The sequence below is a fragment of the Schistocerca cancellata genome, chromosome 6, assembly GCF_023864275.1.
Source record: "Schistocerca cancellata isolate TAMUIC-IGC-003103 chromosome 6, iqSchCanc2.1, whole genome shotgun sequence".
Lineage (NCBI taxonomy): Eukaryota > Metazoa > Arthropoda > Insecta > Orthoptera > Acrididae > Schistocerca > Schistocerca cancellata.
In genome coordinates this window covers 314,017,509-314,089,597 of record NC_064631.1, presented here as the reverse complement: position 1 = coordinate 314,089,597, position 72,089 = coordinate 314,017,509, and positions in this window count along the sequence as shown.

The following is a 72,089-nucleotide window of genomic DNA, read 5'->3' as shown; positions in this document are numbered from 1 at the left end:
GGTACATTAAGGTACTCTGCTCTCTGTCTCTACTGAACAGTTGGCGAATAATTTTACTAATGCAATGAGCCAATCCCGCTTCCATGAACGCTCATACTAGATTTTTGTTCTGATATGTTTCCCTCTGATACGTTTAATCTAAATCTTCCATGTCTTGTGTCTCCCTTCTGTAAGCATTCGTTATTTGTTTCTGATTTTACACGAGTGCCAGATATAAGCTGTATGTAGCTCCCACAGAACTCGCCTACCAAATCGCTAAGCTTCATTTGCTCTTTCCGTGAAACTTGTCAGGAATCATACCATTTCCTATCTAATCAATTTTGTAATGTTCTCTTCTCTCAGCTACATTATGATTTTCCTCCAGATCAATACATTTTATTAACTCAGAGGTTGATCATACATTTTCTCTATTTTTGTCATTATTCCTCCCCATAACAGGGCAGGAAAAATCTATTTGATTTCTGGGAAAAAGGATGATTAGAGCTTAACGTCCCGTCGCCAACGAGTTCACTGAAGACGGATCACAAACTCGGTCTGTTGTTCCTTTTAAGTATGGGGAAGGAAATCGGCCTTGCCCTTTCTAAGGAAGTATTGCAGGATTTCCCTGGAGTAATTTAGAGAAATCATGGGCAACTTAAGTCTGAATGGTCTGATGCGGATTTGAACCGTCGTCCTCCAAGTAATATGTGAGAGCTTATCAGATAATCAGATCACTTATTCGTTGTTTGGACTGACGTGAGGGTGTCTGGAACTCGGTCGTCGAGAATGAGTGGACTCACGCCTTTTACTGATTCATACAAAGGTGTGCAACCTCTTCTGACCAGCCCAGGTGGAAGGCTATTTGACAATAACACCCGTTTCACACTTATTGTGTAACCTCCCAACCCCAACCCCCTTGAGAGCCAGTTGTGGAATTATTGGACAACTCAAAACGTATACGGATGCATTATGTTCAGTCAAACGTCGATTGTGTTGTATGACTACATTATTTACCGAATGGTTCGTGACACTCTGTTTTAATGCCATGCTAGTGCCCAAAAGTAGCAAATTCATGGCACAAAAACTTCGAAAAAAGAATAGAGCAATTAGCTCCTAGTTGATCCACTCACACATTCACTTTATGGTATACACGAAATCATCCATATGTCTGTCTGATGTCCCTTGTTACTAACAATACCCAAAAATGGAACCATTAATGACAATAAATACTTCTTAAACATGCTGCACAAATTCAATCTAACCTATATTTTAAAAAATTTGTGCTGTACCTCATCCGAAATTATTGTTGATACAGGTGGCAGATTGACTTGTACCTAGACAAGGTTAGGATGATGTGTCACAGTTTACATAATGCTCTTGGGGTACACGGGTTATTAATATTTAAAGAACGTCTCATCTGCAGAGATAAGCTGCTTGCAGAATACTTACTACTATTTCGATCGCCGAAAAAACGCGAGATATTGAGACGTCCGTTAAACACGCTGGGCAGAACAGGTGATTAGGATTGTGGAAAGGGCAAAATAAGGTTGGGGTCAGTTTCACCATAAAACTGTAATTTATTCTAATTTAATAACACATTTACAACCACAGCGGCCCATAGCCTAACCTTTACAACTACGAGTTCCAAAATGCAATTCTTTCACGGCTGAAAGCCTCCAAACAAGAAATCTTTATAATCAACAAGATAAAAATGCTATTACAATAGTCAATAAAATAATTAAAATATATTATTATCACAGCTAGGCTGAAAGCCTCAAGGCAAGGGTGGATAGACAAACATAAACAAGATGCAATATAAATGGCCGAAGGCCCACAATAAAATTTTCAAGATTTTAAAAATAATTTACCATAACCTTTCAAAGGCAGAAGGCCACAATGTTTAAGCTTGAAAGGTGATTTTGAGAATAAGATTCCAAGGTTGAAAGCCCACAATTAATTTTCCAAAATTTAAAAAAATAATAACCATAAGCGTTAAGTTTTAAGTCACTGAAACCGGACTAAAAGAAAAGACCAAACAACGGCAATAGCCTTCAGCAAATACCCACTTGCCGGAATTCAAGCTTCCTTACATAAAGCACAAACCAAGATTTTTTTAAATAATTGCCTATGATAGATTATAAACTGACAATTAAAGACCGGTGAGAAAGCCAGTAAAGACAACAGCACTCAGAAGCCTCCACGGGGTTGGTCTGCCATGGTTCACTTAGGTGAGACAGGTGGTGAGCCCAACTACACTTGATCCATTGGAACCCAACCAAGGGACAGCCATGGACCGACCAACAAACGACTTGCTTGCTACTAATCGGTACATGAGAATTCAAACACAAAATTTTATGGACGTGACCCTCCACAATCAAATATGTATATGTACTAAGCTGTCAAAATTACACACCGTGTTAGACAGCGACAACAGGTGAGGAACGGACACTGCTTGAAATTACGTTAGTGGCCAGGGGTGGTAGCCGGAACACCAAAGGCCACAAGGCCTTTTACATTAGTGGCCAGGGGTGGTAACCGGAACACCAAAGGCCACAATGCAGAACATTCCACTGGTGCACTTGAATTGTAGTCAACCAATATAGTTCATTCCACCACATGACCGAGCGAGGTGGCGCAGTAGTTAGCACACTGGACTCGCATTCGGGAGGACGACGGTTCAATCCCGTCTCCGGCCATCCTGATTTAGGTTTTCCGTGATTTCCCTAAATCGTTTCTGGCAAATGCCGGGATGGTTCCTTTGAAAGGGCACGGCCGATTTCCTTCCCAATCCTTCCCTAACCCGAGCTTGCGCTCCGTCTCTAATGACCTCGTTGTCGACGGGACGTTAAACACTAACCACCACCACCACCACCACATGACGGCTAAATTTCAGCAATACTAACACTCGGTGTTGCTCACAGGAATACCGCACACGCTCGGAGACTGCGCAGGGACCGCCAGCGGACCCAGCCAACTACCCCGCGCGGAGATAACTTCCCTGCTCCGCAGCAACCGACCGACTGCCTGCTGGTCCGTCCGCGACTGCTGCTCCGTCGCGACTACACTGTTGGTGCGTCTCCGACTCACTTCTAGACACACGATGGCGGAAATACTGGCTCTGACACAACCATGCAGAGGTACACAGCTCGTGTTGTCTGTAGTTCAACCATACCTAGACGGTCAATACCGAGGTTCGATCGCGTCCACATTGTTACTTTGTGTCGGAAAGGGCTCTCGACAAGGGAAGTGGCCATGCGTTTCGGAGTGAAACAAAGCGAATTTGTTCGTACATGGAGGAGATACGGAGACCAGAACTGTCGATGACATGCCTTGGTCAGGCCGCCCAACAGCTACTACTGCAGTGGATGACCGCTATCTTCAGTTTATGGCTCCGAGGAACCCTGACAGCAACGCCACCATGTTGCATAACGCTTTTCGTACAGCCACAGGACATCGTGTGACGACTCAAACTGTGCGCAGTAGGCTGCATGATGTGCAACTTCGCTACCGACGTCCATGGCGAGGTCCATCCTTGCGACCACGACACCATGCAGTGCGGTACAGATGGGCCAAGAACATGCCGGGTGGATTGCTCAGGATTTGCATCACGTTCTCTTTACCAATTAGTGCTGCATATGTCTTCAAAATAATGGTTCAAATGGCTCTGAGCACTATGGGACTCAATATCTGAGGTCATCAGTCCCCTAGACTTAGAATTACTTAAACCTAAGGACATCACACACATCCATGCCCGAGGCAGGATTCGAACCTGCGACCGTAGCAGCAGCGCGGCTCCAGACTGAAGCACCTAGAACCGCACGGCCACCGCGGCCGGCATATGTCTTCAACCAGACAATCGTCAGAGACGTATTTGGAGGCAACACGGTCAGGCTGAACGCCCTATACACACTGTCCAGCAAGTGCAGCAAGGTGAAGATTCCCTGCTGTTTTGGGGTGGCATTGTTTGGGGCCGCTCTACACTGCTGGTGGTCATGGAAAGCGCCGCAATGGCTGTACGATACCTCAATGCCATCCTCCGACCGATAGTGCACCCATGTCGGCAAAGTATGGCGAGGCATTCGTCTTCATGGACCACAATTCGCACACGCATCGTGCACATCTTGTGAATGACTTCCTTCAGGATAACGACATAGGTCGACTAGAGTGACCAGCATGTTCTCCAGACATGAACCATATCGAACATGCCTGGAATAGATTTAACAGGGTTGTTTATGGACGTCGTGACCCACCAATCACTATGAGGGATCTACGCCGAATCGCCATTGAGGAGTGGGACAGTATGGACCAACACTGCCTTGATGAACATGTGGATAGTATGCCACGACGAATACTGGCGTACATCAATGCAAGAGGACCTGATACTGGGTATTATAGGTACTGGTGTGTACAGAAATCTGGACCACCATCACTGAAGGTCTCTCTGTATGGTGGTACAACATGCAAAGTGTGTTTTCCATGAGCAATAAAAAGGACGGAAATGATATTTAAGTTGATCTCTATTCCAATAATCTGTACAGGTTCCGTAACTCTCGGAATCGAGGTGATGCAAAACCTTTTTTGATGTATGTATTATACAACCCTGAAATGGATTAGCCTAGTTATTCCTAGTGTAATATAATATGTAACACACATCAAAGATATTGCACTCAAAATCCCAGCCCTCTTACATATATGGTGCTTGCTGCTATGTGCCAAGAATATTACACTTGCTGCTAACACACCAATGTAAATGCATTTTCAATTACAATTCGCTATGTAGGGCAAAAATTATATGTCATTAGCAGCCAGAACAACTCACATGCAATAAATCATACCTTATCAAGACATACAAGAAAATATGCAATTAGATGGTGGTACATGCTCGTAAGGTCATGCTGACATTTAAAGTTCTAGCGAAGTGCCAAGGTATGGTTTATGTCTATAGACTAGCCATGAACCCATACCACATGACTGTGGCGCAGCACAAACCACCATACTGCATTTCTCTGTTGCACACATGTAAAACATCTGCAACTACTCATTATCTATCTACTACACATCTTTACTGTATTCCTTATCCACAGTCATGTGTGTGTGTGTGTACTGGGCACATACCCTGTACCACACCTTGGAACGTCACGCTCACAAAATACCAATGAGGAGTAGCTATCACATTTCACAAAGCAGTACATTCCATTACTGCATCATCTAAACCACACACTTCATACATTATAATACATTTTTCTGAAATATAAATAGTCTACTATACTTAAATTACTTCTGCACATTGAGCAGAGTGTCAGGCTCTTTGACCTTCACCCTATATGCTTACAAATTTTCAAGGATATCTAATTAGACTCCCTTTTTTGCCATGTGTAAAATTCTCATCGTTTTCTCTATGGTACCCGGAACATACCCCTCAGATTTCACTCGCTGTCTGTAACCCACTCTGTTCGATCGTCTGATATGCTCTTGATATCTTATCTCGAAACACCTGCCTGTCTGCACTATGTAGTACAAATCATAGGTACCACACTGTAATTTGTAGACACCTACATTTTGCAGTTTATTGTATTTTTTGCCACCGGCTGTTTTAGCCCATTCTTTCATAGACCCGATTTCCTGTACGCGATTTTGCATCTCTTTGGGAAAGCGGAACCCAATTTGTAGGTGACCTCCCTGCGATAGTGTACAGTAATATACTTAATCTCTTTGTTAATAATACTTTTTTATGATTACGGTACAAATGGTTCAAATGGCTCTGCGGATTATGGGGCTTAACAGCTGAGGTCATCAGTCCCCTAGAACTTAGAACTATTTCAACCTAACTAACCTAAAGACATCACACACATCCATGCCCGAGGCAGGATTCGAGCCTGCGACCGTAGCGGTCGCGCAGTTCCAGACTGAAGCGCCTAGAACCGTTCGGCCACATAGCTTACGGTACAAAGCCCTTAAACTTCAGCACTATATCAGTTGGCAAACACTATCTGCTCGAGTGTCCAGAGTTCAGTGCCTATACAGGGTGAGTCACCTAACGTTACCGCTGGATATATCTCGTAAACCACATCAAATACTGACGAACCGATTCCACAGACAGAACGTGAGGAGAGGTGCTAGTGTAATTGTTTAATACAAATCATACAAAAATGCACGGAAGTATGTTTTTTAACACAAACCTACGTTTTTTTAAATGGAACCACGTTAGTTTTGTTAGCACATCTGAACATATAAACAAATACGTAATCAGTGCCGTTTGTTGCATTGTAAAATGTTAATTACATCCGGAGGTATTGTAACCTAAAGTTGACGCTTGAAACATTGTCCTCACTTCATTGCAAGGGCCCAAACAGCTGCAACATACATCGCGTTTCTACAGAATGATCTGCCAACGTTGCTCGAAAATGTCCCACTGGAAACGCGTCGACGTATGTGGTATCAGCATGATGGTGCACCTGCACATTCCGCAATTAACACTAGGCTGACCCTTGACAGGATGTTCGACGGGCGTTTTATAGGACGTGGAGGACGCATAAATTGGCCAGCCCGTTCTACTGATCTTACCCCTCTGGACTTCTTTCTGTGGAGTACGTTAAAGGAGAATGTGTACCGTGATGTGCCTACAAACCTAGAGGATATGAAACAACGTATTGTGGCAGCCTGCGGCGACATTACACCAGATGTACTGCGGCGTGTACGACATTCATTACGCCAGAGATTGCAATTGTATGCAGCAAATGATGGCCACCACATTGAACATCTATTGGCCTGACATGTCGGGACACACGCTATTCCACTCCGTAATTGAAAACGGAAACCACGTGTGTACGTGTACCTCACCCCTCATGGTAATGTGCACGTGCGTCAGCGAAAAAGACCAATAAAAAGGTGTTAGCATGTGGACGTAATGTGCTGTTCCAGTCTCTTCTGTACCTAAGGTCCATCACCGTTCCCTTTGGATCCCTACGTAATTCGGTGCTCTCCGATACACACGATCGAACAGCGGAGGAGTGGTACTCAAGCGTCAACTTTAGGTTACAATATCTCCTGATGTAATTAACATTTTACAATGCAACAAACGGCACAGATTACGTATTTGTTTATATGTTAAGATGTGCTAACAAAACTAACGGGGTTCCATTTAAAAAAACGTAGGTTTGTGTTAAAAAACATACTTCCGTGCATTTTTGTATGGTTTGTATTAACCAATTACACTAGCCCCTCTCCTCACGTTCGGTCTGTGGAATCGATTCGTCAGTATTTGATGTGGTTTACTAAATATATCCAGCGGTAATGTTAGGTGACTCACCCTGTATACGTCTCATCAGATGGCAGTTTGCATAAGCGTGTCAACATCGCCGTTAAAGAATGGTATCTTAAGGCGTCTAGGACGGTTAGAGCTATCACAGCTAATCGTGTTAGTACGAGTCGGTTTCCTGTAAATTGCAAACCCTAAACAATCCTATTTTCTGGATACCATAAAGTCTAGGAAGTAAATTTCCCTTTTCTAGTTCTTGTTTCAGCGTGTATACGACGTTCCTACGAAGCGAATTAGATACCACCATCAACTTATACAGTGTTTCTAGTATGCCCTTTACGATAATGAATGTATCATCAACATACGGTCTATAAAAGGCGATCCTGTAACATAATTCTAGATTTTCTATTAAAACAATTGTTTCGAGTGTGGTTATGTAACGTCCGCAATGAGACTTGATAAATAGTTACCCAACGCTACGCCATTACGTTGCAGATACACGTTCCCATCAAACTAAAAAATTACAGTCAAAACGAAATTTTAGCAAATCATTAAACTCAGTTACTTCCCCATAGTCCTCCTTCCGTGGTGGACCAGATTATATAAACGCACTGGAACCGTAGGATTTCAGAGAGAATAAAGAATAGTGGAACAGAGTCGTCTTTTATGGACAGTATGTTGATGATACATTCATCATCATAAACGGCACAGTGGAAACACTTTATAATTCGAAAACGGTACTTAATTCGCATCATAGGAACGTATATACAGCCTGTGAAATTAAATAAAAAGAAAAATTTATTTCCTAGACCATATGCTGTCCAGTAAAGAGGAATTCTTAGGATTTGCAATTTACTGGAAACTCACTCAAACTGACATAATTATCCGTAATAGCACTATGCATCCTAGACGCCATAAGATGGCATTCCTATCGCAATATTGGCATGCGTATGGAAACTTCCATTTGTTGAGACGGAGTTAGGCGCCGAACTCAGGACAGCTGAGCAAATAGCTGTTGCAACGGCTACAGAGTTGAAACTGTAAACCATCTGTACCGTGATCATAGACAAAAGATGCGGGTTCTTAATAAAGGTATTAAGTATATTATTGTAAATTATCGCGTGGAGATCAACAACAAATTGGTGCTGCATTACCTAAGAAATGAAAAATCAGGTGCAGGACGCAGGGTCTATTAAGGAACAGACTAAGACAGTCGCTGGTAAACCAGCCGAGAGCAAAAAATACAATAAATTCGAAAATGCAACTGCCTACAAATTACAGTGTGGCACCTAAGATAAGAACTACATAGGGGAGACGGGTAGGAGTTTCGAGATACGAATCAAGAGCACATCAGTATGTCGAACAGAATGAGCTACAGACAGGATGTAAGAATTGAGGTATCATAGATAACATGATGAGCACTTTTCACAAGGCAAAAAAGCGGCCAAATTAGATATCCTTAAAGAGTTCGAAATATAGAGGACGAAGGCCAGGGAACCTGACAAACTGCTCATTGTATAGGCAGAATTTAAAAATAAGATTCTTTTTTTTTCAATTTCTTAAAAATGTATGAAATGTATGATTTACATACTATAGAAAGGGGGAGGTCCTATTTTGTAAAATGTGACAGCTGCTGATCACGGGTATGTTGTGTACTTGACGTTGCCAGTATTAGCACTGTTAGAAGTCGCACATGGTTTGCACCCAGTGTATACACGTGACTGTGGATATGGATTACAGTAAAGATGCGTGCTACCTAAATAACGGGCGGTTGTAGATGTTTTATATGTACGGAACGTTATTATTATACGCTAAGGAGTTGACGTCGGAATGCTGTATGGCACAGTAAAGAACACTGCCATTGTTGTTGTGGTCTTCAGTCATGAGACTGGTTTGATGCAGCTCTCCATGCTACTCTATCCTGTGCAAGCTTCTTCATCTCCCAGTACCTACTGCAGCCTACATCCTTCTGAATCTGCTTAGTGTATTCAACTCTTGGTCTCCCTCTACGATTTTTACCCTTCACGCTGCCCTCCAATACTAAATTGGTGATCCCTTGATGCCCCAGAACATGTCCTACCAACCGATCCCTTCTTCTAGTCAAGTTGTGCCACAAACTTCTGTTCTCGCGAATCCTATTCAACACCTACTCATTAGTTATGTGATCTACCCATCTAATCTTCATCATTCTTCTGTAGCACCACATTTCGAAAGCTTCTATTCTCTTCTTGTCCAAACCATTTATCTTCCATGTTTCACTTCCATACATGGCTACACTCCATACAAATACTTTCAGAAACGACATCCTGACACTTATTTCTATATTAGATGTTAACAAATTTCTCTTCTTCAGAAACGTTTTCCTCGCCATTGCCAGTCTACATTTTATATCCTCTCTACTTCGATAATCATCAGTTATTTTGCTCCCCAAATAGCAAAATCCTTTACTACTTTCAGTGTCACATTTCCTAATGTAATTCCCTCAGCATCACCCGACTTAATTCGACTACGTTCCATTATCCTCGTTTTGCTTTTTTTGATGTTCATCTTATATCCTCCTTCCAAGACACTGTCCATTCCGTTCAACTGCTCTTCCAAGTCCTTTGCTGTCTCTGACGGAATTACGATGTCATCGGTGAACCTTAAAGTTTTTATTTCCTCTCCATGGATTTTAATACCTACTCCGAATTTTTCTTTTGTTTCCTTTACTGCTTGCTCAACATACAGATTGAATGACATTGGGGAGAGGCTACAACCCTGTCTCACTCCCCAACCACTGCTTCCCTTTCATGCCCCTCGACTCTTATAACTGCCATCTCGTTTCTGTACAAATTGTAAATAGCCTTTCGCTCCCTGTATTTTACCCCTGCCACCTTGAGAATTTGAAAGAGTGTATTCCAGTCAACATTGCCAAAAGCTTTCTCTAAGTCTACAAATGCTAGAAACATAGGTTTGCCTTTTCTTAATCTAGCTTCTAAGATACGTAGTAGGGTCAGTATTGCCTCACGTGTTCCCATATTTCTACGGAATCCAAACTGATCTTCCCCGAGGTCAGCTTCTACCCGTTTCTCCACTCGTCTGTAGAGAATTCGCGTTAGTATTTTGCAGCTGTGACTTATTAAACTGATAGTTTGGTAATTTTCACATCTGTCAACACCTGCTTTCTTTGGAATTGGAATTATTATATTCTTCTTGAAGTCTGAGGGTACTTCACCTGTCTCATACATCTTCCTCACCAGATGGTAGAGTTTTGTCAGGACTGGCTCTCCCAAGGCTGTCAGTAGTTCTAATGGAATGTTGTCTACTCCCGGGGTCCTTGTTTCGACTCAGGTCTTTCAGTGCTCTGTCAAACTGTTCACACAGTATCATATCTCCCATTTCATCTTCATCTACATCCACTTCCATTTCCATAATATTACCCTCAAGTACATCACCCTTGTATAGACCCTCTATATACTCCTTCCACCTTTCTGCTTTCCCTTCTTTGCTTAGAACTGTGTTTCCATCTGATCTCTAGATATTCATACAAGTTGTTCTCTTTTCTCCAAAGGTCTCTTTAATTTTCCTGTAAGTAGTATCTATCTTACCCCTAGTGAGATTAGCCTCTACATCGTTACATTTGTCCTCTAGCCATGCCTGCTTAGCCATTTTGCGCTTTCTGTCGATCTCCTTTTTGAGACGTTTGTATTCCTTTTTGCCTGATTCATTTACTGCGATTTCGTATTTTCTCCTTTCATCAATTAAATTCAATATCTCCAACACTGCCATAGCAAACATGAAAGCTGTTAGTGCTATAGTGTGCGAATTTTTCCATTTGGTTGGGACAGATATATGCAGCTGATTTTTTGCGCAGACGCCGGAGTCGTCTATTACAGGATTCGTGACTGTGACCCATCTACAGATATTAGCCATGCCTTGGCACTTCAATAGAACTTAAACTGTCAGTATAATCTTATGTACATCCCAAAATGCCTACCCTGCACATATTATTTCATGTCTGGACCAGGTATAATTTGTTATGTAGTTTTAGTTGTTAATGGCATATAATATCGCCACAGTTTGTCACTGAAAATGCGTTCAAACTGACGTGTAAGCAGCAACTGATTTGTAATATACGTGGTACATAGTAGCTAGCTCCAGGTATATAAAGGGTTTGTGAGTTTGAGTTCACGGCACAGAATCGTCTTACAGTAGACTGTATTAGACCAGGAATAACTAGGCTAATGCATTTCAAAGTGATACAATATGTGGCACCATATCACAAGTACTCTCCATAGCAATTAATGTATGATAAAACCTGTTTATGTTTTAAAATTTAAGATAGTATCACAAGTGGTGACATTGTTGGCATAAATGAATATATACAAGCACTACATTTTTTATAATACATTCATATTTTAGTCATTAACCCTTGTAATAAACAATAAATTTTGTGCATATATGAAAGGTGGTAAGGGGTACTACTCGACAAAACAGGCATTGTATGGTAGATTATACATATGTCACACAAAAATGTGTAATGGTGTATGTGTCAGCGGTACTTATGGTTATTCCCTCTCAGAGCGAAAAGCATACGATGTTAAATTACTAGCAAACTTAGGGTGTGCACATACATAATCGTTTAATACACTTATTCAGACGTTTATGACCGAAATTTGTACACCTCATGATGGTACGTATAATTTATGAGATGGTCTTTTGTTACGTAGCCCTACGCCAGGGTGTATAACCAACGATTATTATGTATACATGATCAATGCACAATTAATGTTTGGTTTCGAATGCAGCCTTTAAGCTGTAAATGATGATTGCTTTGCATAAAGCTCCATATATTATTTAATGTGGTACTGTGGGTTTGGTACCAAAGGTTATACTAATAATGCAATTTCTACAGCTCTAAGTATTTTATGTGTATCACCTTATTTTATTTTTGGATGTATATGTCTAACGTACCATAATGAACAGCATATCTTGGGTATTAGCATTGGCTCCGTGTATGCTTTGTACTACACCCTCCGAGGCTAAATATCAAACCCTTCCGCAGTGTCTAATGGACTGAGAGTACGCGACACTGTTGATGGTGGCCCTTTCGTTGTATGGGGATTTAAGATCTGCTGTCCACTATATCGACATCTACATACATACTCCGCAAGCCATCGTACGGTGCGTGGTGGAGGGTATCCTGTACCACTACTAGTCTTACATCGAGATAAAAGCAACTGTCTATAAGCCTCCGTATGAGACCTAAATTCTCGTATTTTATTTTCGTGGTCCTGATGCGTTACGTATATTGGCGGCAGCAGAATCGTTCTGCAGTCAGCTTCAAATGGAGACTCTCTAAATTTTCGCAAGAATGTTCTCGAAATGAACGTCGCCTCCTGAGCAGGGATTTCCACTTGAGTTCCCAAACCATCTCCGTAACACTTTGTGCTGTTAGAGACGAATAGGCTTACGCCCTCCCTGGGTTTCACTCTCAGCCATCTCTTATTAGACGTCAACAAAAACTTGACGAGCATACACTGACGAGTCAAAACATTATGATCGCAGCACACTGTGAAAACGCTGCATTGTGGACTGAGGGCCTGTGACGCGGTAAGAGAAGTACATGAGCGGAAAAGAGACGAATAAGAAACAATTCTAGAAACTAAGACGCGCCAATGCGGAAATCCACCTACTTAAGTGATTTTGACAAAAGATAGACTGTTGTGGCCCACCACCTGGCAGCGAGCATTTCGGAAACGGCGAAGCAGGTCGTTTGTTCGCGTGCTACTGCCGTGTAAGCTGCTGAAACCGCGAGTAACGACAAGAAGTGGGACGTCCACACCTCATCACAGAACGTAGGGATCGGAGGCTTGCACGCTCTCTAAAGTAGGATAGGTGGTGATCTGTGGCAGATACGACGACAGAGAAAAGCGCTGGTGCAAGCAAAAGTGTTTGGATCACAACGTTCAGCTCACACTGTTGAACATTGTTTCCGCAACATAGAATTCCGATGTTGTAGACACAACAACATGGTCAAATATGATTACAGCGGGCCGGGGATCATCGAGAATGGATCACGGATCAAAGGAATCGTATCCCCTGGTAGGATGAATCCCATTTATTACTAAACCAGGTCGGTCATATCCAGATGCGTCGTCATCTAATCGAACGGCCGCTCGAAACATGCAGTTCCTCACCGATGCATGCGAATGGGTATAATGTTAAGGGCGACATGGTAGCAATCCAAGGCACGATGACAGCTGTGGATTAGGCGAACATTGTTGGGGACATGTCTTCCTCAATAGCGACGGCATCTTCCAGTAGGATAACTGCCCCTGTCACAAGGCCAGAATCGTGCTGCAGTGGTTTGAGGAACATGATAGTGAACTCACCTTGATGTCTTTGCCATCAAATTAGGCATATCTCAACGCGATGAAACCAAACTGGGACGCTATCGGTAGCCAGCTCCGCGCCCCCAAAACAACCACTTTACGGGAAGAGTGTGACCTGTGCGTATTCATCTCATGCCACAAAACTCTTGAAGCCTGTCAAGTACTTGTCGAATCCATTACACGCAGAAACACTGCCGACTTGCTTTCCACAAGCGGACCAAAAGGCTTTTAAGTAGGTGGTCATAATGTTTTGGCTCATCACTATATATCGTGGCCATCTACCGTGCACCGATGCACAATTTATCCTTCATCATAGGTTGCAGAAAAGCAACACCATGTCGACTGCGCCACGACCTAGCCCACGACACCAATGAGGGAGTCCAACATCTGCCCTCAATCTCACATACACTGTGTAAATCACAAAGTATAGTTTTCATGTATCTTGTGGCAGTCCGTACATGGAAGGTGGAATCTACTCTCTCCTTCTACCACAGTTCTCAGCTGACAACAGTACACGTGCGTGGTGGATGGTTATTCCTCAGCTACTACCACACGCCTATGAGACTACTAGGAATATTTAGTGGATAATACACTTATCTGCTCAATGGAAGATGCACTGTGGCAGCAATCGTGAAATGTCAAAGATTACAAAGTGAAATTAGAAATGTTAAGGATTTCGTGGCCATTTGTTGCCCGTAGGCTTCTGTCCGGGATTCTTCGTCCGACGTTTGTTTGATGATTTTTCTGGCGGTTTGCCAGAACTAGTGACTGACATTGTCAAAGGTTCAACCTCCATTTCTGGTGGTGGTCTGCAGTGCAGGTAGAATATATCTACCTGCCGTGCCAACCTCTTAGGGCTATTCTGTGGTCATTTCCGGTGTGTTTCTTCCCTTGATACCTACAACGGTCGTTGACTGCAGCACGGGAATCCATAATCCATTTACCTTCAACATCTTTCTTGTTGAAGCTGCTTCTCTGAGCAAGCGGGTATGATAGCTCTCCTCCAGAGCAAGAACATGTGTGCCGGCGAATTTCGCTATGTGGTCGCTCCCACAGAGTGCCTTCTCTGCCACGGCCGATTTCTTCATTCGCCTCAAAGTGCAATACTGCTTATGTACTGTGATTTAGGTGTTGATTGGCCATCCAGTCATTCCAACATAGACTTTGCCGTAAGTACAAGGTATGCGGCATATTCCCGACACTGCGAACTGAGTTCCTTTTCTTCTTTGCCGTTTTGAGACGCCCTTTGATCTTCTTTTTCAGTTTATAAATAGTTTGTACGCCGCTTTTGCACAGTATATGGTTGATTCTGTCCGTCACTCTGGGAGTGTATGATAGAAATGCCATACCCGACATTTCTTCTTCCGATGTATCACTTCCCCGCGTGTTTGATTTTGTGACTCTTCTTATGTAGCTGGTGGAGATTCATCGCTCCTCAGAAAGCTTTCCAAGTGTTGCACCTCACGTCGGAGGTGCTGCAGCTCACATATTCACCTTGCTCGCTTTACGACCGTATTAACCACGCCCATTGTTATGGTTCAGGTGGTGATTTGACAGACTGTGAAGGTATAGGCCAGTGTGTATCGGATAATTTATACATGCAGTGTCCCAGGTTTTCACCATCCCTTGTGACTAGCATACCTAGAAAGGATAGCTGTTTGTCCCATGGTATATAAAATAAATAAAATAAAATCAAATAAAATATTAATTATTTTAATGTTAATTATTCTGTATGATGGTGATTGTAATTGTAATTGATATTTGCTTATCTGGATAATTATTCGGTATCAGACGCTTGACAATGGCTTTTTCGTAAAGACAATGTTACTCGTAGTTGACCGTGAAATAAAATTGAAATAATCGGACTTCGTAGTTAAATCGTTTCCAAAGACTGCTGCGGTAGGTGCGGACTCATAATCTAAATCTCAATATTACAATAATTTGCCAGCCATGCCAAAACGTCGTACAGAGGTGATTGTCTACTAAACATAAAAAAGTTACACTGTTAGTTAAATCAGATATATTCAATGAATAAGCCTACAGTTCATAATCCTACTTACTTTTATAAATATAAATTCTTTACAGAATCGAGTGCCTAGTGTGGTTGCAACTCGCAGTAATTTTCTATAACATGAAATATGGCGGTGTGCCAGACAATAAAATAAAATACGTGCTTCTCGCACCACTTCAACCAGAGCTCTCTTTTCTTAATCAAACATATGAGTAACGTAATTGTGCTTTTGTTTTATCAGCGACACAGCGCTGCAGTTGTGTGCCATAGGCTTTATTTATTTGTCACTGATTATTTATTTAATTAATATTTCGCGTTTCCGAGGAAACTCACGCTCGGCATGCAAATGTGCCTTTATATTGCCCCCTGAATTGCGAGGCGAAAGGACACACCTGCAGGCGAGCAATTCACCTAAAGGCACAAGAAAATCTAAGTTATCTACAACTATTTACATGACCCACATTATACTCATTATATACAAAATTTGAATGACGCGGGTGCGCCGTAAAAGTTCTTATGTTGGCAGATAGAGTGCGTACAGTTAGATCACGCGGCACAGTATTGCAGTTCATATTGTTCGTGTGCGCGCGTCTCTCAGTCGTTGCACCAAGAAAATATTCAACCAAGATTACATATGAAGACTACATTCTATGACAGGTAACTTAGTTTTAAATTTACAATATTCGTTATAACACAATACAACTTAGATTGTTGAATGTTCTTAGTTACATAGTATTGTTTTGAAATACTTCAAAGAAAAATGTCCGTATGTTTCAGGTGCGTTGACCTATACACATCGTGTCGTTATCACAGTTCATATTCATCTGCTGCACAATAATTTTTTACAGGTTAGTATCGTCGTGGTAAAGTTTTTTGATCACAGTAACATCGTTGTATAACAACGTGATTAATACATAAGCGTGTCCATTTCCTATTTTCATTATAGTCGTTGTGAGTAAAAGCATTGCTTATTACAGATCAGACGTGACCCGCCGAGTAATTGGTCCACGTGCAGTTCGTTTTTTACATTCCGTGGAAGCTTGATTGTAGAACCTCGGACGGCACATAGCTGGCGTCGATCCTAGGACAGTCCAGGTAAGAGTGTCCGTCACATTTCGAGAACATTTCATTCCCTGAAGTTCCAACCAAAATTCTTCCACCCGTCGTGTTGTTTTCTGGACAGGCACTTTGTGTCCATTTAATCCAGTTAACATCTTGAAGTTAGGTACTGTAGTAATGTCACTAGACGATGCACGAATTATGCACTTCACATTTTCAGTTTTTTTGCTGAATATAGCTCACCTAAATGTTCGTAGTTATTAATCAAGGAAATCGTTCATCGCGTTTACATAGGTACGATGCATAATGAATGGCATTAACCGTTTCCTTCACATAGGTTTCTGCGTAGTTGCAGAGTTAGTAATGTTCGTTAATGTCCGTGAACAGAGGTTCACTATGCAATGTCTTTTTGGCATTCGTTTTGTTCAAATTTTTACATGATACATCAGTTAAAAAAAAAAGTAATTATACATACACACGTCACATATTTTCTTAGTATAAACATAATACAGTTGCACATAAACATGTTTACATCATCATTACATCGCTATAGGTTATTACATTGTGTCACATTTGATTACATGAATTGCAGATATTTACGTCCTCTTTATCGGTTTTGTGATGTCACCTGAAATTAAGATAGGTTAGACACAACATTCATTACATCAGTAGGCAAGACCAGGCGTTTTCACTACTCAATAAATATTCAAAATAGTAAGAGAGAGAAAATGTTCGATTCCTCGCGTTTTGTGCGTGTGTGTAGAGTGTCTGTGTGGCCTTGACTACTGGTAGATGCTTTTCGTGTTGAGAGATGTGCGTCTAATCTATTTCTCAAAGTAAAAGATCGCTTCACAGATGACGTCTGTCAGTTCGTCAGGTGTCATACCAAGTCAGTGGTACCTACAGTCACAAATGTTCCGTGAAAAATTAATATATCATTCACTGCTACGTAATCATAAATTTTACTTTAATATTCAGTCTTCTCGGTGGAGCCGCGGCGTTGAAAGAAAAGTTCTTCTGTCTTCAACTGCGACTCTGGAACGCTGAAATGTAAATTTCTATACTACTTATTATCTGTGTTGTAACGAGTTGCTTAGCAACGTTTTGATGGGTATGACTTTGACATTATTCAGCATGAAATGCTCTAAGATCTCGGTGTGCGTATAGCCCAATAATTTTGTTAGTTCTACGATGTTGTAACAGATACGCACCAGGGTGCGGTATGTTAACAATTATATAAGGTCCTTCATATAGCAGACGCCACTTAGCGTTGCGTCGTTTGAGTGCAACAGATTTATGATGAGTACGAAGTAGTACAAGCATTCCTACCTCGAATTTTTGTTTTCTTTTTATTATGTTTCTGTGATGTTTGTTTCGTATTTGTGCGTGATGTGTCAATGTAGTCAATACTTCTTTTATTTTCTGTTCAGGTGTGATTTCCTTGTCTGACAACTTAGGTAATGGTTCTATCCACTGATCGTTCTGTTTGCAATTGAACATGATCTCGTTAGGTGTGTAATTTGTATCGTAAATATTTAAGTTATTGTGTACGTCTTCGAAAAGACTTAGGTAGGACACCCAATTAGTATGTTTTGATGAAATATAGGTCCTCATGAATCGATTTAATTCTCGGAAAAGTCTCTCAGTCGCGTTACATTGTGGACTAAACCTCGAAATAAATATACTTTTAATGTTATTGTCCTTCAAGAAATTTCTCCATTTGTACCCAGAGTAGTATGCTGCATTATCTGACAGAATTGCTTTAGGTTTTCCCACGTGCGTCAGGTAATCACTTGAGAATCTTCGTATTATAGCACTTGCAGTGGCGGATTTTAAAGCATAAAGTTTTACATGTTTAGAAAATACATCGTAAAAAGCTAAGATATATTTGACGCCTCCAGAGCTTGCTGGATGCGGTCCACTGATGTCAGTACTCAGAATTTCCAGGGGTTTACTGGGTGAAATAGAATGTAAATCTGTTTTTGTGGATAAATTCTGAGGTTTTGATTTTTGACATATGACACATGTTTTCAGTTCCCTGTAAATTTTTCTTCTCATATTGCTAAAATAACAGTATGTGCTGAGCTTTGCCAAACACTTTTTCGTCCCATAATGACCCCAAACTAAGTGTGTGTGCCAAATTAAATTACGTTCAGACTCTTCGGGAATGCATACACACCAGTTAGTAGCATTTGGATGTCGTCGATAAAATAACACATCATTGTGTAACTTGTAATACTTAGTCGAAGGATGATTTTGTTTTTCTACCAGTAATGTTATTATCTTATACCAGTGAGGATCAGATTTTTGTAATTCAGCCATGTTTCTGCACATATCAATATAATATTGGTGATACTGCTTGTCTTGCATTAAGAGAATCCTGTAGTCATTTATATTTTCTAAGTCACTGTTGGTATCATTCATACCTTGTGGAAGTCCAGACAAAGTGTCCGCAATGGTGTTGTCCTTACCTCTTATGTACTTAATTTCAAAAGAGTAGTTCTGAAGTGTAACTGCCCATCGTGATAGTCTAGGATGTACAAGTTTACAAGTTAACAAAAATGTCAGGGCCTGGTGATCGGTGTAAATTACTGTATGTTTTCCAAATAAATAATAATTGAATTTCTTGAATGCCCATACTATGGAAAGTGTTTCTAACTCAGTAGTCGAGTATGTACGCTCACATTCAGTTAAAGTACGACTTGCAAACCCAATAATTCTTATCTGTTCCTTTTCTTTATTCTTTACAACTTGAAATAAGCAACAGCCCAAGCCAGTACGTGAAGCGTCACAAGTCATACAAAAATCTAAATTGAAATCTGGATGGCTCAATATGTTAGCATTCACTAAAGCATGTTTAATTGTATTAAAGTCATTCTGGCACTGTTCCGACCAGATCCAAACTTGATTCTTTCTGAGTAGATTTAGCAGATGTTTACTGTTCAAAAGTGGTTGTGGCAAAAAACGTCTGAAAAATGAACATAGCCCAAGGAATGATTTTAACTGCTTTTTAGTTCGAGGGCTAGGAAAGTTTCTGATAGCATCTAATTTACTGGGATCAGGACGTATGCCCTGTGAATTAATGATATGTCCTAAATATTTTATCTCACTGCAACCAAATTTTGATTTTCTTAGGTTGGCTGTGACTCCAGCTTGTGCAAATTTTTCTAAAATTCTTTGAAGTGTGTCAACGCGTTCATTCCAGGATTGTGTAGCTATCAGTATATCGTCTACATAGTGTGTGACTGTCTCAACTAAATCGTCGCCTAGCACGGTATCCAGGGCTGTAATGAATACCCCAGAGCTGACATTCAGTCCGAAGGGTAGAACACAAAACTGATACGTTCGCCCCCCGAACATAAATGCAGTATATTTCCGAGAATCAGGAGTGATACCCACCTGCCAAAACGAATTAGCGAGATCTATTGTGGAAAAATATTTTGCATCTAGAAATTTCCGTAATTGCTCTTCTAAATTTTCAGGTTTTGTGTGAACCGGTAAAATTATTTCATTAATAGCTCGTGCGTCTAACACTAACCTAATGCTTCCATTTGATTTTTTGACAACAAGTAGAGGACTACAGTAAGGTGAGGTGGATGGTTCAATGACCTTCCAGTCTAACATTTGTTTTAATTCTTGCCACACAGCAGGTCGTTGAGATAACGGTACGTTATATGTCTTGTGGTAGAAGATCTTGTGAGGCTTAACTTCAATCTTGTACACATACGTGTTGATAACACCTAATCGTTTGGTAAAAACTTGTAAATATTTGGATAACACTTCCTGTAGTTTTATACGTTCATGTACACTGAGAGCTGTAGCTTCACTTATCTTATGATCAAGCAATGTTTTCAAGTCCATTAGCTCTGTGTCAGATGAGTGTGTTTGCATGTCTTGAATGTCTTTGTCAAGTACTAACTGAACCTTGTACCCTGTACAGTGTTTGTCATGCTTTAGAGTTCTCCTGTCCAAATCAATAATAATTACCCTGCTTTTATCATTTAAAATACATTTACCTTTGGAGAAGTTTATAATGCAGTGCTTCTCGCTCATAATATCTATTCCTAATATGCAATTAGTCACAAGGTTTTGTACAACCAGGAATGGCCATTGTACGGTTCCATTACCTATTTTAACGTTTACAAAAACTTGCTTCGTAACCCTACATGACTTATTACCTAGTGCAGTAGTTATTTTACAGTTTTGGGCAGGAAACTCAGGCACAGGTTCCAATTCACACATCTTTTTATAAAAATTAAAAGATAAAACGCTCACAGCTGCACCTGTATCTAGGACAATAGTAGTTGGAATCCCACCTACTACACCAGTAGTGGATGCTAAAACAATTTCATTTGTGTTTAAACGACATTGTGTACTGTCTTGTAAAAGTTCATCTGATATATTGTTATTGTGGTTGTATCTTATAAATAAAACAGGTAGTTTTTGTTTAGAATTACTCGGCATATCATTATTCTGTTGTTCAAGTGTGGTGTCAAATAACTGATTAACATTGAAGCCGCCCCCCAAGAATTCTTCAGCCACGACCTGGGGCAAAGTAGTGACTGTTTCTAGTTTGTTGGATTAGCATTTGTACTAGGTACTGACACAGATTGAGGTTGTGCATCAGGTGTCATTTCTATTATATTCACATTCGGATATTGCCTATTATGATCTCCAAACTTTTGCGGTTGTTGTTGCTGTTGCGCATTATAACTTACCTGTCGGTCGTAAGGTATGCTCCAATTTTGTCCTGGTGGCTGCTGTGGTAAAGCAGAGTTTGAATGAAAGTACTGATCGTTACGAGTCCAACCTTGATGCTGTCTTGGCTCGTAGTTATTATTATTTCTATTTCTGTTTGTGTTTTTGTTATTACCTTTGTATCCGTTGTTACCGTTGTAGTTATTACCGCGGTGCCTTTTGTATGGATTGCCGCATGAAGTGTTATTACTGTTGTAACTATTGTTTGTATTGGAATACGCGTATTGATTTTGATTTCCGTACTGAGACGGCATGTGAGTTTGCTGTTTTTGTTGTACCGCGTATCCAACTGTGGGCGCGCCAGAATTGTGTTGGCAAGCCTGCATGTTTTGCATACCACTAGTGTAAACATTGTGGCTGCTGTTTTGCCGCGCGAAGCGCTGGTCTTCAAGTAACATGTCAACCGAATCTAAAGCTGTTAAAAAATAATCTGAATCGTCATCCGGGATATGTAGAAGTTTTTCTTTAATGTTGAAAGGCAATTTGGCCTTCAACGCACGAAGTATATCACGCGTTGCGACTGGTTCGTCTAAAAAGTGTCCCATGTTCAAGTATTTTTCAAAATATCTGCGTAAGTTGCCATTTTTACTGTTAAAAGTTTCAGGTTCTAAAATTTGTCTTCTGAGTCGCTCCTGGACGGATTGCGACCAGAATTTGTTCAGAAAAGCACGCTCAAACTCACTGTACGTGGTACATACGTCAGCTTGGCTGTATGCCCAGACAGCTGCATCGCCTTGGATGTAACCGACAATATATGAAATCTTTTTCCGGTCACTCCAAGTGCGTGGAAATGCGTTACTAAAAGATTTAAGAAAAATCACCGGATGAATGGTTCGTTTTTCTGGGATAAAAATCTGAAATTGCCTGTGTTTCATTAAGCTTTCGTCTTCCTTTGCATTATGATATGGATTTGTCCCACTGTAATTACTGCTATGTCCAGCTGGCGAGTAATTACGATAATGTTGCTGTGGTTTACCATGATAATGGCTTGTGTTTGTGTTTGCACATCGTGGTATGTGTTGTAGTCGTGGTGCGTTTTGTTCTTGTGTATTTGTCGTGTGCGGAATGTGTGTATCATACTCGAATGTATATTGGTTTCTGAACTGTACATTTTGACTGATATTTTCGTTACATTCAGACTGTGGTCGATCGGTGAATTGTCCCATGGGTGCAGTGACGGATTGTACTGCGTCACTGATCAGCTGTTTGTTATTAGTAATGTATTGCGCTACGGAGTCGTGCACAATTGTTGGTAAATTTTCACGTAAGCATGTATCAAAATGTTTGTCTTTGTTCACTACCCAATCATTAAATTCTTTATTAATGTTTTCAAAATGAGCTGTGGCATCAGATTGTAAGATGTCAGTCAGGTGTTGTTCAACATTGTCAAATTTATTCTGTACGTCAGTAATTCGTTTTTCAAGGTTGTCATGTAGTGAAGGATATGTTTGAATTTGTTCAGTAAGAACTTCACACGTGACATTAAGGTTTTTTATTTGTGTCTGTAAAAGTGCTACGTCAGTTGTAGTCTTTTCTTGTCTCGTATTAAGCTGGGAAAATTTAGTACTGAGTTCAGTCATCTGTTTGGTCAGTGTGGCGTCTATAAGTTCCACACGTTTACATAAAGTGTCATTACCTGTCTTGAGTGCTATGAGGTCAGATTTAATTGCGTCATTTTGTGTCTTTAAGGTTGCCATGTTTTCGGCGTTCTGTTTGATTAACATTTGTAACATGTCGGCAATGTTTACCGTTTGCAAGGTCTCTGCCCCCGCCGCGTCATTAGACGTGACGTCATGCATTAACATGGGCTCTGATTGAGACTTTGAAATTTTTGTGGTGGACGGCCTATTGTCAAAATTTTCGTCAACACTTGCGTCAATGTTTGATGAATCGTCACTACCGGTTGCTGTCGTAAAGTCATTTTCTAACACTTGTCTCACGTCCGAGTCGGATTGCGTCTGAATAGTACGTCCTTGCTGTTCCATTTTTGCGTATTGTTTTCTAGTTATTACCATGCCACACGTGATATATGTTTCAAGAAAATATTTGACACTGATTTTAAAATAAAATGCAGTTGAGCATGAATCGCTCGTAGCAACAATGGCTGTCTATTAATTTAATAATATAAACTGAATTTGAGATTATTGGTAATGGCTGCTGTCCATGTTACTACGTATCGTACAGAAGTCGGCCATATTGTACACTCGTGTATTGGTATTGTTGCATACGTTATTGTTTAGGGAAAAGTACTGAGAATGAAATTTATCACTGAAACTGTTATGCGGAAAAGAAACACTACAGAATTTACTGAAAAGCTAATACACTGAATTATACGTCTGGTCAAGCCTGCCAATGCAAGGATGCTGCGTCTTACCTTATTTTGCTGGAAGCTTCTTTGCGTCTTCCGGCAAAATTTCAGAATTGCAATGTCTTCAAATTTTGTTATCTCTCATACATTGACGTCCAGGTCCAGAAAGTTGATTTTTTACATGAAACAAAGAGAACAATGTAACAAATGACAAACTGAACAACGTCCTGTCACGGTCGCCAATATAAAATAAATAAAATAAAATCAAATAAAATATTAATTATTTTAATGTTAATTATTCTGTATGATGGTGATTGTAATTGTAATTGATATTTGCTTATCTGGATAATTATTCGGTATCAGACGCTTGACAATGGCTTTTTCGTAAAGACAATGTTACTCGTAGTTGACCGTGAAATAAAATTGAAATAATCGGACTTCGTAGTTAAATCGTTTCCAAAGACTGCTGCGGTAGGTGCGGACTCATAATCTAAATCTCAATATTACAATAATTTGCCAGCCATGCCAAAACGTCGTACAGAGGTGATTGTCTACTAAACATAAAAAAGTTACACTGTTAGTTAAATCAGATATATTCAATGAATAAGCCTACAGTTCATAATCCTACTTACTTTTATAAATATAAATTCTTTACAGAATCGAGTGCCTAGTGTGGTTGCAACTCGCAGTAATTTTCTATAACATGAAATATGGCGGTGTGCCAGACAATAAAATAAAATACGTGCTTCTCGCACCACTTCAACCAGAGCTCTCTTTTCTTAATCAAACATATGAGTAACGTAATTGTGCTTTTGTTTTATCAGCGACACAGCGCTGCAGTTGTGTGCCATAGGCTTTATTTATTTGTCACTGATTATTTATTTAATTAATATTTCGCGTTTCCGAGGAAACTCACGCTCGGCATGCAAATGTGCCTTTATAGGTATATTTTATGTTGTCATGGAGGTTGTTCAGGTGTCTTAGGAAATCAACAAGCTCTTCCTCACCAAGGTTCCACACAACGAAGATATCATCGACGTATCTGTACCACTCCTGAGGTTTACATGATGCCAAGTGCAGTGCCTGTGCTTCACAATGTTCCATGAAGAAGTTGGCTACCACTGGACTAAGTGAACTACCCACAGCTACTCCTTCCAACTTGTTATATGTATGCACAATGTTAAAAAAGAATAGCAGCTTGTTATTTTAACCGAGCATCCAGAGGTCAAGCGTTAAACAGTTCCCGTAAAGCGTCGATATTAATTTTAAAATGCTACACATCAAGATCTAACACAAATTCTCCTTTTATGTTTCTCATGAAACTTTTCTTGTATTATTAGAGTAGTAAGAGCTCCGACAACGTCCTGTCTACAACATAAAATCTACATCTACATACATACTCCGCAATCCACCATACGGTGCTTGGCGGATGGTACCTTGTACCACAACCAGCATCTTCTCTCCCTGTTCCACTCCCAAACAGAACGAGGGAAAAATGACTACCTATATGTCTCTGTACGAGCCCTAATCTCTCTTCTCTTATCTTTGTGGTCTTTCCGCGGAATGTAAAATGGCGGCAGTAAATTGTACTGCAGTCAGCCTCAAATGCTGGTTCTTTAAATTTCCTCAGTAGCGATTCACGAAAAGAACACCTCCTTTCCTTTAGAGACTCCCACCCGAGTTCCTGAAGCATTTCCGTAACACTCGCGTGATGATCAAACCTACCAGTAACAAATCTAGCAGCCCGCCTCTGAATTGCTTCTGTGTCCTCCTTCAATCCGACCTGACATGGATCCCAAACGCTCGAGCAGTACTCAAGAACAGGTCGTATTAGTGTTTTATAAGCGGTCTCCTTTACAGATGAACCACATCTTCCCAAAATTCTACCAATGAACCGAAGACGACTATCCGCCTTCCCCACAACTACCATTACATGCTTGTCCCACTTCATATCACTCTGCAAAGTTACGCCGAAATATTTAATCGACGTGACTGTGTCAAGCGCTACACTACTAATGGAGTATTCAGACATTACAGGATTCTTTTTCCTATTCATCTGCATTAAATTACATTTATCTATATTTAGACATAGCTGCCATTCTTTATACCAATCACGAATCCTGTCCAAGTCATCTTGTATCCTGCTACAGTCACTCAACGATGACACCTTCCCGTACACCACAGCATCATCAGCAAACAGCAGCACATTGCTATCCACCCTCTCCAAAAGTTCATTTATGTAGATAGAAAACAACAGTGGACCTACCACACTTCCTTGGGTCACTCCAGATGATACCCTCACCTCCAATGAACACTCACCATCGAGGACAACGAACTGGGTTCTATTACTTAAGAAATCATCGAGCGACTCACATACTTAGGAACCAATCCCATATGCTCGTACCTTAGTTAGGAGTCTCCAGTGGGGCACCGAGTCAAACGCTTTCTCTTGCTTCCCACGCCCGGGTTCCCGGGTTCGATTCCCGGTGGGGCCAGGGATTTTTTCTGCCTCGTGATGACTGGGTGTTGTGTGCTGTCCTTAGGTTAGTTAGGTTTAAGTAGTTCTAAGTTCTAGGGGACTGATGACCTTAGATGTTAAGTCCCATAGTGCTCAGAGCCAAGGAAGTGAAGTACCATTGAAGAAGAAGCACAAATGAGCTGATATTTGAGTCGTAGGTTTTCCCTCAACAAATCAAAGACAAACATGTAAATACAGGACTAATACAGGAAAAATACTTCAGTTTTGTGCGCGTGTAGTATTCTGCGGCAAACTGCTCATTTTGCTAAAGAGGAGTGCTTCCTCATATAACAGTAGAATTAAATTTGATAAACGATCTGCAATTTAGTGCTATTTACGCTACTTTACAGACAACATTGGTACACAAATTGCAGGTGGAGATTTCTTTAGCAAAGTGACGATTATTAGCCGGGAAAAGCAATGTTGAGATCAAACGACGTGTTACGTTGATAATAGGTAACTGGTTAACTGGTGATCTTGCTGAAATATCACAACACATAATCAAACCACGAATACTGCGCACTCCACAAGCCCAAGTATACATTACAACCACGCGCAGTGGCCGCGCTGTTAAAGGTGCCATGTCACGGATTGCGCAGCCCCTCCTGGAGGTTCGAGTCCTCCCTCGGTCCCGCGTGTGTGTGTGTGTTGTTCTTAGCATATGTGACTTTATATACTGTGGAAGTCTACGGACCGATGACCTCAGCGGTTTGGTCCCTTAGGAATTCACACACATTTTAACATTTTTTTATATCTTGCAGTTCAAGACAACTTCTGACCCATTTTAGTTGGACGCTTTGCTGACACCAACATACTAAATGCGCACAAGTTAACTACCGCAAGAACTCATGTAAAATCAGAAGCCAATGTGTATTAAAAGCACTGCAGCAAATTCACACAGTAGCTCAGCTAAAAGGCACCAGAAGTCCACAACGTAAAACAGAGTCTAAGACTGCTCACCAAATGCACAATAATGGTAACTGGTCGCTCGCAACTGGCAGGAAATAGTAACAAATGGAAGGTCCAGGTGATCCCTCATATCCTTGCTTCACAGGACACAGACTGCCAGAGAGAAATAGCGGACACTCGTCAGTGCCCGACACGTAGCTTGCTTTCAGCTCACACTGTCCAGCCAGAACACGCTCCTGCCAAAACAAGAAAACAGGTCGTCAAAACCACGGCCACATCATTGCCTCGTTTTTATCACTTCACCTCACACTGTGGTTCCTGTCAGCCCTTGCAGTTCAGAGCACTCTCCTCCCGCTGCTACTCAGAGGAGCTCTCGACCCGCCTCCGAGCTGCCCTCCGGCAAAGATGCAAGCAGGACCGCGCCCTCGAGAGCTCGAAGCGCACCGCGCACCTGAAGGACCTTTACAACATATGTAGATATTTCCCTAGTGAGAATTAGCCACACTCCTTCGACCGTACAACGCTGTTTTGAGTAGCGACCCATTTCTTTCTCTCCGTAACACCCGCGGATACATACATCTGGTAGAGCTACTTTACTTGATAATGAGGTAATTTGCTCTACACTGAGCCCTATGACGTCTTCCTGTGTTCGTGTAGCAGGTGACGCCCACATGAACGACTTACAGAGTGTAGTTGTGCTCCACATATGGACATCCTGCTCAGATGAGAACACAGGTACTGGGACTTTGTCCAAGATCCGCCACTCAGGTGCACATAAACACCTGGACTAATACCACTGGTTTTGGGACACAAAGGAAGGATGGATGAATACCTTTATGCACGTGAGAGGGAGGTGCCTAAATTCACGGAGCTGTGGGCCGCCGGATGAAAAGACTTCATCTTCCCCTCTTTTCGTCTCAACCCAGTGACTACATACACTCGCATGCTAGCACCGTATGACATTGCATACCGGAAGTACGGTGTGTCGACTGCTAGCATATCTCCTGGAAGATGGATACAAAATGTTCTTCTCTATAGTGAATAAACCGTGTTCTTCATTTTCAGCAGTCTGACGACTTAAGTTTTGTCAGAAATGGAACTGATACATATATGACATTATTAGTATTCATACTTGCACTGTTTCCTATTCATTTATGCATGTAGAATCTACACGAATTAAAATAGACTTACAGATTTATGTTACAGGATAAAGAGAGTTTGAGTAAGAGAATATCTGAGTGGTTATCCTCCAAACACTCTACTTTGTTTATTGAGATACAGACGCTTCCGTGTACCCAAACTAGAACGTTATTAAATCATATGGGAAATTACTGATTTACAGGGACATGGCTGTAGTAAAGTAAATTTAAAAACAAATACAAAAGTTGACATACAATCATGGTTTTAATGTTCACTGATAGCTATTTGCACTTTGCTAGAATAAAGTTCTGGGTGTCATTGTTGTGTTTTGACGTAATGAACAGTATGTAACGGATGTAATATGGATTCATAAAGATCACTGACCCGTACTTCGTGTTCAGATAAAAGGTGAAGAGGTATTACTCAAAGGCAAATGCCAATTAGTTAGATATCAGTTGAGTTTCACATGTTCATATAGACAAAATTTTTTATGCTTATAATTAGGATGTATGTACGTATACTGATGTGTATAAAGTATATCGGAACGAATCAGTTCCTTACGTCACTGACCTCCCACATGATACGCCAAGTGGCTGATTTATTAACATGGTGCCACTAGTAAAGGGTTAAGCGTGATCTTTAATATTATATTGTTCCACTTTTTCTTCTTCTTTGAGGTAACTGTGTAGAGAACAGCTGGGCCACGGTGATAGTTTACTTCGAATTGATCCGTAAAACTTCATTATGTAAAAATTTACGTCTGCCAAGACAACACTGCAATTGCCTTAGCAAAAGGCCCAGAACTACGAGAAGATGAAATAAAGTGCTTTCCTGGAGTATGCTTAGTTTTATATTCTGATCATATATTGTAACGTTCTTCAAAATTATTGCAAAACTTAAAGGAATGCCTGAACTGCATACAAAACTGGAGTTATCGTTTAGCGTGTTTTAACTGAGTGGTGTGCTTACGGTATGTTATTGTTAGCAAAACTGTATACGAACTGATTGGCCAATGCAACTCCCAATACCAATAAAGAAATACAGTCACTGCAAAATACATACAGCCCCTTAGGTACTGAATCCTCTGTCCCTGTTCAAAACTGATAACTGTGGTCCCTGTGCGCATACCAGATAAATAGAATACTAGTTACAGGCTCAGCGGTGTACAATGCTGGCCGTAAAACTTTGAAATATACATGAAATTCTTTTGGCAGATAAATGAAAACATTTAATAAAAATTGAATGTCTTTATAAGAACATATGACCTAGACAGGGAGGCCGTAGTGATTTGGGTGAATTACTAACACTGACCTTTTCAATAGCGAAGTAGTATTCGAAGTTTGCCTTTTCAAAACATCTGACAACTTAAATTACATTACTCAGAAAAAAATACATCCTTTTTACATAATGAAAACCTTTTTTTCCTGACGTAGTCACAAATAATGAGATTTGTACAACAATAATTATCTACCATCAGTAAAAAGCATAAAGGAAAGTCATCAAATTGCTTATATCTGTGTTAACAAATCTTAGAAACGTTACAAAAGGGAAATATCTAACTAACTTATACATCAAATCTGTTTACGTACGTTTTGGGGTTACTCAACACATAACTCACTGTTACCAATAATCAGCCAACTCATTTACACTAACGCGCTGGCAAAGGGAAAGTAACAAAAAATTAACTGCCTTATATTAACTGCAAGAAGGCTTCTGCTTCCCCATTTGTATTTCCTATAATAAATGTACTCGTAAAGCTTCTTTGTAATATCAATCCAGCAATCTTTTCTTGTCACAATTAAACTTACATTTCATCATTTCACTTTACATTCCATTATAAAATCACTCATTATTTTTAACTACCTATTTTACATGCGGTGTAACACAAAATATTGGTATGAGGAAGTTCCTATATTATAATCTAACACTTGGTGGCTTTACAGAGTACACCACAAAAACTGCCTTCTGTATCGTCTTTTGCTCACCGACTGATACACATTCACTGCTGTGCGCCAAGCGCTCTCTCACTCCAACACTACAATCTCGGATCAAAAGCAGTATCCTAGGCTCTGCGGTCGTGCAAAGTCAGCGAGCCGTTTTATAGACCCCATCAGGGATATACATCGTTTACAATATAATAGTTTCATTTTAGTGCACATTAGTGTTATTACGATATTCGGGTGCCACATACTGTATAAGTGTACCCTAGTAGACTCCTTTCAATTAGCCTTTAAGTTGGCAAGTATGAAACATATACCTTTTCCTTCCCATCTCTTACGAGTAATTATTGACGTGATGAGGAGACATTGCTGAAGAAACGACGAAGTATTCATTTTTAAGTGTGTCACTTCCTGTGCAAAATTTTCATTGCGAGGAGGGAATTACAAAGGTGAATAACTTGTACAGCTAACCACATCTCACCCTTGAATAAAGATATGCCATACAGGATGTAGCAGTTGCACACAGAATTGTAAGGATGAATACAGCAGTGATTAGAGAGGCAGTGTTAACTATCTTTCCTTGCGCTTTCCTTATTGGCATTCTATAAATGCCTCTCGGTGCAGATCCTAATGAGACAGCGAAGGGCTGGGCCATGAACGCGCAGCAGGAAGAAAGCTGTAGTTAGGGATCTTGGGGGGCAGTTGACCTGGCGGTAGACACCAGCAAATTCCAACATAGGAGAATGCGATCAGACGGGGCTACAGTGACACCCCCTCACTGTTGCCGCTTGCCCAGCCCGCAGACAACGTAGACAATTTGCAGGTGGACAAGGAAAAACATGTGAGTGGCGTGAAGAAATCCGCAGAATCGTTAGACCGGCGTACAGGAGTAAAGGCACCGGAGAGAGTTAACATCTTAGAAAGCGGACCAAATAACACCTTGAGGTGTGCCGTTATGACGATGTGGGTGACTCATGAACAGAGCCCACATTTTCCTTTTGTATTCCCATGCTGGCGAAACCGTACAGATAGAAATAACACACATTTTCATTGGTAGATGGGCACTGATGTCCATCTTCAGTCCCAGTTATTGAGCAAAGACACGTGGTAAAGAAGTGGAATAAAAGAGAACAAGGAGTTGATGGAGGGAGTAAGAGACATATAAAAAATTATGATGTTGCCCAATGTAGGTGGCATGGAAAGTCGGAAGAGTTGGCTTTTTGGTAGGATGGATCGGGGGAGTCTGACAGAGAAGGGAAAGGATTCGGTCGGGAGACGAGGTATGGAGAGATTTGATCCAGGGAGATTCAGAGTTGGTAGACTAACTTTCAGATCGCGGGCGCCGAGATCAGCAGAGCACACACACACACACACACACACACACACACACACACACATTCACAATGGTCAGTGATGGAGGGCCACCTCGAATATTACGGTTCGAGGGCAGTCGACCCAGCTGACAGTAAGAACACTTGCGGCAGCAGCATGCTCTGGAGAGACATGCGTAACGACCCTTTTGTTCAGCTAGAAGTGGAAGCCCGCAAAATGGCCGTTTTGTCGTTCTGCCCCAGTAGAAACATTCACTGTGCATTCCTCGCCATGCCATCACTGCTTATCTAGCAAACACTTCACGTATCTGTACATGCGATAAGATTGTGGCACATCCTGCTTGAGATTCCAACCAACACTTAACTATGATAATTAATGTGGGCTGTTGTATATTAACTAAGCTGAGATTGTGAATTATAATTATTAACCGTTACTAATTGCAATTTTACTTATGAAATAAGTTCTGTATACTGCAACTTTAATTTCGTAGATATTGAACGTGTAATTATAAGTATTTCGCTTGCTCCCTCTGTCCAAATGTATTTATCCTGTATTCCCAATTCGTATCACGATATTTTAATAGTCTCCACATTATTCCCCTTTTCCTATTTTAACCACTTCTTCTATTTTAACCATTGCTTCAGTAGTTCACAGTGGTCGCATCGAATAATGTTGAGGAAGCTGCACAATATTTAAAAACAGTTGCTCGTCATTTTCAGGTGCTTACTGAGGTGTTTCTGCAGTTGCTCGCCAATATATGCGACGACAAGACAGAAATTGGCAGGCGACAAGGGGTGGAGCTGTAACGTCATCGTAGAAGAATTATGGAGGACGAAGACATCCAGTGCCTCCGCCGGAGGAACGGGCTACGGTCTTCGCATGCGCGACGCGGGGGAAATGCTACTTCAAGCCAGAAACCATTGGTACTCAAGGAGTTAACTGTTACACTGCACTTTCCCAGAACATATCGATCAAATCCTTCTTACTTTCGCCTATCCTAGAATGGGTTTTAAATGTTCGTCTAATTTCATATAGTTTCATAGAATTAGTATAACGCGTAAATAACTGATCGGAGCGACATGCTCCGGATATTCGTCACTAACCTTGTAATATTTACTGCCGGGTTCTTTCTGTTTTCGGAAATCATACTGTACCATTAGCTGCCACCAGTTTGACCTATCTGTAAACTTCAAAAACCCAAACTGAATATTAATCTTAACACATAACATACAGCTAAAATCCACTTTGCCTTTTAGACACCCTGTATAGGTTCTGTGACTGTCATGTATTCGTGGTGGTACTATGAAATTTACTGATGACTTAGTGGTGCAAATAATAAGATTTTTGTACCATCTGATAGTGGTAGAATATTATTTTAGATAATTGCTTGCAAACAGTCTTCCCCCGTAAGCATTATCTTGCACTTAGCTCTTAGAGCTCGTGTGCATAGCGCAAAGTGGAAATTTGAACCAAATCATTTATCGTTACCTTAGGATTATCCAACGACGATACTTTCATGTAGACATCGTCAGCGACCAATCTGATATTGCAGCCTATCTTATCAGTATATCACAGGAAAGTGTTGTGTCTTGGACAACATTTTAGAGTTTCGGCCCTAGGCAGCCCTATTAATATCTCTTGATATGATCTGCAGGCTTCTTCTGAAACTACAAAAATTACTCCAGAAAAGCAAGGCTTTTCCCAATTTGATAAACTGTACAACATGTAAAGATAGAAAAAGATCTTGTACCTAGGAACAAATGTTCTAATTAAAAAGTGTCGCAATCGAGAAAATCGTGTCAATAATGTATTTAATGGCCTGTGTGTTAAATTATTAATGTACAGGACACTAATAATATGTACGTGAACTCAAATAAAGAAGAAGCATTATAAAAAACCAGTTACAGGTCAAAAAATCTGAAATAGGAGCTGTTGGCAACTAACACAAATTTCCATTTTCAAGAGTGGAAACATTCGTCGGACAATAAAGAAACTCGTTTCATTTGCAAGTATCACGAGTTCCAGGGTAAGTAGACTTTTCGTTTAAAGGTAAAAAGATAGTGCACGACTGGCTAAGTATGTCCACAGCTTACGTGACTAGATATAAAAATATACAGACGTTTACTCGCCGTAAAACTCTGTAAGTACAGAAGTACGATATCCTCAGCATAGATTATATAATTTATACAACACCTAAATACATGGAACTCGTAATATTTACAAACCCCGCACAAAATACAACCACATGTCTCACATCAACAAAACCAGTTGACAAAGCCGAAAACTGGCGGCCTGTAGTACTCGCTCCCTCGCTCCTTCATGTGACTCTATGATCAGTCACTGGTCTAAAATACCCACCAGGATGCGTTGCATGTTTATAGGCACACTGCCCTCCAGGTACTACACTCTCTCCTGTGTTGAATACAAACCACATCCGCCTACCATCTTTGGGTCATTACAACAGAAGAAGATAGTCTGTCGAATAGCTACGGTAACTAATGTCAGGGCAAAGCAGGATTTAGTGCCACGCCGCAACACCCCCCCCCCCCCCTTCACCCGACTTTTTGCCGATATCACTCCCTTCCTTTTTAATCTTCAATCTTCACCAAATGGGAGAAGGAGGTGAGAACGTTACAGAACAACTATTTTCGTCGCAGAGAAAGTAAGGCACCAGTATTTAAGTTGTGCCATTACACTTGATAACTGACGTAGTACCAAAGTGACTTTAACGGTAACAGATAAGGTTGGGGACACGAAACAGAAGAAGTGAAGGAATTCTGCTACCTTGCAAGCAAAATAACACACGGCGGAAAAGGCAAGGAGGACATAAAATGCAGGTTAGCACAGGCGGAGAAAGCGCATTCCTAGCGAAAAGAGGTACATTACTACCAAACGTTGGCGTTCGTTTGTGGAAGATATTTATGAGAATGTATGTTTGAAATACAGCATTGTATGGTGGCGGATCATGGTTTGTGGGAAAACTAAAGGAAGAGAGTCGTAGTGCCTGAGAAATGGTGTTATAGGTGAAACTCTAGTGTGTCCTGGCCAGCATGAGTGAGGGAGTGATATCTTAATGGAATTATTTTGTTAATGAGTTATTTAAACACTAATTCTTATATTCTTCTGTACGGAATACAACTGGGTACTCTCTGGAAACCCAGACCGTTAGCCAGTCAAGGAGGTCGTGGAAGAACCAAGCTATAGTGTTAGAACCAAGTCCGAAAAATCAGGAGGGAGTTCAGATTATGTCTCGCTGGAGCCCGAGAGCGCGTCCCCTCTTGGCCCGGCGCTCCAGCAGTGTCATGGAGCCGACACGTGACTTCTCCCGTACACTCCTCATTGTCTGTTCAGAAGCGATGCACAGAGGCTTGTTGGTCAGCTCCTTTTACGCCAACAGATGACCTCTGCTGAAGCGCCGATTGTACATAGGATGTAGGGCATAAAGAGTTGTACTTCGACTCCCAGATGAGAACTGTAGGTCAGAAAAAATTTAGAAATGGCAACAAAAATATGCAGCACTCGCTGGACTGACAAGACGACCTGCACATATAGGAAGATCTTCTCAGCAGAATCATTGAACTGAGATCTTAGACAAACAACAAGATGATAGGACGTATGTTAAGGCATGAAGGTATAAGTTCCTGGTAATTGAGGGTGCTGTTGAGACATAAATTGTACGAGCAGAGTTGTTTGGAATACAAGCAAGAAACAGTTGAGGACGTCTGGTGGAAGTACTACTCCCAGATGAAGCAGTTGGGACAAGAGACGAGCGCGTGTGGGCCGCAGCAATGCAGACTCATGACCGAAGAAATCTTCACTGCTGCTTAGCCATATTATTCGTTTATTCAGTAATTATTTTTGTATGGTAAAATTCAAGACGTACACGCCACACACGCCAGTGCCCCATTGCTTGCAACAACAACGGAAGTCCTTACAATGTTTTCACTATTCATCGATTCAAAGCCGCAAAAAAACACAGCAACAAATACTAAATACACCCTTCAGGAACATCGCCGAGGACGCACACCCCGACAGATACACTGGCGCCTCTGAATGTGCTCGCACGCTGGCAGATCATGAGTTGTTCTTACACTGGTATATCAGGGTAATTGTAGTCTAGTATACGCGTGCATAAGTAGTACGGATGATGTAAAGCAACAGCTGTGGCCTGAGAGCCGTTGCTATTTTAATCATATACGCTGAGCACAGATCGTATTACTGAGCAACTGGATGGGGCTTTCGCTTGCCGAGGGCGAGACGCACTGGTGCTGCTGCTTGCCGGTGCTGATAAATGATTCAGTGGGCGCGGGTGGCAAGTCTGGCGCCATTAGTCATTCCCTTTCCTGGCGTGGCTGAGTCTGCGTCTGCGTGGCTGGACGCCCCTCCAAAGTTTGCAGGCCTCCCGACGTCTCCCTCTCAAGGAGGTACCGGGCGTCCGCCGATGTGGCAACCACGCATACCGTTCCTCGTTTATGGGTTTCCAATGTAAGAGATCGTTGTCTGATAGAGACGACCCACTTGAGTTTCTGTTTTACAAATGCAACACTCCCAGCCGCAAAATGTACAGTGCTGGTGTATATGGGAGGGTGACTTGATAATTTTGATAACACTGGTAAATTTCCATAAATGAATAGCATATATTTGTTGCGATCGTATAAATGGTTTCTACAATGTACTAAGTACTGTTCGGTGCTAACGGCCGACTGGACTGGTCAGTGCGTCAATTACAATCGAAACTGGAGAAAACCAAACTTCATGCTATTATTAAACATTTTCATTTGATTGGTTGGGCTGCCGCACAAACAAGGAAAGAATTGGATAACGTTTACGCGGACTGTGCACCATCATTGAACACCATTTAATTTTGGGTTAATGAATCAAACGCGGCGGGGGAAGCACCGAAGACGAAGCACTCTCTGGCCGTCCAACTGAAGTCGACACAAAGGAAACCATTGACAGAATCCATCAGATGGTAATGGAAGACCACAGAATAAAAATTAGTGAGACTAATCAGACCCGCCGGCCGTTGTGGCCGAGCGGTTGTAGGCGCTTCATTCTGGAACTGCGCGACCGCTACGGTCGCAGGGTCGAATCCTGCCTCGGGCATGGATATGTGTGATGTCCTTAGTTTGGTTAGGTTTAAGTAGTTCTAAGTTCTACGGAACTGATGACCTCAGCTGTTAAGTCCCAAAGTGCTCGGAGCCATTTGAAGCATTTGAACTAATGAGGTCGTGGGCGTCTCAACTGAGCGATTGTATAACATCCTGCTCGGACAACTGTCTACGAAGTAACTGTGTGGAAGGTGGGTGCCTTGATTGCTCAAAGTCAGTCTAAGGCGCAGCCTATGCAATATATTTCCATACCGTCTGGCGAAGTTTAACAGCAATCTACAAGACATTTTGCTCCAATTTGTGAGTTTTGATAAAACCTGGATCCATCATTACCAAGCAGAATCAAACTGGCAGTCAAATCAATTGATACAGGAGGTGAACGTGAACTGAAGAAATCAAAGACCATTTTGTCAGCTAGTGAGGTGATGGCCAATGGGTTTTTGGGATTCCGAAGGAATAATCCTCACACATTACTTGGAACAAGACAGATCCATAATTGGACCCTAATATGCTTGGATGCCTCTACGCAAAAAAACCAGGGTTGGCACGCAAATCATTTGATCTTTCACCAGCATAATGCACCATCCCACACACCAGTGATAACAATGGCGAAGGCGCATGAAACGGGCGTTGAATTGGTTCCTCATCCACTCCATTAACCAGACATAGCCAAAAGTGACTTCCTCATGCTGCCTAACTTGAAACTTTGGCTTCTTGGGAAGAGATTTTCATCAAATGAGGAAGTAATAGTTGCGGTCAACGATTATTTTGCAGAGTTTGGCAGAAGTTATTTTTCCGATTGGATGAAAAAGCTAGAGGATTGCTGGACCGTGTGTGTAGCCCCCAGAGGAGACTATGCCATGAAGTAAGCTGTTTGCGAAAGCAGCATTACGTTTTTGCTTTTATATCAAACTTGTCAGTGAACAGAGAAATACAGGAAATAATTAGTGACGTTGGCAGCTTTCATTGTGCCTCTCTTACTCCATCATTATAAACCTCAGGTGCTCGTTCTCAGTGAAAGATATAGCTAGAGAAACCGTCAATTGGGACTCAGCTTGGGTCCCTGACTTAAACAGATATTTTTACGCGTATTATCCTCAATTGTGTGCGTGTCTTTTAGTGAGTTCATTTTTGTTATACTTTATTAACATTCTGATAAAGGAAATGATATAAAACCTATACTGTAGCGAAAATGAAGTGATCCGTATCGCCATCGAAATCCACAGGCCATACAGAAATGCTGGATTGATACAGTTGACTGATGTGTTCTGCAGAACCCTTTCTCTCGCTGCTCTGCCCCTAACTTTTAACTGCTTTCAAAGAGGGTGACAGTTATGAAATAAAATCATCATAACTTCTGTACGGTTTGCTTTAGGACGTTCAAACTGTACGGTTGTCCGCAGGGCATGATGGGAATTATTAAGCGCAGTATGGTTTGGTTTAGCGGCGAAACCCACTTTCATTTGGATGGTTTCGTCAGTAAGCAATATTGGCACATTTGGGGGCTGAGAATCTACTTCGAGCGACGGGCGACTGTGGTGTGCAATTTCCAGTCACGGAATAATCGGTGCGATATTTCTTGATGGCGCGGAGATCACCGAACAGTACATAAAGGGTTTGGAAGATAATTTCATCCCCATTATCCAAAGTAACTCTGATTTCGACAAGAAGTGGTTCACGCAAGAAGGAGCTCGACCCCATCGAAGGAGGAGAGTGGTTAATGTCTTGGAGGAGCACTTTGGGGACCGCAATCGGGCTCTGGGGTACGCGCTTCAATCACCGGATCTGCTTTTTGTGGGGCGATATTAAAGACAATGTGTATAGAAACAACACCAAAACCGTTGCTGAGCTGAAAACAGCCATTCAGGAGGTCATCGACAGCATCGAAGTTCCGACGCTTTAGAGGGCCTAGCAGAATTTCGCTATTTGTCTGTGCCACATCATTGTCAATGATGGCAGGCATATCCAAAATGTCAGAACCTAAATTTGAATAACTGTAGGGACGTTTAAGTGTTGTATAAAGTGTGTGCGCGCCGTAGGTTGTAAATAATGTACTTTTTTTTAAAATATAGTTCAGTAATTTTTGATAAGAAACCGATTTCCAGAATTACACCTTTTCAGTGTAAAATGCGTGAATATTGAATCACTTCAAAATCTCCCACTTCACGCATGTGCACATTAGAGACAATTACCTTTGACCTGTGAGCTCTGCGGAAGCTGCTCCAAGCGATGACCCCGCAGTTCATTGAACAAGGTGTATCTGCGACTCATGGTTCAATACAAACAGACGGTCAACATACCCTGACCCTGAGCACCATAGTCAACCCTCATAGCAACAAACGTACCATTCTCTCGTAGCTGTTGTGGTCGGATGAAAATCGTATGTGAGAAAGATCTACGAAACGTTTTCGATACATGAGTTGTGCAGATCTACCATTACGCATTGTAGGGCGAGGAGGTAGATGTCAAAGTGATTTGATTTTCAAACCTGTTATATATCCAAACGATACACTTCTGGACATGGGCCACTTATCAAAAGTTACAAACGCTAGAGGCCTGTAATATGAATCCCGGGACATCGTATATAAAAACATATTCTTTACACTTAAAATGTTTAAAATAATGGTAGTAAAATAAAATAAAAGTGATTTATTTTGATCATTTACTATAAAAGCCCAGACTGCGATTATGGACCTGCTTCTAAGTGATAATAATGATGATGATGATGATGATGATGATGATGATGGATGATGATGATGATGCAGATGTTTCTGGAAATTAATACAAGATCACCGCCCAGAATATGGAGGATAGAGGTTTGAGAAGCAGTTTGGTAATACAACTGGTCCCTATATCACAACACCTAAAGTGGGTGGCTGAGCATGGCACTGGACTGGAAAACGTATAAGTAAGGCCGGAGGTAGATATCAGTGTTGTGTAAGGAGACTGGGAGAGGTACTGGAGCAAGTGTTTACGCTTGTATCCTCCCCACAAAAATGTTTAAATGGAAATTGAAATGAGCCAAGCGTAACCTTCTCAAATAAAAAAATGAAAATGTGAGCCAAGTGTAACCTCGCCACAAAAAATAGTAATTAAATGAATTTTTCTATGATTGTAACCTCTGAACAAAATTAAACTTAGTGTAACCTCCCCACAAAAATGTTTAAATGGAAATTGAAATGTGAGCCAAGTGTAAACTCCCCACAAAATTAAAATTTAATGAATTTTTCTAATATTGTAAACTCTGAACAAAACTGGCTCCGATTTATAATCCCTGTGCAAACAATGCATTCACACTTAATATTCCCACAAAAATTCTTTTTTCATTTCTAACGTCAGGTTCGAAATAGAAAAATTCCTAAACACCAAAATAATAAAAAAATTTCTGTAACCTGATAAATTTTATAAGGACAGCAGCGCTGACCTTCGGCCCTGTATTCTTAATAACAAAGCAAAAAATTCTTACCTAAATAAAACTGCAATTGTATCCGTTCTTAATTACTCATTTTTTGACACAGCTTCGTGCAATGCTGGCATATATATATATATATATATATATATATATATATATATATATATATATATATATATATATATATATCTTTTTTTTTTATTCTTGGATGCAATGATAATGCATTGGAAATTCTTTAAATTGAAATGAATGCTTTTCTTTAAAAAAGTTGCTTTATATTATAAGAATTATTATTGGGGCATTTCTTTGAACAAATTAAATTACAATTAACATACATTATTAAATATGTGCAAGGCTGCTTCTTTAACTTCTACAACAATACTCATCCACCAGAGTCCTGACCAGAGTCGCGAGCAAAGCACACAGCCGACGCATGCCGACTTCCGCCGACTAGCACGGACTAGCACGGACTGACGACTACTATCGACTGATTCGCTACTACTACTACAACTGTCGACTCGCGCAGTCAAGCGCAGACTAGCAACAGCTAACGATAAACTACTCTCTGGTCAGAGATTCTGTCATGCCTCGCCCATCGCTGGCAATGTATACGCCTTTCACGCTATAGGTGGTAGAAAGGTTTGATAGAAAAATGGCTCTGTGGTTTTGGAAGAAGGAGCTTGGTCAGATTTCCTTGGGATGGGAGATTGGGCATTGTTTTTGATCTCAGAGTTTATATATAGGTTTATATATAGGTTCTGTGAAGATGTTCAAGGCACTTGGGGAGACAGGGTGCTTCTGCAACTTAGGACGGTCTGGTTATAGTCCACTGTAGTGCAGCAGATGGCGGCCCAGCTTAACATATATATCTCTAGTTAGCGTCACAGTCGGTTTTCGAATCACAGACACCTGTGATGCCTGGAAATCATATCGAAATCGTAGCTACCAGCATCAGAGCCCATCACTAAAATTGTTGCTATAAAAGTGCTACTTAAGATAATGCTGTTGCTATATCGATCAAGTCTACACTGAAACTACTAATCATAGAAAGTTACATATTATTAATTAATAATTACAGGAGTTCAATGATGTCATGAGAAAGTGATATGAGAGGAGTAGGTCTAATATGATAGCCACTACTAGTTGTATATTTAGTACTTGTGATATAAAAGGATTTCGGAACGATGCAACATAATTGGAGTAAATACATCTTAACACCTTTTCTTTGTCTTCAATTAATTGAATTCTTATACTGCCACGTAGTTCTGTCTTAATTAGAACTAATGTTTGTTGGCATCGCCTTATAATCGTTTAATTTTGTGCATGAAAATGATGGTATACGAATGATTTAACTGGAGCGGGTGGCTGGGAAGTATGTAAACACTGTAGGGAATCACATAGGCACAAAATTTTTAATAAAGTTTCAAGGTGGAAATTGGATTAATCTAGGCAAAAACTCTGTTGCACTATGTCTTGCACTGATAATTTTTGGAAGAGCTACTTTTAAAACAGAAAATAGAAGTTCTGTGCTGGGAATTGTGGAACAGTCGATCTTCCTTAGAGTTTGTCAGTCTGTGATTAATTTTTATCATGTTAACATTAAAAATTGTTTTAAATCTAGAAGCTGAAGAAAGTTGTGAAATTTCTCTGAGTTTTAATGTGTTTGGTGTCGGCACTATGGAATTCGACAAATTTTGTGGGTAAGACTTTATTTATAAAGCAGATGGACTTTGGAAAAGTATTTCTTTCTCCCGTAGGGCATCTCGTTTTAATTGTTCTAACTACTGATTTATTACACACGATTTAGGAAAACCATGGATAATAGCTTTTAAGATTTTATTAACTTTTTTTGCCTGTAGCTAATATTTCTCTGTTTCCTTTTGTTCGTATTTAACTTCGCTGTACACCATCCCTGTTTCACCCTATCAGATGTATACCATTATCTGTGGAGAGCTACGTAATTTTGTACTACGTGTTGCTCACGTGTAGAGAGAGAAGTGTTTATTTTACATTTGATGGGATCATGAATGCAGGCTGTCGTCACTAATCAGTCCCTGGGACTAGAATGATACAAATTGTTCAGAAATTAACAAAAAAGTAGGAAATCAGAAATATAAACTTCCTGATGTTTGTAGTTCTCAGTATATCTCTTCGCAAACTTTGTTTTAGCGTATTTACGTTAATAACTGCTTACTCCATCATACATATTCAATGGTTTGAATTAATTGAAGGAAGAGAATAATTTATTGACCAATAGACAAATATTAAAGACATTTTTTATGCTTTCAGAGTCTACTGAATCTGCTGTGAGCAGACGAAAGTACTTTAGACCGACCATAACTGTGGGTTCTCTGAATGCTCGGTGAGGTGGCACCTAGGAACTGTAACTCATGAAATATTGGCTCACTTTATTACATTGGTCAATTAAAGATCTACTTAACTTTCAACCACTTCTTTGCCACAGGAGTACAGCATAATTTAAATAAACTTCTCATGAGATACGATGTTCAACATTTACTAAAGTACATGTTCATCAGAAACTTCAACAACTCGTTGCTGCAGCACTATGATGCTGACTCCCACAGATGAAGTCACGAACTGGGGCCCAGCTCTTGCATGCTCCATACTAAACTGACCTCAGCAGGAGGGCACTACTATGGCGAGAGGCAGTATCTCCCATCGTTTGTTGCGGATTGCAGCGAGCCGTAGCTAATGTCTGTGACATTAATTCGCGTTTCCGACTTTGATGTGGCACCATTACCTCTGGACGCTACCACAGTATTTAAGAACTCATCTTGTTACATCACTTTGCTTTTGCAATGTTTTCTATGTGAAGGTACTTGAACTCTTTTATAGTCCCAGTGCTTTCTGCCTGAAAAAAGAACTTTTTTTTAATTTTAAGTAACACTGATGCTATGGCAAGACAGAGACTTCTAGTGGTGCACTGAGATTATTCTACGAGTGCAGTGTGTTTTAGCAGTCACTCAACTGCGTTCAAAGCAACGTAGAAGATTTTGACATTTGGTTTTGGTATACTGGCCATAGTAAGGATAACGTTGACAGTGCAGATATCTACAGCTATGTTACTGTACAGTAAACCTGCTTTTCGAGTGTTATCGAAATGAAAATATTGGAAAGTGTGTAGGTGTGATAAAAATGTATTATATTTTAGGCCCATTTTTTGTTATTTAGTTCTGTAATTTGTTTTAAGCGTTATGAGTTCATGGAAGTTTCTAAATGTGGCTATTTGTCCCTAAAAATGCGAAACTGGTTTCAAATATATCACATGAAGTAATAGGTGGTTGAGAACTCTATGTCCCACTTGTTCCACATTCGAACCACCTCCTCAAAGTCACTTATTTGTCAATATTATCCTATATTCGCTGCTTACGAAGATAACAAAGATTATTTTGCGAAGTATTTTACTTTTGCATTCCAAAGTGCAACCACCTCTTTAAAACAATTGTTTAATTTTTGCCAGTTTCTTCTTGTATTCGTTATCTGCCCTTATAATAAAGATCAATTATGTGAAAAATTTTAAAATTATATATTTATCAAATTGTTGAGATACCACGTGTTAAAACAGTAAAACGTTCTTCTGACTGTTCAGCTTATTGTTGGGTGTAATAGCTGCAGTCCGTGCGATTATCATATTATTACCATTATTATTATTATTATTCAAGGTATGCAGTTCATGTGATTCATGAGTACTCGCTAATTGCACTGATAAACAAACTACGTACATCTGGTATGGTGTTTCCTTTTTATAATGTAGTTTTCTATGCTGATTACAACATTGAAAACTGTTTTGCCTATCGCGGCAGGTTTTAAAGAAATTGTACACCGTTCGTCAGCTTTTTATCCCTTTCTTTCTAATTTTTCATGCAACACCATACAATATTTTCGTCGTCTGTGAAAATTGTTAATTTAAGATAACACGTCGAAACGTTTTCGATCTTTCTTCTTTTTTATTATTAGTTTAAGGTGATAATTTGGCGTCCATAGGTTGCATAAATTCACCATTTCTGTTTTGATACGCGTAAGTGCGGCTATCCAGCAGACAAATCCTATCGGAAGATTTTACACCGTCCCTGAAGAAGTTTATGAACAATATTTCGACTCAAACTTGGGTCTGGTAAATCGTGGTCACCACAGTTTATCTCTAAGACGTTTGCATGCAACTTGCGCGGTTGCATAACGAAGCCGCAGAACAATGATCGTCTCACATGCGAAGTTCAAATGAAATTATGTGAGTCAAGCAACAAAACCGTACACTGTTATTTCTGTTCTGAAAATATCACCAGATTTCACCTCATTTTTTAACTATTCCTCACGATCCCGTCTCTTGTCCAATATCAATACCATATAGAGAACATATGTTTCATGAAAAAACGCAACAAGAAAGTTCTCTTTCATCTTCCAGCAGTGTATGAAATCCTGAGTACCAGCCTGGAGAACTTATTTATTTAATGAAGAATGCCGATCTTTGTAACCTCGTGTGGAACCTGGCATTAACAAAAGATCAAGCTGAACCACTCGGTTCACGCCTTAACGCACTCAATTTGTCTGCGCCGGGTACAACAACTTCACATTTTCTCCACAGGCACAAAGTATTTGTGAAATTCTGTGCAATGAGTGACGCAGTTTGCTGCTTTATGGTAGTTCAGCGTCTGACGTCAAGTCTCTGGGTGGAAAAAACACCGAAACACGACGATTGTTCATCGACTCATCTAAAACAAGTTAAGAAGCACTATTATTACGCAACGGAAACAAGTACGCACCAGTACTGGTTGAAGACATATGGAACTATGTCGCTACTTATTGGAAAAGTACACTGTAAAAAGTATGAATGGAGTATCTGTGGTGACCTAAAAGCTATTGTCATTCTCATGGGAGAGCACAGTGGGTACACTTAGTTCTACTATTTTCTTTGCGAGAGGAACAACAGAGGTAGAAAGCACCTCTACATAAAAGAACTGGTCTGTCAGAAACAGAATGCTGCTATGAAACGAATTTGTCCCTCCTCGTTCCGTTGACTTACAGTGGCAAAGTTATCGATCCACCTCTTCACGTCAAGCTGGGGCTCATGCAGAATTTCATGAAGACGCCAGATAATGACTCAAATGCTTTTCATTACCTGTGCAACAGGTTTCCAGAGTTGAGTTATGCGAAAGTGAAAGAAGGTATGTTCATAGGTCCTCAAATGCGGAACCAAATTACTGACAACCACTTCCAAGGTTTACTGAAATGTACTGAAAGAAATGAATGAGTGGCGTTGAAATGAGTTGTAGCCTATGTCTTTCAAAATTACAAAGCTGAAGGCTAAGTAAATGTTGCGAAGAATTGCATTTGTGCTAACAGAGACCTGGGTGTCAGTGTTCATTAATATTCGTCACCTCGCCTCACATCTTGACTTCTTGCCCGAAAACTCAGATTCAGTCACTGAAGAACATGATGGACTTTTCATCAGGACATCTCAGTGATGAAATCAGGGTATCAGTAACGAGGGGGTGCAGCAATGTTGAATGACTACTACTGGACACTTCAACGTCACATGCCAAATGCTCAGCACAAACACAAGTCTACAGCCAAGAAATTCAAAATAATAACACCGTAACTTAAAGAAATTTTTTCAGCGTTACTGGATTTTAAGTGTGTATTATTATCTTGAACTATGAATTACTAAAGAATATATGTGTTTACATCTACATCTACATGGATACTCTGCAAAAAAACATTTAAATGCTTGGCAGAGGGTTCATCGAACCACCTTCACAGTTCTCTATTATTCCAATCTCGTACAGCGCTCGGAAAGAATGAACACCTATATCTTTCCGTACGAGCTCTGATTTTCCTTATTTTATCATGGGGATCGTTTCTCCCTAAGTAGGTCGATGTCAACAAAATATTTTCGCATTCGGAGGAGAAAGCTAACGATTAGAATTTCGTGAGAAGATTCTGTCGCAACGAAAAACATCTTTCTTTTAATGATGTCCAGCCCAAATCCTGTATCATTTTAGCGACACTCTCTCCCATATTTCGCGATAATACAAATCGTACTGCCCTTATTTGAACTTTTTCGATGTGCTCCGGCAGTCCTATCTGGTAAGGATCCCACAACGCGCAGCAGTATTCTAAAAGAGGACCGACAAACGTAGTGAAGCAGTCTCCTTAGTAGATCTGTTACATTTTCTAAGTGTCCTGCCAATATAACACAGTCTTTCGTTAGCCTTCCCCACTACATTTTCTGTGGGATCCATCCCATTTAAGTTTTTCGTTATTGTAATTCCTAGGTATTTATCTGAATTTACGGCCATTGTATTTGACTGATTTATCGTGTAACCGAAGTTTATCGGATGCCTTTTAGCACTCATGTGGATGACCTTACGCTTTTCCTTATTTAAGGTCAACTCCAATTTTCGCACCATTCAGATATCTTTTCTAAATCGGTTTGCATTTTGTTTTGATCTTCTGACGATTTTATTAGTCGATAAACGACAGCGTCATCTGCAAACAACCTTAGATGGCTACTCAGATTGTCTTCCAAATCATTTATATAGAAAAGTAACAGCAAAGGGTCTATAATACTACGTTGGGGAACGTCAGAAATCACTTCTGTTTTCCTCGATAACTTTCTGTCAATTACTACGAACTGTGACCTCTCTGACAGGGAGTCACAAATGCAGCCACTTAACAGACGATATTCCATAAACACGCAATTGCATTATTAGCTGGTTGTATGGCACAGTGTCAAAAGCCTTTTGGAAATCCAGAAATACGGAATCGATCTGAAATCCCTTGTCAGTCGCACTCAACAGTTCATGCGAAGAAAGGGATAGTTGTGTTTTACAAGAACGATGTTTTCTAAACCCATGTTGACTGTGTGTCAATAGACCGTTTTCTTTCGAGGTAATTCATAATGTTCGAACACAATATTTGTTCCAAAATCCTGCTGCATATCGACGTTAATGATGTGGGCCTGTAATTTAGTGGATTACTCCTACTGCGTTTCTTGAATGTTGGTGTGACCTGTACAGCTTTCCAGTCTTTGGGTACGGATCTTTCGTCGAGCGAACGGGTTGTATATGATTGTTAAGTATGGAGCTAATGAATCAGCATACTCCTAAAAGAAACCAAATTGGTATACTGTCTGGACCAGAAGACTTGCTTTTATTAAGTGATGTAAGTTGCTTCGCAACTCCGAGGATATTTACTTCCACGTTACTCATGTTTTTCAGCTGTTCTTAATTCGAATTATGGAATATTTACTTCGTCTTCTTTTGTGAAGGCATTTCGGAAGGCTGTGTTTAGTAACTCTGCTTTGGCAGCACTGTCTTCGACAGTACCTCCATTACTATCGTGCAGAGAAGGCATTGATTGTTTCTTGCCGCTAACAAACTTCACATACGACCAGAATCTCTTTGGATTTTCTGCCAGGTTTTGAGATAAAGTTTCGTTGTGGGAACTGTTATAAGCATCTCGCATTTAAGGCCGCAATAAATTTCGAGCTTCTGTAGAAGATCGCTAATCTTGGAGATTTTGCGTCTGTTTAAATTTGGCACGTTCGTTTCGTTGTTTCTGCAACAGTGTTCTGACCCGTTTTGTGCACCAAAGTGACTCAGTCTCGCTACTTTCTTACATAATGACATGTTCATTAGTACTCCGTGTAAGGGTAACTGTTCTAGTGAAATATACCCTACATAATCACATTAGTTTTAGTACTTGTCAAATGCCTGAATAACCACCATTTGCAGGGCGGACTGCTGAATGACGTGCAGGAAGAGAGTCAATGTGCATCTGGAAGATACCGACAGGGATGTGGAATCACGCCATCTTCAGTGCCATGGCCACGTGCGCTAGGTTTATTGGTTGAGAATCAATGGTGCGAACAGCCCGATCAAGGCATTTCCATAAATTCTCTACTGGGTTCAAAACCAGGTAGTTTTGAAGCCACGGGAGTACGCTAAACTTATACTCGTCCTCTTCGAATCACACGCGTACACAGCCTGCTGTGTGACACATTGCATTATCCTGCTGGTTGATGCCATATACCAGAGATAAAAATTCTTGGACGTGGTCCCCAAGAATAGATGCGTACTTGTGCCGTGCCACAAGTAAGTATAGAGGTAGATTTGTGCTATTCTTGTAATTTTCTAGCAGCTATGGTTGGGAGGTAGTAGTTAAGCATCCGATTATCACATTATGTGGCAGGCGTGGGCGATGTTGGTGTTTAGCAGATGATTCTGCGATAAAAGTGTACGACACCGCTCACACACGACAAGGCACGGTCCGGCGGGCACTGTATACAAGCGTGAGACAGTCAGGGCGGCACAGGGCCCTGACGAGCTGAGGAAAGCTGATGCTGTAATTATTAAAGAGCACTAGACACGTCTCCTCCATTCTGTCCTTTTCTAGAAGAGAAGAGAATGACGATGGTCTGAGTTGCAGGCTAACCACAGCCTCCTGGTGATGAATATGCTGACCAACCGGCCTGCTGAAACTACCTCCAACCGCCGCTGCACGGACTCGTCAAAGCTGTGGCGAGGCACGCCGCACCTTACAAGGGAACCTCCCCATCGCACCCCCCTCAGATTTATTTATAAGTTGGCACAGTGGATAGGCCTTGAAAAACTGAACACAGATCAATCGAGAACACAGGAAGAAGTTGTGTGCAACTATGAGAAAAATAAGCAAAATATACAAACTGAGTAGTCCATGCGAAAGATAGGCAACACCAAGGCTAATTTCAGATCGGGAGCGCCGTGGTTCCGTGGTTAGCGTGAGCGCCTGCGAAAGTAGAGGTCCTTGGTTCAAGTCTTCCCTCGAGTAAAAATTTTAATTTTCGCAAAGTTATGATCTGTCCGTTCGCTCATTGACGTCTCTGTTCACTGTAATAAGTTTAGTGTCTGTGTTTTGCGACCGCACCGCAAAACCGTGCGATTAGTAGACGAAAGGACGTGCCTCTCCAATGGGAACCGAGAACATTTGATCGCAAGGTCATAGGTCAACCGATTCCTCCACAGGAAAACACGTCTGATATATTCTATACGAAACTGGTGACGGCATGTGCGTCACATGACAGGAATATGTTGTCAACCCACCTAACTTGTACACTTGGCGAATGGGTAAAGAGATTCTTCTGCCTTGCCCGATTTAGGTTTTCTTGTAGATGTGATAATCACTCCCAAAAAAGTGATGAAAACATAAGAGTTTGTCACATAAACTGCAACAAATGAATGCAACAGTTTCACAGTCGCACAGTTTTCCCTGTGCTCTGTCAAAACATATGTTTATAACGTTTTCAAATTTTTCCTTGTGTAGACCGTCAAATCCTGCATATGTCCAAGCAAATCTGAACATGTCCTGGAATTTTGGAGAGCGAAGTTGATTAAGTGTGAGTACCTGAACTTTGTTGTCTGAAAACAAAAAATTAAACTTTTCACTCAAGGGCAGACTTGAACCAAGGACCTCTCGTTCCGTAGGTGGTCACGCTAACCACGGGACCACGGCGCTCCTAAGCTTACATGATCATTGATGTTGCCTATCGTGCGCATGGACTACTCAGTTTGTATATTTTGCTTATTTTTATCATAGTTCCACACAACTTCTTCCTGTTTTCTCGATTTATCTGTGTTCAGTTTTTCAAGGCCTATGCACTGTGCCTACTTATAACTAAATCTGAGGGGGGTGCGATGGGGAGGTTTCCTTGTTAGAGTAATACCCGCGTGACAGGTGAGAGGGCTGCTGACGTCGGCTCTGTGGGTGGCATCGTCCAGCGGACTGCAAGCTGCCGTCTGCAGCAGCGTGGCTGGGGCGTGAACTCGCGGCCTTCCTGGTACAGAGCTGTCCGCGGCCGCTGACTGAGCTGCCCTGGGCGGGAGGCCAGAGCTGCTACGGCTCACTACAACGACGGCGGGCGGCTGTTTCCCTTCGGCGCTCTACATGGGGTCGATAAGTATCGTTTGAAGGAGCAGTTAGCCGTGACGCGGGCTACCGGCGCAGCCAACACACGCGGCGGCCTCATAGCCGTAGCTTGAGTGGGAGCGCTACATTTGCAAAGTAGGGTGATCGGGCGCCATCGCAGCAGATTCCTGCATTGGTACTGGAGCGGACCCATACGACGTGCGGTGCCCTTACTGAGATCAGCGAAAGGCCGGCTGTCTACTTTCGACGCAAAGAATCCAATGACACAATTCCCGGTGTTTCTCTGCAAGCTGAGGAGGGAGCACCCCTCTCTCCCAAACCGCATCTCTCGGTTCTTCTGACATATTGCAAACCCTGAGCTTGGGAGGCTGTAACACTTGTGTTGATCAACTGTTCCTTCCAGAATGACGAGATCCCCAAGGCAAAGCCACGAAGACATTCCCCATACCTTAATGCATGCAAAGTGTTTGCTTTCGGACGTTTCACACCTTACATGCCAAAGGTCATCTGTCCGCTGGAACTTAAAACATAGTTCATCTGTAAAGGCAACCTGTGGCCACTCAGTTGATGTCCAGTAGCGGTATAGGCGTGTAAATCACAGTCTTCGTCGCCAAAGAACACCAGTAGGCATCAGTGCGTGAACCAAGAACCAGCTACAGACGCTCATTCTCGTACGCAGCAACGTTCGTTGAACGGTCGTTCAGCGGAAACTGTTGTAGCAGCTTGGTTCTTGTGGGCGGTCAGTTGCTCAACAGATGCACATCTACTCTCCCTCTTACATCTCCGCAGTTGTCGTTCAGCCCTGTCATCTATTACCCGTGGTCTACCACAATTGCCATAGTGCCAGTTTCGGATAGCGCCAGTTCGCCTTCCATGGTACACTTTCACCATGCTGGCACGCGAATAGTTAACAAACTTTGCCGTTGCGGAAATGGTTCCAGGCTTGGACCGGAAGCCAATGGTCATGCCCTTCTGAAAGTCGGATTAATCGCTTTGTTTGCATATTACAACAACTGCCCTGCTCTCCTCCTCAGCACGACACGCTTTATATATCGTTCACTGCTAGTGTTGCCACATTCAATCTGTGTTTGGTTATCGCACGTTCATGTCGAACATAGATACTGATCACATTGATACTACTCGACCGTGTAAATGGTTGAAGGAGTATATTTAAAACACGGTAGGTGGTATAGACAAACAGATTGCACGTTTTGAATCAGCGTGTTTCGCTTGTCTTACAACCAAGATAACCATCCATTTCTAACGTTATTTTATCCTTGTTACTACTCTGCAGAACTCTCAGGTAGCTAGTAAGGTTACTGAAAAGTCTTCCTCTTATCCTTTAGATAAATTTTATTTGTCTGTAAATTTAATAAATAGGTTAAAAATTGCCTTACTGAATCCTTCACTGGCTGTAAAATGAGAGAACTTTCGAAATTATCGTTCCGTCTCAGTTCTGCATATTATTGCAGAAGGTTAATTTTTTGTTAACAGAGAAAACAATACTCACTGCTAAAAGAATTTATTGGCGTTCTTCTAAGTGGTTGCTTCTGTCGAAATGATACAGTTACTAAGACAATTTATAGAGGGAAGGCTTGAACCAAGGATCTCTCGTACCACAGCTGCTCACGCTAACCACGGGACCACGGCGCTCGCGAGTTCAAACTGTCCTTGAAGTTGCCTATCTTGGTCATGGACTAATCAGTTTGTACATTTTGCTTATTTTTTTCATAGTTCCACACAACTTCTTCCTGTTTTCTCGATTGATTTGTGTTCAGTTTTTCAAGGCCTATCCACTGTGCCAACTTATAACTAAAAATGTGATGGGTGTGCGATGGGGAGGTTCCCTTGTAAGTGACTGTACCGGCAGCTAGAACCACTTGCCGGTGGCCTTCCTGTCGGTTTCCTGGGGCTACAAGAATTTGATTTTCAATATTTCGCGTAATTATTGGCCGAATTTAAAACTTAAAATTTCTCTCGTAATCTATTTATGCCATCGACCTTTTCAGGTTGGTAACATCGGTGGCAGGCCGACTGACGAAATTTAGCAACGTTGGGCCCCGTTATAGTTGGATGGGTGACCGTGCAGGAAAAACCGGGTGCCGCTGATTGATGGACACACAAGTCGATGAAGTGATATCCAACTGAAAGACTTGCACGAGGCCGTGGTGACATAACACATTATTATTATTATTATTATTATTATTATTATTATTATTATTATCAACTCATTGAGAGATATAATCTTATATTCAGAGTTTCATACAACAAGAAAACAAATATTACAAATAAGTACTGCTTGCTTGGTTTGAAGGAGCGTAACTGCTATGCAAGTACCCGGACTCCATTCATCCAGTATTTGAGAATGAGAGCAGTTATCAACTTCCAACAAGATTCGCACATAATTTCAAACCTCTATACGTGTGTCAAACCAAATCATATTACTCTAGGACACATAGTTCATGAGATATGACGCCCTAGGTATTGTGGACAGTGAAGAACTTGCTTTTGCTTAAAATAGAGTACAATCACCCATACTAAATTCATCCAGTCCTTCATAATGAGCACTTAGCCACTTCCAGCCGACTTCAAACATAACTTCTAACACTCCTAAACTCTTGCTAACTTACATGATTAACACCCAATATTTAAAACACTAACTCATTTAAAATATAATTTGACCTTTGAAACCGTTTTATACATGGGTATTCAAGGTTTTATATAATCCTCGATTTATTGATAAATAATCTAGAATCTCTTGCTGACGTTATTTGGACAGTGTGTTCAACCTTACGTTGTCTGGTGAGAGCCCAGAAAACCGAAGGCTGTTTCACAACACGATACAAATCAAATATTATTGAGAAAGAATAAAAATGAATGGCTCGTGTTTTAAAAAATTGTATGCCAATGAAGAAGACTGCCAGCAATGCTATCGACGATGTACCGTGTGTGACAGGTTATAAACTAGAACTTGTGATGTTTTTGAATGCTGATGCATCGTATGATGATCTATTTTCCATTGCATTATCCATTGAGAATATTTAGTAGCAAAATATTCAATAGGCGCTTGTTTTGCTGAGAGCTCTGAAAACGTCAACTACATCCGCTGAAATGCAAGTACACACCGACAGTTCCAATTCTTCATATAAGACCTCAAGAATGATGAAATTATTTATGGCGTATCTTGGTACTGTTTATTAAGGTAAGCTATCAACAGACTACGTTTCCAAATTCATGGAAAAAATACAACAATTTCAGAAAGAAAACGAAAAATCCTCGTCTTAGCTTGTCTTGATGACCTACAGTGATCGTCAGATATGCATTTATTACGGATGTTCCGCATCCACAAACGCTGAGCATCTTATTAAAAGAGAGTGATGAATGTGTATCTTATTTAGTGCGTTGTGCACCTTCACATCAAATTAAGTTAGTTTTGGAAACACTTTGATGTTAAAACATTTGGTCATTTCAAATTGTGTGAAGTAAATTATAGAAACCTGTTTTGAAGTTCAGGTGGAAACAGAAAATTATTAATGTACCATTGGTTAAATGTCCTCAGCGAGACGTATGATACTGATTCTGTTATTTATTATTAGTGACGATATTTAGACTAGTTTACATTCTGTATTACTAAGCGACTGTACTGGCAGCCAGAACCACTTGCAGATTGCCTTTCTGTCGGTTTCCTGGGACAACAAGAATTTGATTTTCAATATTTCGCTTAATTATTGGCCGAATTTAAAATTTTAAATTTCTCTCGTAAACTAGTAAAATAACGAATAAAAGATTCAGTGATTTAAAGACACATAAACCTTCAGTTTTATTTCAGAAAAGTCGGCTTATAATTTATGTTCTGTGGGATGTCAATTATTAATGATTCATCACCAGCAGAGTGAGACACACTGGAATTGCAAGATGATGGATGAAATGAAGTGGCTGTTGTTGTGCTGAATTTCGGACTGAGGTTCCTAAAAGTCTTTGCTAAGGTACTGATCCAAGTTTCTTATGAATGTGAATTGCTGTAATTAACTCTCAAATTTATTAAATCTAAATACCTTTACCTACCTGAAGCAGCTCAAGAAAGCTTAAGTGAATTTACGCAAAGTGCGTTTTACCGTTAGCAACTTTATATCAAAGCTCACAGTAAATATACACCTAAGAAACACGCATCATTATTACTTGTAGAGTAATATAAAGTTCTTCCATGACAGAAGACGTAAAATTAGAAAAGAAATATGTCTTCGGTAATGAAATAAAAATAATTCTATATTTAATGTGAACTGTCAGCATATAATCAATGTCAGCTGTGTAAGTTTGCAACTCCCCAAGGGAAGGTTATTGGCTGCTCCTGATACACAGTATGCCACAAACAGATTGATAAATTTTTATTTTTATAATGAGGTGTGTTACAGTGACAAATTCTCAAGCTGGTGAAATGAGTGGAAAAATATTTTACTTTAGACACTTCATCATCGCTGGAAGCTGGCCTATTATTCGTAATATGGTTTCTCGTTTCTTCTACTTCATCTTCAGGCAAATAGTCTCCACAGGAAGACTGCAAAGAAAAGTAGATACTTTTTATATTGTGAATGAGCTCCATTATCATGGTTTAGAACGATTTATGTTAGCTGGCTGCTGCAAAAGCGACACAGAGCAAGGTTATTGAATTTAGAGGTCTGATACGTGTGGGATATATATGTTTCAACGTTGGAGTATTGGGTAGTTTAGCTGCGCAATGGCCCATTAAACTCGCTGCTCCGTGGGGTAATGGGGCAGATGGCACGTGATCGGCATGCTTTCCCCAGTCGTAAAGTTGGACAGTGGCAGACTCTGTGGGAACCGCTAACATCGCAGTAGCGAATGGCGGCATTATGTGTTTGTTACCACACTGAAAGTGTCTACAGATTAGAGACTGATGTGATACACAGCGAAGGTGGGAAAACAGCCGAGTACGCCATTTGGAAATATTTATCTCGTATTTACATGCATTTACTTTGTACACTACACTTCTGTCCCATCACAGAGTACAACATAACGCAGTTTATATTGCTTCCGGTTGGTGACTCGAAACAAGGGACACTTTGGTCAACTAATATTAAACTTTGGAAACGTTTACATGTACGAACTGATAGCTTCGCCTGTTTCTTTGTATAGTAGTTTTTTAATGATATTCAGCCAAGTAGAAACAGAATTCTCTCTCTCTCTCTCTCTATTACAATCTTTTTTTGAAGTTGTTGCATATTTTATTTGGTTACGAATTTGTGTTGTATCATGGTAGTAATAATAACCATAATAATAATAATAATAATAAGGAACACATTAACAATAGTAATAATTGTTAAGTAATGGAATATGACAGACAGTATTTAATATTAAGTCCCATTTTACACTGACTTACAAGTAAGAGTTGTACGCTCGAAGAGAATCAGTTAGATTGAATTCTATCATCATGCAAAAATGGGATTACATTTATATATTAATGTGTATATGCTCTGGAATATGGTGCCAGGGCACGTTATCGTTCTATCTCTGCAATAACAGTCCCAATTATTTTGTGTGACTAAACTGTCTTAGAATAGTATCGGGACTGTTTACTGTATTGAATTATACTTCATTTTCCTCTGACGCGCATCTCCACGTCACCGTCGCTGATGTGGAGCTGGATTTTGTGCCGATAGCAGTGGGGGGGGGGGCGGGGAGGGGGGGAGGGACGAAGACTGTGGGATGTGTCTCGTGTGTCGCGGTGATCTTGGTTGGAAGGGTACACTTTGTAACGAAAAACACGCATTTACATCTTCCACAACCCTATATCCAGTCGCTAGCACACCGTTATACACTTTCGGACTTCAGACGGGAACAATTCCGTAACTGCCGTGCCCAGATGAAACAGTCTTTCTAATGCCAGAAAATGTTGTTAGCGATATTTATCTATTATTACCCACCACTCGCAGTTCTTAAAAAGTCCTGTAGTGGCTGATCAGTCTTCATTGTTCCCCTAATTCTCCTGTTATGAGCGTAACAGTTTTAATGTGTTCAAGTGTTCCGTGTATCACACTGACAGACGTCATTGTTTTTGTGTTGAGACCGCACAGGCAAACGGAGAATGGGCTGTGTTCCACTGTACCATGCCCTGACGAGTGTACATAACCAAAGACTAGGCATTCCCCAATACACGGGAAAAGTTGTGGATCCTCTGCCATGTACCCGTTTTACATTTCAGTGAGATGAGCCATAATTCTTGCCATGAAGTCTACAGGCTGGATTCCGACAGTCAACAATAAAACATCGATTATCGTGGTGTCAAAAGCCCCTGTCAATCAAAGGAGCAAATACCTCGCTGCATATCACGCGATTTTATTGTTCCTTATGCACTGAAATTCTGGGCACCCAGATACCCTATGTGACCAAAAATATCCGGACACCCCCAAAAACATACGTTCTTCGCATTCGGTGCGTTGTGCTGCCACCTATTGCAACGTACTCCGTATCAGCGATTTCATTAGTCATTAGATATCGTGACAGAGCAGAATGGGATGCTGCGCCAAACTCATGTGGTGAAGTGACAGGGTGTCACTTACGTCATACGCGAGATTTCCATACTCCAAAACATCCCTAGTTCCAGTGTTTCCGATGTGATACTGAAGAGGAAACGTGAAGAGACACATACCGCACAAAAGCTTAGAGGTCGACCTCGTCTGTTGACTGACAGACACCGCCAACGGTTGAAGAGGGTCGTAATGTGTAATTGGCAGACATCTATCCAGACGATCACACAAGAATTCCAAAGTACATCAGCTACAGGGGCAGTGTTCCTGGACATCGAAAAGGCTTTCGACCGTCTATGGCACAACGGCCTCATCCGCAAACTCAGCGACGCGGGACTCCTCGACGGGCTGCTGCGTCTAATACACTCATACCTCACAGACAGGAGTTTCAACACTGACGTGCAGGGAAAACAGTCAACACGACACGGTATACACGCGGGAGTACCCCAGGGAAGCATCCTAGGGCCCCTACTGTTTAACCTCTACATAAACGATCTCCCAACCACACACAACACAATGATGGCAATCTACGCGGATGACACAGCCATCCTTGTGCAAGATTGGAAACCATCAAACATTACGTCACGCCTACAGACTGCACTCAGAGTGGCCGAGCCTTGGTTGGAGAAATGGCGTGTTAGAGTAAACGTCGACAAGTGCGAAGCCGTTCTGTTCACGAGAAGACCGAAGCAACTGCGCAAACACCGCTACTGCAGACCAATAACTCTACATGCACGTCCAATACGTTTCCGCGAGAAAGTCAAATACCTCGGTGTCTGGCTGGACCGGAAATTACCCTGGGGGGGACCACATACAACACATGACCAACCGAGCCAGCGCGAGGCTCAAACAGCTCTACCCTATGCTCAACAGGCGTAGCACAATGAACAGAAGGGTGTCGAGATCCATGTACATGACACTTATCCGACCCCTGATGACGTACGCAGCTCCCGTCTGGGGATACGCTGCGCCTACACGCCTGCGCCGTCTGCAGCTCATACAAAACAAGGTACTCAAAATCATAAGCAATGCTCCATCGCGGACCTACACCGGGAATACCGACTTGAGACTCTCACGGAGGTAATCCACAAACTCACCACAAGACTATACAGAAACTCCAGACATTCGCCGAACCCGTTTATTCTGAATCTGGGGAACTACGACCACAACCATAGATGGAAACATAAAAGACCAAAAGACATACTTGCAAGGACATAACATCTATGGCCAAGCTTACGCGAACATAACGGCACAGGCGAGCCCCTGTTAATCAGACGCATTTACTGGATATCCAGCTGAAATACACTGCCGAATAACTGGCACCACACAGGGAAGCCGTACCGTGCACTGCATGCAAACAAGCTCCACACATCCCCCACACAGTGAGATGATCTATGGCCGATCTCCCACTACTGTATAACGATCTTGATTGTTCCAGGAAAGTAGCAGCCGCAGCAACTGGGACACATCGCCATCGCCTGTCACGGTAATGATGCATGATACCTATACTAACAAATCCAACCTTGCATGAGCTATCGCAGCTAGTAAGGCACTACTGCTCTTACTACCCACCCCACTGTCGCAGAGGTTTTTTCCCCACGGCACGAGCCATGGCACTTTTTTCCCTCTGCTCTTCAAATCGCTACCCGCACTCGCGTTTCGTCCACTATCTATCACCTGATGGACCGTGTTAATGCGTAGCCTTACCCAGACGCACGGACAACATCACAGCCCAGCATCCTGTGATCCACCTACTAAATAACTAACATGCTTACGGAGGTGACAGTAGAACTTTTGGTTTGGTCACCACGTTGGTGCGGGCGTGGAGGGGCCCCATCTCTAATGAAGGATACACTGCCAGTACTATGACAGTTAGGCGGGAGATGATAAAGTTTGGATTTCACGGTCGAGCTCATAAGCCACACATCACGCCGATAAATGTAAACGATGTCTCACTTGGTGTAAGGAGCTTAAACATTGGACGATTGAACAATGGGAAAATGTTGTGTTGACTGACGGTCCGATGGCAGGGTGTTGGTTTCGCAGATGCCCGGTGAACGTCGTCTACCAGCGTTTGTAGAGCCAACAGTAAAATTTAGAGGCGGTGGTGTGATGGTGTGGACGTGTTTTTCATGGAGGGGGCTTGCAATCGGTGTTTTATTTGGCACTATCACAGCACAGGCCTACACTGATGTTTTAAGCAACTTATTGTTTCCCACTGTTGAAGAACAATTCGGGGATGGTGATTGCATCTTTCAACACGATCGAGTACCTGTACATAATGCACGGCCTGTGGCGGAAAGGTTACACGACCATAATATACCTGTAATGGACTGGCCTGCACAGTCCTGTCCTGAATCCTATAGAGACCCATTGGGATGTTTTGGAACACCGACTTCGCGCCAGGCCTCACCGACCGACATCGATACATCTCCTCAGTACAGCATTCCATGGAGAATGGGCTGCCATTCCTCAAGAAACCATACAGGAAACTGATTGAACGTATGCCTGCGAGAGTGGAAACTGTTAACAAGGCTAAGAGTGGGCCAGCACCATATTGAAATCCACCGTTACCGATGGAGGGCGCCACGAACTTATAAGTCATTTTCAGTCAGGTGTCCGGATGCTTTTTATCACATAGTGTACTGTCTGGGAAGCCTATGATGGACGTGAAAATGGCATGATAACAGGTTCTCACCGCATGCAGAGGTGGCTTGTAGATAGCGGTTGAGGCACAAGCATTTTTGAGCTTAATGTTGCTTACTTCGTGCTCCTGAATGTGTTGTGTGAACTTACGTTCTTCGTCCAATTAAGCTCGAATGGACCGCGAGGCTTTTTATCTCCAGAAAATGTTTTCTAGTTTAATTGTTAAGTTTCTTTGTAGTGTAGTTGACCTTTCAGGTGTGTATATGTAATTTGCTCTGGGGCTATGGTGCATCGGTTGCCGTCAATACCTCACTACATACGCTCACCATGTCCTTCAGATCATCTGCTGAGTTCCTTGACACAACAGCCAAGACGACCTCGACGTACAAAGCCACATCATCGACTAAGCCATCTTCCTCCAACTGGCACAATAGAGTTTTGATTGTTAAATCCCAAAATACGGCCAGCAAATAAACTCCTGTGAGCTGCTTAATAGATCTTTTCGTGTGCATGCCGACTACTCCTGAACTCCGTTCCTCCTGTAATCTATGGAGGTATAGAATAGACACTGTAGTTCGTGCATTTGTGCAAATAATGCGTATCAACATAAATTAATGAATTACCAAGTACTTCCACAATATCAACTACGTATTTTTTAAGAGCGTCTATTATTTCGGTCGTCCTTTTCAATACATCTTCAATACATTTCCCGCACCTAAGGCCAAACTAACACTGACTAAGCATGTGAAGCATCCTGAACCTATGTAAGAATGTTAATCATAGGTATATGTGTATTTCATGACCAGTAAACCCTGATGCCTTATAAAAATCGAGCTACCATCAGTCAAACGGCTTCTGACGTCTGATTACTTTATAAGTGAGTTCGTGTGTTAAATACTGGACGTTGAGGATGTAAGAGAGAAGAAGCTTAGAAAAGATTTGAAATTATGCTGAAAGTTTCTTGAAAGTCGCTAAGTGATTTTGTTATGAAACACCGGATGAATATAGTCTGCCTAATTTGCCCTCAGTTAAGTAAAAGTTAATTTTCCGTGAAGCTCAATGTTTATCGTGTCATGTTTTCTGAAATATGCGTCGTATAATTACATAAATTTCCAGGTTCATTTGGTGGTCTCTCTAGATACTCATTACTCAATGTGTTGTAAAAGAAGTTCGGAGTGAACAAGTAATACACTCCTGGAAATTGAAATAAGAACACCGTGAATTCATTGTCCCAGGAAGGGGAAACTTTATTGACACATTCCTGAGGTCAGATACATCACATGATCACACTGACAGAACCACAGGCACATAGACACAGGCAACAGAGCATGCACAATGTCGGCACTAGTACAGTGTATATCCACATTTCGCAGCAATGCAGGCTGCTATTCTCCCATGGAGACGATCGTAGAGATGCTGGATGTAGTCCTGTGGAACGGCTTGCCATGCCATTTCCACCTGGCGCCTCAGTTGGACCAGCGTTCGTGCTGGACGTGCAGACCGCGTGAGACGACGCTTCATCCAGTCCCAAACATGCTCAATGGGGGACAGATCCGGAGATCTTGCTGGCCAGGGTAGTTGACTTACACCCTCTAGAGCACGTTGGGTGGCACGGGATACATGCGGACGTGCATTGTCCTGTTGGAACAGCAAGTTCCCTTGCCGGTCTAGGAATGGTAGAACGATGGGTTCGATGACGGTTTGGATGTACCGAGCACTATTCAGTGTCCCCTTGACGATCACCAGTGGTGTACGGCCAGTGCAGGAGATCGCTCCCTACACCATGATGCCGGGTGTTGGCCCTGTGTGCCTCGGTCGTATGCAGTCCTGATTGTGGCGCTCACCTGCACGGCGCCAAACACACATACGACCATCATTGGCACCAAGGCAGAAGCGACTCTCATCGCTGAAGACGACACGTCTCCATTCGTCCCTCCATTCACGCCTGTCGCGACACCACTGGAGGCGGGCTGCACGATGTTGGAGCGTGAGCGGAAGACGGCCTAACGGTGTGCGGGACCGTAGCCCAGCTTCATGGAGACGGTTGCGAATGGTCCTCGCCGATACCCCAGGAGAAACAGTGTCCCTAATTTGCTGGGAAGTGGCGGTGCGGTCCCCTATGGTACTGCGTAGGATCCTACGGTCTTGGCGTGCATCCGTGCGTCGCTGCGGTCCGGTCCCAGGTCGACGGACACGTGCACCTTCCGCCGACCACTGGCGACAACATCGATGTACTGTGGAAACCTCACGCCCCACGTGTTGAGCAAATCGGCGGTACGTCCACCCGGCCTCCCGCATGCCCACTATACGCCCTCGCTCAAAGTCCGTCAACTGCACATACGGTTCACGTCCACGCTGTCGCGGCATGCTACCAGTGTTAAAGACTGCGATGGAGCTCCGTATGCCACGGCAAACTGGCTGACACTGACGGCGGCGGTGCACAAATGCTGCGCAGCTAGCGCCATTCGACGGTCAACACCGCGGTTCCTGGTGTGTCCGCTGTGCCGTGCGTGTGATCATTGCTTGTACAGCCCTCTCGCAGTGTCCGGAGCAAGTATGGTGGGTCTGACACACCGGTGTCAATGTGTTCTTTTTTCCATTTCCAGGAGTGTACATTAAAACGTCGTGCATCCTGCTGATGTCTTACTGCGCACCATTTCAGGCAAAAGCTATTTTTCCAGCCATCTAAAATTTTATGACGTCCTATATCCTGCACTGTCTTATCTCTAAGCGGCAAGCAGCATAGCCATTACTAACGAATAGTTCATTAGTAAGCTTAGGAGTCCCACAATTTGTAATTCTATTTGTATGAGTCTTGAGCATGAACATTATATGGTCCAGGAGTTTTCCGTTCCCAAATTTCATTACGGACGCTGCTACGTTTTCTTCGGTGAGTGGCTTAGACTATTCACGCTGGTGTGAGAATGTATGACTCTGCTGATATACCATCTGACTTTCGGAAAAGTACTATCCAGACAATTCCGAAGACTGCAAGGGTTGACGAATGTGAGAATTAACACACAATCTGCTTAAAGGCTAATGCATCCAAATTGATGAGAAGAGTAAAACACAAATGAATGGAAAAGAAAATTAAGGATGTGTTGGATGACAAACAGTTTGTTTTTAAGAAATGTAAAGGCACCAGAGGCGTATTTGTGACGTTGCGGTTGATAATGGAAATAAGCTTAAAGAAAAACCAAGACACGTTCATAGAATTTGTCGACCTAGAAAAAGAGTTAGACAAAATCAAATAGCGCAAGATGTGCGAAATTGTGATGAAAATAGGAGTATGCTCTAGGAGAGACGGTAATACACAATACGTACAAGACATAGAGGGAATAATAAGGATGGAAGACCAAGGAGAAGGAGCTCGGATTAAAAATGGTGTAAGACAGGGATGGAGTCTTTCGCCCCTACAGTTCAATCCATACAGCGAAGAAGCAATGACAGAAATAAAAGGAAGATTCAGGAAGTGGAATTAAAATTCATGGTGAAAGGATAACATTGATACGATTCACTGATGAAGTTGCTTTTCTCAGTGACACGGAAGAATAATTCCATGGTCTGTTGAATAAAATGGTCTAATCAGTACAGAATATGGGCTGAGAGTAAATCGAAGAACGACGAAGGGAATGAGAAGTAGCAGAATTGAGAGCAGCAAGAAACTGAATATCAGAATTGATGATCACGAAGTAGATAAAGTTAAGGAATTCTAATATCTGAACAGCAAAATAACCGTTGACGGATGGAGCAAGTAGGACATTAAGAGCAGACTAGCCCTGGCAGAAAGGACATTCCTGGCCATCAGAAGAAGCTTACTAGTAAAATACGTGGGACCTTATTTGAGGAAGAAATTTCTGAGAACGTACCTCTAGAGCATATCATTGTTTGTTAGTGAAACAAGGACTGTTGGAGAACCGGAAGAGAAGACAATCGAAGCGTTAGAGATGTAGTGCTACAAACGAATATTGAATATTAGGTCTACAGATAAGGTAAGGAATTAGAAGGTTCTGCGCAAAAACAGAAGGGAAAAAAATGTGTACGAAACACTGACAAGGAGAAGGGACCGGAAGATAGGACATCTGTTAGAACATCTGGAAACAGCTTTCGTGGTACTAGTGGGAGCTGTAGAGATTAAAAACTGTAGAAGACATAGGTTGCAACTGGTACTCTGAGATGAAGTGGTTAGCATAGGACAGGAATTCTTGGTGAGCCGCATAAAACCACTCAGAACACTAGTGACTCAAAACGAAAAGGAACCACATATGCATGTTGTCCGCGATCTGGTTGTCATCTTGATCATTGCCGTGTAGAGTTTGTCCGTCACATCAGGTGGCTACGACACCTCCTTTAATTATGTGTTACCAGTTTCTGTATCAACATCTACATACAGATTCGACAAGCTACAGTGTAGCGTCTGGAGGAGGGCACCTCGTACCACTAATAGTGATTTCCTATCCTATTCCACAAGCAAATGGAACGAAGGAAGGGCTGTGTATACGCCTCCATGTAGGTCCAAATTTGTCTTATGATGTCTTCACTGTCTTTGCGCTAATTGTACGTTGGAGTCAGTAGAATGGTTCTACAATCAGCGTCAAATGTTTGTCCTAAAAACTTTGTCAATAGTGTTTCACGAAAGAATGTCGCTGTCGTTTTGCCTCCAGGATATCACATTAGAGATCAGTAAGCATCTAGGCAACACTCAAATGTTAATCGAAGCTACCAGTAACAAATCTGTCAGCACATTGCTGAATTGATTTCTATGTCTTCCTATAATCCGATCTTGTGTGGATCCCAAACATTTGAGTAATACTTATGAATGGTTCACAAACGTGCTGTAATTGCGGTCTCCTTTGTACCTGAATTACGCTTTCCTAAAACTCTTCCACAAGCCGAAGCCGTAGTTTCTTGTTATGATACACTTGGAGCTATGCAATCTGTTACTGTTTGTAGTGATTGGATTCGGCAAAAATCCTCAAGTAATCACAATTTATTATTTTTATAGATTATTAGTTTCGCTTAAAGTAGTTTGCCGTATTCACATCTGTAATTACACAGAAAATGGCACAAAACCTACGTAGGCCATATTCTGATACTACTTCAAGGTAATGAAACTAAACTGTGACACTACACGGCTTTCCTTATATTATGCACCCGAAAGTACAATTTACCCTAGATCTTCAACAGAATAACACAAATCATTTCCTGTACTTACCTATAACCAAAAATGATACTAAGCATATATTTAATATTTATAGTAAACCGAGTTGTATTGACGTCATTATTAGTTTATGTCATCCCTTGTGATACAAATGTCTTTCAGTGGGTTTGTTTCCAACAAAACAGAGCATTGCTCTCGTAAATCCGTTGTTAAATTAGGTTTTAAACCTGAGAAAACGTCACACTCACTATTGCGGTACAGTACAGGCTCGAAAAAAGTAGGTTTCAAAATTCTGTTATATATAAACTCAAACGGAATGACTGTTAGCAGGTATACGTTGGCCAAACAGTTGGCAGTTTTGGAGTGAGTTTCCGTGAAAATACTTATATCCTCAAAAAAACAGCTTTGGGCTAATATTTAAATTATGCACAATTTACGTTAAAAGGTATGAACCGTAATTTCAAATTTTTTCTTTGTGCATCCAAAGGAAGAAGGATTGACTTATTAGGAGAACTGGAAAAAAATAATCACAACGAACGAGTACCCAACAATTTAGTCAGTTACGGCTTGCATAGGACTATTTCGTTAACATTTTTGACGATGTTCTACAATCAGAACAGACCTACCACACAAGCTACTTTTTACTCATAGAGCTTCACATGTAATCACACTTTTGTCAAATAGTTGCTTTTATCTTCATTTCATGCGAAGTACCTACATCTCAGTCTATACGTCATTTAGGAACTGAGTCCTGGCTTATTCGATCAACGTAAGGTGTCTTGTGACAGTTAACCACTGTACCATGTCTGAAGAAATTCGTACTACTGTTTGGGTTTATTGCTATATGTTCATTCTTGCCTCAGTCTATTTTCCATGCTGATATTCAGCTCCTTCACAAATCAGTGTTATATAATACACTGAAGCGCCAAGGAATCCGGTATAGGCATGCTTATTCGAATACAGAGCTACACAAACAGGCAGAATACGGCGCTGCTGACGGCAACGCCTATGTAAGACAAGTGTCTGGTGCAGTTGTTAGATAGGTTACTGCTCTTACAATCGCAGGTTATAAAGATTTAAGTGAGTTTGAATGTGGTGTTAATGGTCGGCGCGCGAGAAATGAGACACGGCTTCCCAGACGTAGCGATGAAGTGGGAATTTTCCCGTACTACCATTTTCACGAGTATATCGTGAATATCAGGAATACGGTGAAACATCTCCGACATCGCTGCCGCCGGAAAGCGATTCTACAAGAACGGGACCAACGGCGACTGAAGAGAATCGTTCAGCGTGACAGAAGTGCGACAGTTCCGCAAATTACTGCAGATTTCTATGCTGGCCTTCAACAAGTTTCAGCGTGTGAATCATGCAACGAAATATTATCGATATGGACTTTCGGAGCCGACGACCCACTCGTGTACCCTTGATGGCTGCACGACACAAAGCTTTACACCTCGCCTCTGCTCGTGAACACCGACACTGGACTGCTGATGGATGGAACTATGTTACCTGGTCGGACGAGTATCGTTTCAAATTGTATCGAGCGGATGAACGTGTATGGGTATGATGGACACAACCTCATAAATCCATGGATCTTGCATGTCAGCAGGGGACTGTTCAAGCAGGTGCAGGCTCTGTAATGGTGTGGGGCGTGTGCAGTTGGAGTGATATGGGACCTCTAATACTTCTAGATACGACTCTGACAGGTGACACGCACGTAAGCATCCTGTCTGATCACCTGCATCCATTCTTGTCGATTGTCTATTCCGACGGACTTGGACAATTCCAGGAGGACAATGCGACACTCAACACCTCCAGAATTGCTACAGAGCGGTTCCAGGAACACTCTTCTGAGATTAAACATTTCCTCTGGACCCAAACTCCCCAGACATGAACATCATTGAGCACATCAGGGATGCCTTGAAACGTGCTGCTCAGAAGAGATATCCACCTCTTCACCCCCTCGTACCCTTACAGATTTATGTACAGCCCTGCTGGACTCATGGTTTCAATTCCCTCCAGCACTACTTCAGACAGTAGTCGAGTCCATGCTACTTAATGTTGCCTTCTGCGTGCTCGCAGGGGCTCTACACGATATCAGTTTCTTTCCCTTTTCAGTGTATCTTCTAAGAACTAGCCACCACCTCGCAATTTTATGTAGTTGTCATAGGTCAACACGGGTCGTATGGTAAAGTGCTGCTGCTACAGTTTTATTTTATTGATGTATTGTTAGATGGACAGTGTTACCATATATCTGCCAACTGTAATGTTTTTTGTTGAGCTCATATTTGATTTGTTTCATACCTTATAGATATACTTCTGTAAAGTCCTCAGTGACTTACATTAATTTTATTGACTTAGTGATTCTGTCTAGACCTGAGTCTGTATTTTGGCCTTTACATATGGCCTGTGGGGGATCTCTCTAATAGTTAGCCACAAGGCTGTTTGTCCGTTTTTCTGTTTTACAATTAATGATCGTGACTAGTTGCACTGCTACATAGTTACTATTATGTCCATTATTCCCAATGATTTTAAGCTATGTCTTGTATGAAAATGCCACTAGGTATTTATACATTAACTTAGGTGTTTGATTTATACTAACAGGAAGTTAGGTGGCGTTATTTTAATCTACATGCATCACTGTATAGCCAGGCGTGTTGCATATCCCCATCCCTTGGTCGACTTTCTCATAAGATGTGGGAAACTCTACATATACCAGCCGTTTACGACGATATTTATTGAAGATCTCCTCAGTATTTTTGCTAATCTTAACATTTTTCACTACTATTGTATAAATTCTAGCTTACTAATTTCGTAGGCACAGACCATTCATGACACATATTGATTAATGTGTGATGTTCCCTGTCATTTATACATCCAAGTATGTCACTTCTCACATACATGACTGCACCTTTTACTCAGAACTGAATCACTTACAGTCTTTCATCTAAATAACTATACCTATTCTTCAGCCTACACTGAACACAAACGTTAGTATACTTCAGACATGATCAGAAGTTGATTTTGCTTGGTAGTTTGACACATGACAGTCTCTCTGTTATTTTATGTTAAAATTAACATTCAGGACCAGTTTTACCGCTACATCGTTACCATTAGCCACACTATTTTCACAGACGTCAAGCTACTTCTCATCTCGGGTGCATGTATTACAGTGCTTCTTCACGTAATATTTTTGATTTTTGTGTTACGTCATTTTCACTGGAGGAGAGACGATACTCCTTTGTGCTGTGGTTATTTCTATGGAGCCTAGCGCTTCAACTAGACCTCGATGTACACGACAAATAAACACTTGAGTACATTACATAGATCACAGTTTTCGACAGATTGTTGACTTATGTGATACTGGTGATTCCTATTATGTTATTGTTAGTCTCAACGTTCCTACATTTTCACAATTTATCTGGTGTATGCAGATAGACTGAAGCTGCTTCTGACACAATTACCAATCATTTCAGTATTTTATCATCAAATTGTATGCAGGCCGAACGAGACCTGTCATTAGGTATACGTGTATTATTTCAAGGATGGTCTATCTTCTAGATATGCTTTCTATGAGTATATACCATGTATAATTAAAGAATTTAATTATTTGATCCCAGAGTCAACCACGATTCTATGCTGTTGACATATAGTGGCTAGATGAATGCTGTGTAGGCCTGTTGATTGCTTACATGGTATTATTATTATTTTAAATACGAATGCTAAGAACTGCAACATGCAATAGAGAGCTGTAACGGTAAATTTTATTAGAGACGATGGACTTCGGTCCAGAATAACACCATTTTCAGATATAAAAACCATCTCAGCTATGCATTTGCGTAATTGGAATGACAGTTATTGGACGCAGAATCTTCCATCACTGATAACAGCTTTGCATACGTAATATTATGTCCATTTAAACTCATGGAAGTTTATGAGTTTAAATGGACATAATATTATGTATGTAGCGCTAATATCAATGACGGAAAAATATGCCTCTAACAACCGTCATTCCAATTGTGCAAATGCATAGCTGAGATGGTTTAGTGGATGTGATGATGGTCTGATCCTAGAGAGGAATCGATCGTCTCTAATAAAATGAACCGTTACAGTTGTCTATTGCATGTTGAAATTGTTAAAATTTATTAAAGCTGCACAACACCACCTCCAGAAAATATTTCTAAATATGAATGTGTATTGTATAATGTTTATCTAAAAATATTTATCATTTTTGTGCTGCGAAAGCTGACGTAAGAAGCACGACAAGCTTCTACTCATGGCATCTTCTTACTATGGGACTTTATGATTCTATATGTTTCTGTGCTCATATATTACTTACTCTCTGTTGCACAGTAGCCGGCCGTTGTGACCGAGCGGTTCTAGGTGCTTCAGTCTGGAACCGCGTGACCGCTACGGTCGAAAGTTCGAATCCTGCCTTGGGCATGGATGTGTGTGATGTCCTTAGGTTAGTTAAGTTTAAGTAGTTCTAAGCTCTGGGGGACTGATGACCTCAGATGTTAAGTCCCATAGAGCTCAGAGCCTTTTTTTTTCTAGCAGCACATGTGGAGTCTATATAATACAACAGCTACACGGTGCTTAAGACAATAACTCAGTGAAAACTGTGGAATTTTTTTCTGGTGCTAAGTGATAATTTTGATCTCACACTGGATATTTGGAGAATATCTGATACGCTGTTGTTACACAGGGAATGTGACTATCATAGATTTGGGTGAGAATTATGTAGTTTGAACTCTTCGTTTGATGTGATGATGCACTGCATCATAGTATTTGTTCACGATGTAAAAATATCCTTTAGGTGGTTAATTATACACAGTAGTTGTTCCTAAACCATACTGATTCTCACCATCATGTACGATAATGATGTAAGCTGAAACAATGAATAAAAATTAGTACTGACGCCAGCATTCGAACCCAGGTCTCATGCTTACTGGGCAGATGCGCTATCCACTGTGTCACACTGGCGCTCTCGTGACCACACCTGCTTGGATTACCCTAGTATCTCTCCCTCTCCGATATAGATTCCAATTAATGCCTTAGACCATTGCTGTTCCTCTGCTAAATTTGCGTTATCGTTGTCAAGGCTCTCCAATATTAGAGTAGCAGCTTAGCAATGAGCGACAGGGGGTTAATCCTGCCTGTACCTCAGCCATATGTGACACGTTAATGGCACACAGTTGATTTTCCTGAGACATATTGAGTCACACCTTCATCTATGCACCTAAAGTGGAATAAATAATTTTTACTGCTGTAGCGTATTTTATCATTGATAATATTACTGCTAGAACAGTGTGTCTTGAGGCAGGGTAACTTATCGTCTGCAAACACCTATAATTCATTCACCCAGTATTTGAAAAAACGAGCAACAAGCTGTATACATAATTCCAAACCTTTACGAAAGTTTTCCCGCTGACCCGCTGATACCCCCCGCAGAATGACGAAAGGAAAAAAGTTTTTTCCTTTATGCACTTTCGCTTTCCATGCAGTAAAACTTCAGCATCAGACATGACATTTTAATATATAACTTCTTTAGTACTAAACCTATTCGCAACACACTTTGTGAATGGTATTTACATATTTACTGACTACAGTTGCAAAATTATATCACTATACTTCACATAATTCAGGAGATACATCATAAATAATGAGATGTGTGAAAGGCTTGCTTTTGCTAAAAATGGTGCGCAAATTACGAAGACTACATCCATATAGTGTTTCATAATGTGAACATTTAGCAACCTACAACCAACTTTAAGTGTAATTTCCAACCTCATATAAAAATTTTTTCATACTTACATTCTCAACGTCAAATATTCAACACATGAACTCACTTGTAATGTCATCGGATGTTTGAAGCTGTTTTAAGTATGGAAGACCGATTCTTTAAGGAATATGGCGTGTTTCGGTATATAGATTTCGCACAATATACCTCCAACGTAATTATTTATATATTTAAATTGTCTTTATTACTTATTCAAATGAATCGCGTCTTGCTCATTGGCGCCGCTGAAATAAATTTTAAGTTAGTAGACGACGGTAGTTACATCACTTTAGCAACCATTTCATTCTCCCAAAAACATAAAAATAATCAGCAAAAACACACACATCAGATGTAACTTACACGCACCATGAATTGGCATAGTAAAAAAAGACAACAGTTTATGTCTGAGAAAATAAGTTCATTGCATTCTTGCAAAAAGCTGTTACCTGGTCCTTTCATCATCTTTCCCAGTCTAAAAAAGATATGATGTTCTTATATGTAACTTACCGGTTTTTAATTTTTCTTTCCACAATTTCAAGCAATAATCACTGTCCAAGTTCCTCTTCAATATATATTGGACCGTTATCATGTGAGTTATTGCTGATCGATTTCGTAGGCTGGAAGAAATCTAATCACTCTACAATTTCATCCCGTATATGATAGTGATTTGTTGGAAACTGTTTTCAAATCTCGAATGGCATCATAATCATCCTCCTTTTGTACCACTTTATCATCTTTATCGTAACCACCATCCTCTTGTTCTTCATCATAATTATTCTGTTCTTCTCCAACTTCTGCTTTCTTACATACACTTATTTTAATGTCTTCATCTGTCACCTTTCCAAATACCTCCCCTAATCTTCGAGAAAGAGTCTGAAGAGAAAATGAAGTGCATTCTTATCGAAGCGCATCTTCTTCTGCTCTGACAAGATCTGGTGAGATAGTTTGTATCCAACATTAGGCGCAGTTGGCTTAGCCTCATTAATATCCCTATTTTTAGTTTCACACTTCTGACTGGGCACTGAAGGAAATGACTCAATTTTGTATTAAAGGCAATGAAATTAAGGGGTTTTATGCAGGAGTGTGTAGTAGACTCCGTAAGGTAATAGCAAATAAACACAAAGTATTAAACGTCAAATCAAAGAATAAAGCACATTGTAAGTGGTCCATTTTATCAAGACTGTATCCTGTAGATAAGTATGTACAAACTGATCTAAACATTGTCGATGTGAAAAAGAAATTAAGCTTTACCAACACACCATTCCCTAAAAAGCTCAAATTTGTTGTTTTCGAAAAGCGAACTCAAATTTTTTCTGTAAATATCTAAGACATATAGTATTCAGATTGTGACAAAATGACTGTGGGAGGTAAGATAAAACACAGAGGACTCTGATTTGTACTGATGCAGGTTACAAAATACCATCACAAGAAATTTGTCAAACTGTTAATGTTGCAGATTGCCAGTACATACATATGCCATTTCTATTGAATAAGAAATTTGTCAAGACACGCAAAAGTTTTAGTAGTTTTACTGATATTCAGCATTCAGTTTCAGAATGTGAACGCAGCCTATGCTATTTCCATTCCCAGGAAAATTAGTTGCAATTTCAGTTGAGAAAAATGCGTGTAAAAATTTAAATTTTAGATTGTAACCAGAGGTCGCTACCATCTTAATGAAAAAACATTGAATGTAAATACATTCCAAATGAAAACATTCTATGAAAAAGTTTTAAATAAATATGTTATCATGAGAATTTTTTTGTTTTTCCTTCCCATTCCCACTGCAGTATATTGTTTGAGCATGAATCATTACTGATAGATGATGACAATATGTTCTGTGAACCAACAATAAAATTTCTTCACGCTGAATTGACAACATCCTTTACATAGTCAAACATGGAGATACCTTTGTAACACATGACCAA